Source organism: Coptis chinensis, chromosome 1, assembly GCF_015680905.1.
Source record: "Coptis chinensis isolate HL-2020 chromosome 1, ASM1568090v1, whole genome shotgun sequence".
In the NCBI taxonomy this organism is placed as follows: Eukaryota; Viridiplantae; Streptophyta; class Magnoliopsida; order Ranunculales; family Ranunculaceae; genus Coptis; species Coptis chinensis.
In genome coordinates, this window is record NC_141456.1 from 37,935,266 (window position 1) to 38,007,354 (window position 72,089).

General features: G+C 36.6%; 3 protein-coding genes and 1 long non-coding RNA gene across 10 annotated transcripts; 2 read left to right on the top strand and 2 right to left on the bottom strand.

The window, feature by feature from the left end:
* The first annotated feature begins 8,407 nt into the window (after positions 1-8,407).
* On the top strand, positions 8,408-21,046 carry LOC147523850 (signal transducer, putative (DUF3550/UPF0682)). Its single transcript, XM_086600186.1, has 10 exons — positions 8,408-8,669; positions 8,744-9,140; positions 9,224-9,430; positions 11,961-12,200; positions 12,897-12,963; positions 13,051-13,278; positions 13,420-13,511; positions 19,857-20,045; positions 20,196-20,332; positions 20,571-21,046. Exons 1-10 carry the CDS (start codon positions 8,536-8,538, stop codon positions 20,851-20,853), a joined length of 1,974 nt encoding a protein of 657 aa, XP_086456312.1. The 5' UTR covers positions 8,408-8,535; the 3' UTR covers positions 20,854-21,046.
* Positions 21,047-22,368: 1,322 nt separating this feature from the next.
* LOC147523851 (uncharacterized) lies at positions 22,369-25,075 on the bottom strand. The gene is made up of 3 exons (XM_086600231.1): positions 24,665-25,075; positions 23,232-23,565; positions 22,369-23,157 (listed from the first exon to the last, which is right to left on the bottom strand). Exons 1-3 carry the CDS (start codon positions 24,670-24,672, stop codon positions 22,636-22,638), a joined length of 864 nt encoding a protein of 287 aa, XP_086456357.1. The 5' UTR covers positions 24,673-25,075; the 3' UTR covers positions 22,369-22,635.
* Positions 25,076-25,268: 193 nt separating this feature from the next.
* LOC147523852 (F-box protein At5g49610-like) lies at positions 25,269-38,309 on the top strand. 6 transcript variants are annotated; one of them, XM_086600216.1, is made up of 6 exons: positions 25,269-28,463; positions 28,618-29,808; positions 36,112-36,229; positions 36,318-36,821; positions 37,500-37,687; positions 37,834-38,309. In XM_086600216.1, the coding sequence occupies exons 1-2, from the start codon at positions 28,099-28,101 to the stop codon at positions 29,285-29,287; spliced, it is 1,035 nt and encodes a 344-aa protein (XP_086456342.1). In that variant the 5' UTR covers positions 25,269-28,098; the 3' UTR covers positions 29,288-29,808; positions 36,112-36,229; positions 36,318-36,821; positions 37,500-37,687; positions 37,834-38,309. The 6 variants fall into 6 exon arrangements, 4 of the variants coding, with proteins under 4 accessions (XP_086456342.1, XP_086456325.1, XP_086456347.1 ...); XM_086600199.1 differs by having other exon boundaries at positions 36,112-36,176; XM_086600221.1 differs by having other exon boundaries at positions 28,618-29,592.
* LOC147523853 (uncharacterized) lies at positions 33,786-35,333 on the bottom strand. 2 transcript variants are annotated; one of them, XR_015217696.1, is made up of 3 exons: positions 35,165-35,333; positions 34,038-34,141; positions 33,786-33,941 (listed from the first exon to the last, which is right to left on the bottom strand). It is a non-coding gene; the product is annotated as an uncharacterized LOC147523853 (long non-coding RNA). The 2 variants fall into 2 exon arrangements; XR_015217697.1 differs by lacking the exon at positions 35,165-35,333 and adding an exon at positions 34,209-34,808.
* Positions 38,310-72,089: the final 33,780 nt, after the last annotated feature.

Genomic DNA, 72,089 nt, shown 5'->3' on the forward strand with positions numbered 1-72,089 from the left:
AATGGGAAAAGGTATGCAAACCTTTAACGTAAGGGGAGCTAGCTAGGACTCAGGAAACTTCAAGAGCTGAATCTAGCCCTACTCATGAAACATTGCTTGGACTTTTCTTGTTGGAAAATATGAATGGAGCTCATATATGCATGCTAAGTTCACCATGGCCTCAGGAGAGTGGATAACTTACTTCAAAAAATCATCTGTCTGGCCTGGAATTAGATGGGCTCTTAGAGAAATGACACCTAATCTGGGGTGGATAGTGGGTCAGGGAAAGAGTATTTGATTGTGGCAAGATGATTGGGTAGGCACTACTCTAGTAGATTAAGTTCATGGGATCAGCTGGAAGACTCTTAAAGCTAAGGTATCGGACATCATTACAGAGAGAAACTAGAATATTCCAATCCAAGTGCAGCAAGTCTTTGGAAGAGTCGGCATCGACCTAAACTTCATGCAGCTACCTACTGGAGATAATGAGGATACTAGAATATGGAGACCTACGAAAGATGGAAGATTCACAATCAAAGAAGCATTTGAGGCTTTGGGGAGCAAGGAACAAGCTGTGGGGTGGCACAACTGGGTATGGAACAAATACTTGCATCCTAAAACTACAAGTACCGTTTGGAAACTTATACAAAAGGTAGTCCCTACTGATGACAAGGTCAGAAAGAAAGAAATTTGCATGGTATCGAGATGTAGACTTAGCAAAAATGCTGAGGAGACAGTAAGCCACATGTTCTGGGAATGTACCATTTCAAAGGAGTTATGGGTTGGCTCTTTGATGTGCATAAGGTGTAACCAACTCTCAGCCTACAAGGCATCCTTACTGCCCCCCAAATCCCTTAGCCATATCAGAAAAGAGATGTGGAACTCTGCTACTGCACACATTATGTCCCAGATATGGAAGACGAGGAATCGCATTTACTTCGAGGACATGAAGTTGAACTATGCTCACATCAAGAATGAAGTCATGAAAGGGGGCAGCTACAAGGTACATGTTTAACACACCTGATGACTTGGAAGTTCTTCACTATTTTAACATCAAAGGGAAACCATGTCAAAACTGCATACAAGAGGTTAGTTGGATACTTCCCGATAATGGAATTGTTAAAGCAAACACTGATGGCTCCTCCATCGGTAATCTAGGGATTGGTGGTGCTGGATTTATCTTTAGGGATCATGCTGCCTAAGTTATAGGAGTCCAAGCATATGGCCTAAGGGTCAGCACTAATTTTGACGCGGAGTGCTTTGCAGTTGTATTGGCAGCGGAATTAGAAGTGCTCAATGGTTGGTTGCATTTATGGATTGAAAATGACTCGACTGCAGCAATGCCTTGGGTTCTTAAAGCTCGTTGGCTACGAGCAACCCAAAAACTTGTTCATTGGAGAATAACACACATCTACCGTGAGGCAAATTTTGGAGTTGATGCTGTTGCGAAGAGAGGTTCATCCATGAACCAGGGAGAGGGTCTTTGGAGCCCGACCAAACCAAGTTATATTAAGACTTTAGAAAGCTATTACAGGTTTTATTATCATTTTAACTAGGACTGGATGTTTTTACCATGTCATAATATAATTCTAACCTCTCTCCACTCGATGTAACATTCTTTTTTATAAGTAATAATATATCCCTACTTGCGTGCAAAAAAAAAATTACAAGCTTAAACATACATAGAAAGTTAGACATTATTCTGACACGAAGTCCACCATCTCTGCCCGAAATGATCCTTGTAAGCATCTTGCTCCTTCGATGTTGTTTGTGTTGTATCTCAATCTTTTATCTACCTGATCCGAGTATGTAATCATTAGAAATTTCATAGTTAATCAAAGATCTCTATTTGTTTCAATCTAATAAGCCCAAACTCTAGCCTTTTTAAAATTAACTTGCTATCTCTAGTTCGTACATTAAATCAGAAATGTCCAAAGCTCTACCCAAAAACCAAAACTTCACCACATCTTCTTTCGTCAAAACTATTAGAAACTGAATTGACATACAAACAGTCTACAATTGAAAGAATCATTTTAAAACCAAACATCTTCTAAACACCAATTTGTATCAACTCATGGTATAAGAGAGTTCACAGCCACAGTACATTCACTACTCATCGAATGAAAAATGAGTTCTCAAGACCCATCAATCTTCATCTCTATTCGAAGAGAATGATTGTTAAAAGTACAACCATTGTTTGATTTATAATGTTGCTTCAAACCAATTAGCATTGGATCAAGTCCCAAACTTAGCTTCCTAGTTCTCAAACCTGACCCCTAACCTTCTTAATTCAATGCTTCAAGAAAAAACACAAGAAGCTCAACATTTCATCATAACACAATCTCTTCAAAACTTCCATGAAAAGTGGGTAAATCAACATATCTCTCAACACAAGAGCTATGAGAAACTATTTCTGCTCTCCCAAACACTACGAGGTAACACCATTGGAGGAGGTTTAAAGGGTTATAGATCTGAAATTTATCTCATTGGCCAAAACCATGTCGAAAATGGTTTGGGCAGACCAAGTAAAGGCATGGAATTCCAACTTGAATGACAGCAATAATTGAAGGCAAAGGTTGAACATTTTCCTTACCCACATAATTGCCACCCCATCCAACAACCAGATTGAGTCCATGGTGGGAGCTTTCTCTCCGAGTGCCTCTTGTACTTTTCTCTCAGTGCACCTCCTTTTCATTTCCTTGTGATGAAGTGTATGAAGTTTTTATTGGCGAAGGAAGTCCGCAGTAGCAAGAATATTGGGACGAACTCACTAACTATTGGGTTATTTGTTTTTTTGGTTTAAGTTATAAGAGGGTATTACAAATTGGTTTGTTTTTCATTTTAAGTTCATCTTATAAGCACTTATAAAAAAAAAAAGCAAAAACAAACACATAACATCTTATAGATGGTAATTTGACAAATATAACCCTATTTTACATACCATTATATAACTTCTACTTCCAGTCATTATTCAACAAAATGATTTTCTTCTGCGCCTAGTTTCATAGCACCAATTCACATACAAGCAACATTTCAAAATAGAAATCCTCTTATACATTACGTTTAAATCCAAATAGAAATACAAATACATCATAAAAAACAGTTTTGATATCCTAATAAAACTCATTCCTTATTATCCTTCTTATCTACATCATTGATCTTGATCATTCTAAAAACAGTGTTTTGCTACTACTATTCTTATGCTATCAATACTTAAATCTAATCTATTCTCATAACACAATCTATAGCATAGATGAGTCATGAGGTCGTTCCACTCTTGCTTCTCAAACACTTAATGAATAAACATGAAATATTAATAACTAGATGATGAGAGTAACATATGGGTGCTGGAAAATAGTAAATTTACTTGCTTGAAACAGTAATTGAAACTATGCTATGAAGATAATAGATAAGGGTAATCCACTACGTAATTCAAATAACTATTAATCAAGTTATTGAATTAGTTTGTTGATCCCTAGCAAACCTATGATTATCTTTAATCATAGTTTTACTAGCATGAGACATTATCATCTTCACAAATCTCTTTGGTGGGGATTCTAACCTCTAGTTCAATGTTATGAGTTTTATCTTTAAAATCTCACAACACTAAACTTGAAGTTCTAATTACAAAACCATAACTATGATTAATTAGTCATCATCCTCACGTGGCTTCATAAACCCCCTCTATTTGAGGGTTTAGCCTTTTGTCATCGAATTGAAACTACTTAAACAATGAAAGAAAAATGTAATAATAAAGAACTTGAATTGAATTGAAAAACTAAAGCTTTATTGATGGTTTAATGGTGGCTATATATACTACAAACTAATTAACTAGACCTAAACTATCTTATTCTAAACTAGGGTCTAATGTTCTTTTTGAAGGCTAGCCATAATCTTCTTTATATATAAGAAGATTATATTACATTTTCGTGCATAGACCTAGAAGGGGGACTTTGGGCCTCTAATGTGAGCCTAATGTCCATTAGGTTAAGTCTAAAGGAGCAAATGTTGCTGGAAATTACTTTAGTATCTTTTTCGTCCATGTTTATAGTTCTGATTGGGGCCTAAAAGAGCAAATGTTGCTGGGTCTATTGAAAAACTTATTATGAGCTGGCCGTTTTGACATACAGTAGGCCCAATTCTGAGGCCCAAGTCCAAAGATACGCCATTTTGAAGTTCTGATGGTTTTTTGTCATTTTTCTACCTGAATTGACTTTGACTGGGCTTGAAAATGCTTTTTCTTCTTGATTCTTGGGCTTTAAATATAGAACTCTCTCACCAATCATCTTGACTCGTTTTTCATGCAAAAATGGTTTCTTTAAGCACATAATCTGCTTCAATACCTAAAATATACAAAAATACGTAAACAGTACTAACTCTCATTTATTATAAACATAATTGGCCTAAATGTAATACTATTAAGGGGTTAAAACTACAGTTTTGGGTGCTTATTAGATTCCAAGTTCATCCATCTTCTTCAAGAAAGCCGCACAAACACCATTTGTTATAGCTTGTTTCATCTCAACAAATGTGCGCAATTTGGCAAGCTTTTCTAGTTCACTAGAATCATTTTTTGTTACAGCAGACATAGAGCTTGTGCCACTCATCTCCCCAAACCATTAGAAGAATCCACATCCTGCAAATCCTTCATTAGTCGATTGTGGGCAACGATAGAATTTTCTATTAGGGTTTCTTGGGGTATGCGAGGTTCTTATCTTACAAATTCCCTCATTACAAGGACACATTTTCACTTCATCTACCCATTGCCAAAGTCCACACCCTTTAGCACCCTTTGGACATGTAAGGTATGCTCTCCTAGGGTTCTCTGAGGTCTTCGATACCTTAGTCTTACATGTACCCCCACCACAGATGCAAAGAACATCTTTATCTCCCTTTGATGCCATCTTACCTGCTTATAAATATCGACAATAATTTCAAATAAAGTCATATCTCATGACAATCAACCTGTTTATATGTCATAATATAATAAACTCAAACACCAAGCAAAAAAGTCTAAACATTCTCATAACATCGATATGTCAAAAAACAAGAGTTTACAAGTAATAAATATAGCAAATAAAACATGAGTTTATAAAAGTTAAACATTATAAAACACGACTAACAAGAACATCACTCGGGATTATTAGGCCTTGCAATAAGGATATCTGCAATTTGAGATCATAAATTGACCATATAAGTTTGATCTTGTGGCCTAAAAACTTGCTCAACACTATCATTTGTTTCTGGGTCTACTGGAATCTGATTATTCACAAAAAGTTCCTCATTACCATATGCTTGGAATAACATATCATTGAGGGCAACTCTATGAAGGAAGTTATGAAGAGCCATACAAGCAATGATTATGTTCCTTTGAATTGGAAACTTATACCCTGGCATCTTGCTCAAAATAGGGAACCTAGCTTTCAAAACTCCAAAGCTCTTCTCAATCACATTCCTTAGTTTTGAATGGCAATGATTAAACTTCTCCTCCTTAGTCCTAGCACGACTCCTAAGACATCTGTAGTCAGCAAGCCAATATCGTACACCACGATATAGGGACATAAAGCCCCTAGTATGCATGTAAGCCGCATCATACAGATGATACTTATCAGTACAATGGAAATAGATGACAATTTAGTACGCATATACAAGTAATAAGTTTGTAGATAACATTACAATAAAACAAAGTCTACACACTTGCCCCGAGGAGATAATGGAAACCTGAAAGTTGGATTCTGCACTGAAGTAGTTAACACCCTAACATCATGGGCAGTCCCCTCTCATCCAACCATAGCATATATGAATTTCATGTCAAAGTCACAAATTGCCAACACATTTTGCCAACAATCTTTTCCACCTCTGCCTCTATAAAGGGTCTATTTACTAGGAGGAATAACTGCATGAATGAGAGTGTCATCTAATGCTCCAACAACCCCTTTGAATGCTCCTTCTCTAAGATCCTTATAACTTCTAAGTTCTCTAACTGGGGCATCCCAAGATGGTGGTACAATCATCTCTTTGAAAAACACAATCATAGCTTTCAACACTTCATGAAAGTACTTGTGAATTGTTTCTCTAGAATGTTAGAATAACCAACTTACATGTGTCATATGAGTGTTATGACTAAGTGTTAACAAGAACATCATCATCTTCTCTTCCAAAAGTAGTTGTTTACTATTGGCCAAGTACCCTCTCTCTCGAAAATGACTACACAATGCTTGAAAAGATTCTTTGGACATCCTAAAAGATTGGAAAATTTGTTTTAATGGACCATTCACAGTCTCCCTAACTAAATCTTCTCCACTACGTGAGGAAGTGCATATCTTTTGTCGGACTCTCCTTGGGAGTGTATTTCTTCTTGCACATTTGAGCAATATCACTAATGCTATAAAACTCACCAACAAGGATAACTTAAAAGAATCCATATAGACCTACATACAACAAGGATAACCATTTCAATGTATCTATCATATTACATTCGATACAAACAAATTCAAAAACAATTTATGCATTTCAAAGAGAGATAATAACATACAAGAACTTGGCATAATTATGAGTGTGTGAGCACTTGGGTTGATAGTGGAGCAAGCATAAGGAACACCAAAGCAATCATCTTAACCATAATGTACAATAATTTATAATGAAAAGTGCACTTTCATTATCATACAGAATATTAAATGGCATGGTTCTCTGTCAAAGTTCAAACATAAGCTTTCCTTGCTAATGCTCCATGTTTGATTTATTGATTTATTTTCATCCTAAACTAAACACATTCCTATCAATCAGTCGGCAACAACCCAAAATTAAAATAAAGAGACAACCAGTCGGTAGCAAACCAAAAATCAAGTACTAAAAGAAAATAAATAAATCAGTAGCCAAAAATCAATCAGTCGATAGCAAACCACAACAATCAATAAAAAGAAATTGAAACAATAACATACAATGCAACAACAATAATGCAAGTGCGAGTGAGAGAGAGAGAGAGAGTGCGAGTGCGAGTGTGAATTCAATAATGAACAAAGTCCATGAATAATAACATTTCAAAGAGACAACTTGCCAATTTAATCAATGCTGAAAAGGTTTCTATTGCATACCGAGTGGCTCGGTTGAGCTTGATAGTGGCGACAACAGTTTCACACATTCTCGCGGTTGTGGCAGTAGCACCAAGTCGCTCAGTTGATATCAGAGATGGAGCTCGTGATTGGTGACAGCAGCAACGGCTTGGTCTGAGAAGAATGAAGAAGAGATAATGAGAGCAAGGGGTAGTGTGCTTGGGGCGTTTGAGTCTTTTTCCAGCTTACAAAACTTACAGAATTATAGTAGATCCAATTTTGGTACTTATGGAAATCATGCCTCTTATAAGACATTTCTAGTAGAATGCTTCTTATAAGAGGCAAAAAAACAAACAAAAAAAAATCCAAAATCACTGGTCCATATCTTATATCTTATAATAATAATAAGACTTGAAGGTATTATAAGAGGCAAAAACAAATGGCCCAAGCATTCCCAATGCAAGTGGAATTGAAGGGAATGTGAAAATATTCACCTCTTTTTTGTTCAAAACTTTTGCCCAATGCAAAGGTGAATGTGGTGGTGACTATTTTCCCAAATCAAAACGAGGGTGAAACCTTCAACCGAGATAGTGACTGACTTGTGAACTTTGGACAAGATATTGGATTCTGTCTCGTGTGTTTTAAAAAACAAATCGATTTTTTTTTAGACATAATGTTTCATTCCGTCTCGCATGTTTTTTCGATTTTTTCGGTTTTTTTAACTTCAGACAAAATGCCTCCAGACGGAATCCAACATCGCGTCCGAGATTATTTTTCACATTTGCATTGAGCAGCCTCACCTTGCTTTTCGCCAAAACGGTGGAAAAGAGGAGAAATACTGCCTGCGTTGAGGTGAATAATAGTCGACTGCATTGGGAATGCTATTAAGACTACATAGCTCAACAGCTAATTAGAAAAGCAAATTTGAGAAATAGTGGCTGACGTCATATTGACACCTCAGTCGTAATTGACTAATTGGAGGAATCAGGTCACGTCACTCTATCACAAAATACAAATTTGGGGTAGAAAATACAAATTTGAGGGTAGAACCGTACAAACAAAAGAATTTCCCAATCCCATTTATATAAAGGCTAAAAGTCTTCAGTGCGCAATCTTCGAGATGTATGGTGCTCGCCATCACATCTCGGTGAGGTCATAATAGTCGACTGCATTTGGAATGCTATTAAGACTACATAGCTCAACAGCTAATTAGAAAAGCAAATTTGAGAAATAGTGGCTGACGTCATATTGACACCTCAGTCGTAATTGACTAATTGGAGGAATCAGGTCACGTGCTCTATCACGTACTAAATTGGTCAAAATACAAATTTGAGGGGTAGAACCGTACAAACAATAATTTCCCACCCATTTATATAAATTCGCATAAAAACAACATAGAACCGAAATTCTCACCTTCTTCACCCGAGTGGAAATTACAAAGTTGATGGCAACAATCCTCCTTCCTTAACATCTCCACTATCTAATCAATCAACGCACCCCAAAAATGTCTCAAACCAATAACAACAACACTAATAATAACAATAATATCCCCATCTCCGAAGTATACTGGTCCTTAGTCGATAAAGCCGACCGAAAATTCTCTAGGGTTCGTGATTTACCTCACTACGGGCGTGCCAGGTGTTACTCCCAAATCCCAATACATTCTCATAATCTCATTTACATTTCATTTACATTTCACTCCGTGATTTCAGGTACGACACGCATTTCCAGAAAGTATTTAAAGTGTACACACAGCTCTGGAAATTCCAACAAGAGAATCGTCAAAAACTGGTGGAATCAGGACTGAAGAGATGGGAAATAGGAGAAATCGCTTCACGAATAGCTCAGTTATATTATAATCAGTATTTACGTACTAGTGAAGCGAGTTATTTATCAGAGTCTTTTATATTCTACGATGCCATATTCAGTCGAGAGTATTTTAAAGACCGCTTGTCTAAGGAGGGCCAAGATATTAATCTTGCTAATAAACAATTGAGATGTATTGCTAGGTTTTTTATTGTTTGTTTGCTTTTGAATAAGAGAGATATGGTTTTTAAACTTGTTGATCATTTCAAACTCTTGGTTGATGAGTGCAAGCGTAATTTTCAGGTGACCCCACTCACTCTCAATTTTATTATTTTTTTGTTTTATTGGGTTTTATGATGATGGTTAGTTGTTTTTTGTGTTTGTAGGAAACGGATTTTAAGGATTGGAAGCTTGTGGTTCAAGAAATAGTTAGGTTTCTTAAAGTTGATACTGCGTTTATGAATATTCGGCCTTTGAGGTTTAGTTTGGTGTTGGATTCTTCTACGGATAATATACAGCTTTCGCCTTCGTTTGATGGAAAGAGGGGTTTGAAATTAAGGGATGCGGTATTGTGCAGCTACCATCACAACGAGGTATTAGCATTACTTTTCCCTTTTAACTATTGTCGGTTTTAATACATTTCTACTGCTATGAACTATTTACCTTTTCAGTATCAACTTCAAATGAACAACTTTGGTGCTTATGCCTGGTAAGTAAAGGCGTATGATATTGTACAGCTTGAGTGCTAAAATAATACTTAATAGGAATTTGAGACCTATCCAATGCCTTGAAAAGTTACCTGGACTTCCAAAATGATAGTCTATGCTTTGAGTTCTCCACTAAATGTTAATATGGTTTGCTGATCTATAACTTAAACCGATGGGAAAATTGATTTTAGCCTGAGAAAATTTAGTGTTAATTTGGCCTGTTTAGTGTTGTCAAGGAGAGCGGAGGCAGCTTTGTACCGTCTTACAAGTGCTTAGGCGTAGCATCTGTAATGAAGCATGCACCCTTTGTACCTCTATCCTGTCATGATATGGATGCAAAGGGCACAATTTGTTTCTGTTGGCCATTACCTACTTAATAGTGTTTACTTGATGCTGAAACAACTATGTAGGATTTAATTTATTTTAAACTCCTCCTTCGGATAATAAAAGAAAAGAAAAGTTTTTGTTCGTTTGTTAGAGAGGTTGAAGGAAAGTAAGGAAATGAAAGAGATGCAATTTTCGTTTTACTTACAAAAGTAAAGGTGTGGATGTTGATAGTTATGAGAACTAGAAAAACAGATTTGATTTATAGGTGATGATAATGACATGGGGAATAATCATGGAAACTTGTTACTTTCCAATGATAATAATGATGGGTGGAGTATCTTAACATGCATATGTTTTATGGATTTGTCATTATGACCTATTGAGCTTGCTATGTTGTTCATGTATCAAATTTTTATTTGATTCTTTTGGTTAGTTTTTTTTTATCTGCACTGTCCACATCTCATACTAAATTGTTAGTTTTTTAGAATAATTTTAGAAATTAATGTAAGAAAAAAAAAATCGGTCATTTTGTTAGTTATGCCGTGTTGCTTCATTTAGGTGCGGGGTGCCTGGCACTAGAAGGTTACAACACCTCAAAGGGGCTTCTCACCTTGACTACTTCGATTCTGACATTTAACTATAACAATCACTTTTGCCGTTTGGATTTATAGACTGCAGTAACTAATTGTTAAGATTAAGAATGTCATACCTGGTCAATGTTTTGTGATGATTGTCTCCAAGACCAAGGAGAAGCTTGTCTGGATTCCATTGTAAGTTCAGAAACTGGTGATTAGAACCTGAATTTATGCCTAGGGTCAAAGGTTATCAGAGAATAGATAGATACTACAGGGTCTACAACCCTATGGAAAGGTTAACTTCAGCTTAAAATGGTGGAAGTGGTGGTTCTTTCCAGAATTGTTTAGATACCCATTTGGAAGTAGACTGCTAGTTATAACCTTAGTACTTGGTAATCTTAACGATTTTATACTGTTCATTAATTTCTTTTGGCTTTTGAAATCGTTGGATATGACGTATTGTCTAATTCCAGTCTTTGGATTTGTTAACAATTTACAATATATCCTAAAAGTCCATTTAAATCTTACATTTGGGGATTCTATGTACGATTCAATTTTTTTAGACTGGCTTTCACAGTTCACAATTGTATTCATTATTAGACAACATCAGATGTCACACCAAGATTCAGATCCCATGTTGTCGCACCTAGACTACCTATCGTGCCGAAAAAGTGGTCTTTCCAGTCTCTCTCTAAAATTTCTCCGTAAAAATGAATAGTGTTGTCTACCCAAAGTCTTTTTAGATCATATCTAAATGATATTTGGTCATACTGATTTATAAGTAAATCATCTTGTTGGGGTTCATACTGTGATTTGTACTGGCGTGCTGTGATACCTGATCCTTCAATGGACTCAGATTGGAGATGCTTCTTGTGTATTTTTCTTGGCGAGTTTGGTGTTTTCTCATTCAGGGGTCAGGTAGTCCATGGGTCAGTCCAGGATCGGTGAAAGGTGTATTTGCCTCATGGTCTTTGAATTTGCAATCTCAAAGGGGAAGGCGTATATGGAGTATGATTCCTTTTGTGGTTTTGTGGGGCCTATGGATGGAACGGAATAGAAGAACTTTTGAGGGGGTTGTGGCGTCTTTGGAGGAAGTAATCATGTCAATTAAAGGTCTCTTATTCTTATGGGCCAAAGTTCATGAGGAAACTAGTAACATTCCTTTTGAGCACTTTGTGTGTAGATGAGAAGACATTTTGACTTGAGAACGTTGTGTTTTGTTTCTTGTGCACATTTGATGTTGTTCTTTCTTTCAGCTGTTTTTGTTGTAAGGATACCTCATCCTACTATTTCTATGTATTTTATATGTTTATATCAATGAAATATCTATTTACCGATCAAAAAAAAAAAGAAAAGATGCTTCTTGTGTATGACGCACTTTTAATATCATGGAATCTCCTTAGTAAAGTTTATATGTTTTATAGATACCATTTTTCATTTATTGATGACTGAATTCATCAATACTGTTGCATTTTTGGACTATTATATTGTGAATGTTCCTTCTGTCTTTTCAGGTCAAGTTTACTGAGTTAACTCTCGACACCTTCAGGATGCTCCAATCCCTGGAGTGGGAACCTAGTGGTTCTTTTTACCAGATCACTAAGATTTCAAGTGGGAATGGTAGCAATGCCGGTCAGAATGGAACCTATGGGGCTAACCGCGTAAACTACTCACAAGAAATCACAGATCCAACTCTGCCAACCAACCCACGGAAAGCCATTCTATATCGCCCAGCAGTTACACATTTTATAGCAGTGAGTTTACTTAGTTAACCCATGCCTTGTTGATTTATGTGGTTTAGGTCTCAGAAGCATTGAATATCAGTAAACTTGAATGTGTTAAATTCACAAGAAATTAGAGTTGCAATGGTTAAATAAATGGGAATGTTCTCAGCTCAGGCTGAGCCTTTTCTGTCGGGTGGCTTAGTTTCAAGGCAGTTTGTTATATATTAATCTTTGTTCTTTAAGGAAGCCTTCTGTTTCCTATTGTTTTTCTATTTTTCTTTCAAATATTCTTCCGGATCGTGTAGCTTTCATTTTCTTTTATAGCTAAAATGAGTCACCATTTCATGCAGCGACAATATCTGTGTGGGCTTAGTCCAAGCTTGCATATAATGACAAATTATCGTTTTCTCAATCGATCCAATTTTTTTGAGAAAAGAAGATATATTTCTGTTTGTTGAGATTGTTAAAAGTTTGAAATGGAAAAAGGACAGGTTTAGATTGATATATCCACTTATATTCTTCAGGTTGATGATTTAATGTTGTTTGTAAAATTCCATTGCTCTCTAAAATTTACACATTAAGATTTTCTGCTCTGCCACAAATAACAGATGTTTTCTCTTAAAAAGAAAATGGGAAAATGGGAAAGACAATACAGAACAAGAAATAAATACAGTTTTTATGGTATACAGGCATACATGGAATTAAATTTATTTTTCCTTTGGGCAGGTTCTGGCTACCATATCCGAGGAACTACCCCCTGATGGGGTTCTTTTGGTATATTTATCCGCATCAGGTCAATATATTTTCTTTCATTCTGTAGCTTCCTGTTTTATTGGTGTAGAATATAAAGTTCTAAGGGTTTGATTTCGAACTTTCTCAGGAAAGGGTGGTCACCTTGGTCCATTGTCATCAAGTTCTGGAGCATACACAAAGACTACAGAAAGCATTGTAGGGAACAACCCATCTCATGAAATTACCTCTGAAGCAAACAGTTCTTCTCCATCATCCAGCTCGAGGCATGAGAACACAACCTATTCTTACGGCCAGACTAGGGGGAATTTAAGAAACAATTCAGGTTGCCTGTGGATGGGTTCTTGTGGAAATGGAGGTATCCTCGAAACTTCTGGATAAGCCCTCTGTTTAATGAATATATAACTAGAATTTTGTTAATAGAATTTCCTTTTGTTTCTTTTACTGTTTTATTTTGTCTCCTATCCCAATATATAGCTGAATCTAATTTTATTTTCAGGTACAAACTGTATATACCCCTCTGACTTAATTCCTTTCACAAGAAGACCTCTTTTTTTGATTGTTGATAGTGATTGCAGTGAAGCATTCAAGGCAGGTTTGTCAACTCTAATATTTCACTGTTTAGATCCTTTGTGTTTAATACATGACATGTGCAGATATAAGAGTATGAGTGAACATCTAAGTGCTTCATATCTTAACTCTCGTTCTACCCATGCTTATATGCAGTTCTTTTTTAACTTGACAAGAAGCCCTTCTTTTGCTAATGTTTCTAATGCCATGATGTTTGATGAACAATAGAAAGGCACATCGTTGTATGGTCCCTCTTCTCCAAGTATCATTCTTTTTTGTGTGGTGTGTCTGTTTCTTATGGCATGTCCAAGCACTTCAAAAGTTTCATCTGTTTCTTCCATCAGTGGTTAGGGGTCTTTCAATTAAGCCATGAATGAAAATAACAGTATGCAGATTGGACATTACAAATGTTAAACTTAAGGAGACTTGTTACTTGGAATGGGCGCAGCCAACTAGATTAGCTATCAATGGCAGAAGAAAGGGAGGAGGGACTGACAAGATTAAACAACCTAGTAGAATTTATCCTTCATTTTATACAGACACAAGAGTGCGCATTAGATTTGGGTATCTGTTGCACAAACTTATCCCAAGGTGGAAAATAGTGCTCGCCATGTGTTGCATGGGTATGAGCATCCACTGGTACGGAGAATTGTACACGGCATGGTCTAAAAAATCAGATTCATAGACACGGCTAATATTCGATTTAATTTTAATTTGTATCATCGAAAAAACTATATGACAAGAAGGTTATAGAAAAGATAAGTAAAACTTTGTAGTTACAGGATTTCAATTCTAATCTTTTGTGTGTCTTTGGGTCATATCTTGTTTAAGGTGCATTATCATCCACCTCTTCATTTAGAGGTGTTGGTGTCGTATCTGAGCTGTGTGTCCATGTCGGACACACCGACATGGGACACGGCACAAAATATGAAGTACCCGCGCAGTAGAGGGCCTCACATCTTTCATTTTGAATAATAATTTCTCAAGACTTGGAAAAAAATATTCTTAGAACTTCATAACATGTCAAAAAACTGGATCACTATTGCATTGCGAGTGGGATTTATGAGCAACTTAGTAGCCGTGTTAGGAAGCGTCAGATTTTTCATTTTCCTTGTCGGCTTTTAACCCAGAATGTATGGTATCGTAGGAGGCTTTTGTGTCTGGCCTAACAGCCCACATGCCCTTATGTCACCCATTTGATCCATGTGTTGTCCCCATGTACTCCGTATTTCCCAATAAAGTTAAGTCACATGTTTGCCTCACATTACACCACACATGACGAAGCATGTTTAGATAATAATCCCACATCCTATATTAAAACTAATGTAGATCTTACTGGCGGAAGCTTCAGTTTAATTGAATCTACACTTTAATTGAAACACAATTAAAAGACGACCTAAAAATCACTCTTTTATTGAATCTCTCAATCACAAATCACACACATAAACACAACTACTGAAACCCTAACTACAAGCCCGTTATTTAAAGTAAACCTAGAAAGCATAAACCAATAGGAACACGACATGTGTCCAACTAACTAATGGACTCGAACCATGAGCTTGGACTCAACTAAGGGGCTCACGCCCATAACATATAGAGGGAACATAGGCGCACGCCTATGACACTGACAGACTCGACTAATGTTCTACATCACTCTCCTCATGTTGATGAAGCTTGTCCACAAGCTAAAGTAGTGGAGCGTCCCGGAAGGAAATACCGACAAAGCTTCATCTTTGCCGAAATCTAGGACAAGATCGGTGGCTTGGCAACATCTTCGACCTCATCTTCACCTTCGGACTAATAAAATAGGGCTTCTTCTTCTTAGGACACTTTCGAAAGAATGTGACCCATAACGCCACATTCAAAGCACTTTCTAGCAAAGACTATATGTCCCAAAGAGTCAATTACGACCACGTAGCGGTATGTAACTACACTTGCAAAACCAAAGATAAGGTCGCGAAGTCGATATTAGGTGAAAGCACTCGTTCAGCACGCAATGCATATTTAAACGCGGTAGCCATGTCCTCAATCTCAAACATGATAAGTGCTTCACGAATTGACCTGCACAGACCATTCAAATAACGACCCACCCTCTGTTCATCAGTTTCAACCAACCCAGCACGAGTACACAACAATTGAAACTGCTCAGTATATTCTTGAACTGACGACAACTGTTGTTTCAAATTCTGTAGACGAATGAACAAATCTTGATGGTACTGTTTAGGAACAAAATGCGGTGCATACTAGCCCAAGTGCAAACACGCCTGTAACCTTGATTAACCCTCCGCAAATTTGATTCATCCCACCACACCAAAGCATAACCCTTCAACTTAGTGGCTGCTAATTTAACCTTCTTTCCATCATCTAAGTTTTTATAATCAAGGGCCTTTTCAATTTGATTAAGCCAATCAATAAACTCGTCAGGATCGAGTTTACCATCAAAAGTAGGCACATCAATTTTAATATCACCCGCCTAACTCCTCTCCAATATTCGGAGGAAACGATTAACATCAACAACCCCATTATCAATATTATGAACACCATGATCTTCATCAAAATAATTAAAATGGTCATACCTTTCAAAATCACCTGCCTGACGGTTAGGGTCACGGTCTGGCCTACGAACACTTTGATCAGTAGAAGGAGGAGATAGAGACCGACCCTTATTCTCTTGCCTTGCATTGCGAGGAATGGGTTGTTCCCAAAAATTCCTATCACCATCAACCCAGTGCTGCACAAGACGTTGGTTACCACAACCTTTGCCTCGAACCTGATTAACACGCAGAATCTCACACCCTTGTGGAGGAAGACGCACGCCTCTAGCTGCCTCTTGCATTGGTAGCCCTCGATTTTGGCCATTAGGGTTTAACCTTGGCTGAAAAATCGGATCTTGTGGCCCTAGGGGGCACACGACAAATAGCTGATGGACTGGTGGTGGCACTATGGGTGGAACTCGCACAGGGAGCTCTCCAACACCGTCATCATCTTGACCAATACCAACAATAGGTGGTATACGATCAGCTACTTCATCCGCCTGATGAACTTCATTGTTGTTATTTACTCCCACAACTCTGTCCTCACCATGAGTCGCTGGATCAATAGGCGCAAAAGGGTTTCGAAGAGGGACTGTACCATTACTCTGCGATGACGCATCATCAGTACTAGCCACTGAACCATTATTCGGTGGTGGTGGCAGCTGTTGTGCCTCTCTCTATACTGTGGCCATTGTTGCAGTAAAGTTCTGGAACATCTGTGTCATGTTTTCCTCTAACTGAAACATGCGAGTATCTATGGATGGGGGGACGACCTCGAGTTGCTTTGTTATTTACTGTAATAACACAAAAAAAAAATTTATTTTTCAAAAAAGAAATCGCTGTGAATAGTAATGCGGTGAATAGTATCCGATGAACAGTGTTTTCGGTGAACAGTACCGTGAATAGTAACCCTTGGAATTAATCTGCTCCGATACCAAATAATGTAGATCTTACTGGCAGAAGCTTCAGTTTAATTGAATCTACACTTTAATTGAAACACAATTAAAAGACGACCTAAAAATCACTCTTTTATTGAATCTCTCAATCACAAATCACATACATAAACACAACTACTGAAACCCTAACTACAAGCCCGTTATTTAAAGTAAACCTAGAAAGCATAAACCAATAGGAACACGACATTTGTCCAACTAACTAATGGACTCGAACCATGGGCTTGGACTCAACTAAGGGGCTCACGCCCATAACATATAAAGGGAACATAGGCGCACGCCTATGACACTGACAGACTCGACTAATGTTCTACAAACCCTAGCATTTTAACCGATAAGATCCTGGACCAGCTCAAATTGTACGCAATTGGTTATGAGTTGGATGCTTCAAAATAAAGATAACAGCATAGGAAGAAGTAAAAAGACAAAAAAGAATAAGGGAGAAGAAGAGAAAGGGTAGGGAAGGAGAATCAGCCATAAGGTGATAAGGACATGGTTCCTTACCCAATTTATTTGGCCAAAAGGACACAGGTATACCCAGGTTGACCAAAGCAACTTCAGTACAAGACAATCAAGGGATTAAATTCCTGGTTTTCTAGGTCATTTTACATCCCATTATGCAACTTTATGTTGCGTGCTGCTACAGGGCGGAGTCCTTGATCTGGAGCTGTAATTGCAAAGCAGAGTTTTCCTTTTTGTGTGTTTGTGTAGTGGCTTGGTTTCGGGGGTTGGTGGTTATTGGGGGTTACAACAGGAGTTTCCACTATATAATTAAATCTGTTTACTTTTGCATATATAATTTTTTTTTCACAAGTTGAATATTTGGGTTTGACGGTTTGTTAATGGTACTTCAGTAGCATTTATTCATTATATAGGTTTTGGTTTAGGTCCATAGAGGAAAATTTGTAGTGGCATTGAAATTCAGTGAAGATTTGATATTTTGAACGGTATGAAAGAATTAGGTTTAGGTCATGTAGGTTAGCAAGGTGAAGATAGTCTTCTTGGTGGCAGCACCCAATCTTGGTGCTGCAGTCAGGACAAGTATGGGTTCGCACAATTTTTCTGTTAATGTGAAGCATGGGTTGTTTTGCTTGGATCTTGTGTTTGCAACGAATAGGACTATCTAACAGATGGTTAACACGTACTGGATGTTCGCTTGCACTAGTTCATAAAATGCAGAAATGTTCACATATAACAATTCTTGTGTGGTGGGTGGGGGTGGGTGAGGTCAACCCTCTGTTGATTGCACATAGAAGCCCTTGGTTACAGCTTTAACACCGTGATCTAATTGATTCAGAAGTTTGAGGCCATTCTTTCTCTATACTGTTTTTTGATGGGTTGAGATCGTGGGGTAACCAACTTATGGAATTCAGTGAAAGTATTAGCTTAGCAAACAGGTCTTGTTTTGGAACAGCTTGTGGAAGCTGTTAAAAGTGGTTGATGGAGTTGCATGGCATCCTTTCTTTTGTCAGGATTGGCAATGACAAGTTTAGGGTTCAAAGCTTGTTTAAGTCCTGGTTTAGAATCTGAAGATGTGAAAGCTCTTAGAAACTAAGCAGTAATGAGGTTCGCACTTGTTGGAAGATTTAAGAGGAAAATTAAATGTTTGGGTATTGGAGTGAATCCAATTATTGCTGAGGAGCTCGGGTGTTATTTTCATTAAAGCGGTTGAATTTGCTTCGTGACTGATGCGGCTTTGGTGCCTTGTTGCCAATCCCTTTTTGTTTGGTTAATGTTTGTCACTTGCATGCTTGAATTGGCTACCCTTAGGCATAGCTGTGTTCTTTGAGTTGATACATTGCAGCTGGATAACAATGGCATCAAATCACATGGCAATCGCCATAGCAATTGCAATGGATAGGGTAATCTTAGTAGCATAGCTCTTCCTTTTGTTTGCAGCGAGTAGTAATTTGTACGACATTTCTTTAACCACTGCGGCCAGATCGCTTAGCATACAATTGGCAGTAGACTTTTGCAGTGTTCATTTTCTTATGTTTTTTCCTGGCTGATTCTTCATTGAGGGGAGCGTTAAAGGTATTGGGTTAATATTGTTATGGGTAGTAATGTTCTTTAACTGGGTATAGGTATATAAATTAGAACTTTGTAATCACGATCTATTCAATACAGATTCTAGGTTCTACAGTATCAAAATTCATACCCTTGTTTATTGTACACATCATGTTGACAAACTGTAAACCTGGGTTCTGAAACTGGTCTCATGAATGACATGACATGAAACTGAATTACCACAGTCCACATTTAGTACTTTGACTAAAGCTGTTTATTTGGCACAGAAGTCACTTTAACTAGTTCGAAGACTTTGTGTGTAATCCCATAAGTTAGTGCCTTACCAAGTGAGGTTATTGTGTTGCATTGTAATGTCTTTAAGGAATGAATGAAATATATCTTTTAGCGTTCAAAAGAAATTATTCATGTGAAATTCCCTGTTTATAAGCTCAATTCTGAGCAATGCAAATTAACCGAGTTAGTCAAATGTGAAAGTAGAATTTTATTATAGCTAATGAAAGAGAAATTTTCTGGGCGAAAAGAGGGTACAGCTTAATTAATTTCGGTCTTCTCTCACACTTCTTATATAGGAAAGTAGCCGGTTTACAATATGGGACACCCTTACAATTAGGCCCCCTATCTAATGACTCACGTAGAACTCTAACAGTAAAAATAAAGAGAGAATCATGGTTTACTCTCTCAATGTACTCTGATTTATTTCTACGACTCAAGGAGTAGTGATATCTTATCTTAATGAGTTCATGGACTGATCACGTTTCTCTCTTCTGCATTATATAGTGTCCACAGCTTGTGCACTTTCTAATATTTTTCAATATTTGATTAGAACTAACAATTTTTCATAACTTATTCAGACCATACATGGGTCAGAACAGGGAGAACCCACTGTGATACTACTCTCTCCGAGCTCTCCCTCTCCAGGTGTTGGTGCTTCTGTTGATTCCGCTCGTCACCCTAGTGGGAGTCAATTCACCATGTTCCTCACAGCTCCCTTGCAGGCTTTTTGCTTGTTACTTGGTTTCTCAGGGTCAAGTTTTGATATGGTTAGTTAAGGTTTCTAAACATCTATACCATTAGCTTCTTTGTTGATCTTACTTTTGGGTAGTCAAGAAAGGGAAAATTGGGTTCCCCTTCATTTATACTTATTGTACTCAAATCTTTACTGACTTTGCAAGCTGGAGCTGATGTTGCAGGATGTATATAACAAGGCAGAGAAGTTGCTTTCTTCACTGTTAAATGTGTGGGGATTGACCTTGGCAACATCAGACATGCTTGATCCAGTTTGGGAACAAATCTTGTGTGATCCTTTCTTAAGACGTCTTCTCCTGAGGTAAATTATTAATATATAAGTTTTTGGTATTTCTGCGTCTTTCTTGCACTGATTGGAGGAGTCCATGACTCAATTACTAGTGGACTTGGAATATAGCTAAAGCTGAAAACCTTTAAATATCTGAACTACTTCAAGGATGAAATATCAACATGGACAGAAACATCAATTCTAACGTCCTGTGTCTCACTTATTGCCTCTTCATTGAAAGGTTGCATGCTAACAGTGTTTAATATGACAGGTTCATCTTTTGTCGCGCTGTGGTTGCACTATATGCACCAACCTTTGAAAAGAAGGAATTTCTTCCCAAGTGTTTGCCCGACCTTCCAGATTCTGTTCTTCCAGCAACTGCTGCATCTCAATCCATAGTTCTGCAGATGGCAAACATTTTTGGGGTGACGGATCATTTCATCATCTCTGAAGAGATTATACTGTCTGAGATTGAAAGTGATTCCAAGAACTCTCCCACATTCAGAGTGTCAGAGAACCCTGACATACATTGTGCTGAACAAAATGGATACTGAGATTGCAGCAGAAGTAAAACATGAAGGTGTTATTTGGCTTTGTGTATACTTAGCTTGTAAACAAAACATGGTTATAGATTATATAATCCATGGGTAGTTTTATGTTAATGAACACTGCAAATCTAAAATGGGGTGACTCATTATAGGAAATGCTTTCAAGGGAATGTAAAGTATATATCTGAACTTTTCATCATTCTCTCTTCTGATTTGTTCAATTAAACATCAAGAGATTAATTTGGTTTGCAAAACCAAGCTGTAAGAGCAAATAGTAAGTAAATACTTTTTACACAGGAGGAATGCTGATGACTCAACCTAGGGGTGTCAATGGTCTTGTTCTGGTCCGGTTCTTAGTAGTGTAAGAACCAAGAACCATTTAATTTGTCGGTTCCGGTTCTTTGCAGTTCTTAAAATTGTAGAACTTTATCCATAACCACTGGGTATTTCCGGTTCTGGTTCTTTATTTTAGTTTTTAAGAAATTCACTATTTATACACATTTTTTTATTGGTTTTATTAAAAAAAATGTGTACAAAAAACATACAAATACTGCACGAATGAGTCGGTTTTAAAATATTGATATAAGTAATTATGTTATTCAATAATAAAGTCAGGTAAAACTATATATTTAAGGTTGTAAGTTATATTTTTATATTATTTATAACATTAAATACCATTAAAACTACATATTATACTTAGAAATATAATTTAGTAATATATAAATAAATGTTTTGAGTTTGTATATATTTTATTTAGATATTTTTTTAAGTTAAAAGTACGATAACATTCGGTTATGATTATGCTTTGTTTTTTTTTGTTTAAAAAACTATTCGGTTCTATATAGTTTGGGTTTTAGTACCCATTTTTAAATGGTTCCTAAAATTAGGAACCGTAACCATGATCTTTTATGCTATTCCGGTTTCGATTCCGGTTAAATTGGTATCCATTGACACCCTTGACTCAATCTATTGTCCTATTGTATGGGTACTATATATATACCTGCCCGTCATCCTTGATTCAAAAACCCAAGATGGACAGACATTACCATGTCGTTCTTAGAATATTTTTTTGTTAAAGAAATTTTATCAATAAAAATTTCCATTTCCATGAATTCTTACTTTTAACACTACATAGCTCAAACACTGCTCATTAGTTGAAAACCTACACTTCTAGAGTCAACTACATGTAAACAGTCTACTAAAAGCAACACGCTTACACATATGCTAAAACAATCACTGGAGTAAAACACTTACTCCAACTCTAAGGGCTACACAACAACTCGATCACTTGAGCCCAAAGCTCTCTAGAGCCACAATCTTATTGCTCTTGCAAGATACACACTTCTCAAAGATAGAAGCAAAAAAGACGAAAGCAAATACATATGCAATTTATAAATGTCAATTATGAACTGTCTGAACAGACTTAAGAACCCAATTCATATACTAACCGAGCTGTCGGGACATCCTAGAAACCCAACTCGGTTAGCACGATCGCAAAATCAAGTCGAACTGCCAAGAACATTTCGGGAAACTAGTTCATCCACGTACCAACATTAAAGCAAATAATAAAAGCGAACTGCCCAGGTCACCCCAGATTATCAGCTCTTAATATATCTGGCCCATGCCATACAACTAATAATAAGGCGAACTGCCTGAGCACGCCTAGATAACCAGCTCTATTGTATCTCCACCACTTTCAAACAATTTTACAAATTCAAGAAACGACCAAAAACACTATAAATTTCAGAGACTAAGAAGGAATCATGCAACATTGGTCAAGGACCCCGTCTACAAAAGGTCTAGTTCGTCCGGAGTAGCAGCATCACCATCAACATCAACGGGAGGAACGACAGTAGAAAGAGTATTGACAGCATCTTTAGTTTGTTCAGTAGGGACGACAGTACTGGCAGATGGAACATTACTAGCATCTCCAGGTACATCGATCACTAGTGTATATGGAGCCCCACTTTCAAGTTCTTCTTTCAATTGAAAATACATCTGCTCCAGTTCGTTGAAATCTTGCCCCAAACTATTGTAAGCCTGTTGCGCCCTCTGAGCAACCGCTTTACAAGTTTTAGTGCACTCGGTAACATAAGCCACCTTCTCTTCAAGCTCTGCAATCGAGTCGCTCATAGTCAACTTCTCCAGAGCAGCATCGTTGTACAACCTCTTTAGCGCATCTAACTTTTTCTTTTCTGCCACCTGAACGTCCCTCACATGAGCTAGTTCGTCTTTTACTTTCTCTAGTTCTCCCTTCTCAGACTCGTTGATTTGAACCATCTGTTTTAGCTTCTGATAACCAGCTAGAAGCTACACAAAAACACCAAGTGTTAAAACAACTACCTATATAGCCAACCAACCGCAAGAAAAGTTAAAAGACATACCAAATAATGGGCCAAATCCATCACCCTCAGATTCTCAGCCAAGTCTTTACCATCCAAGTCCTTATGATCACCATCCAGAACAACACCATCAAGTAAACATGTAGCAATAGGTGTATATTTATAGCTACAATCTAACCTCTTCACCAGATGCTTCTTCCCAGACTTCGGATTCACATAAACAAGGTTCCGATTCAAATCGTCACCCTTCTGGGAAATCGTCTTGCTTGTTTCCGTGGCAACAACCTTCCTTTTCCCTTTCCCACTAGCATCAACAGTCAAAGCGAGCCTCTTTTCAAAGCTATCTAGATCGGGTATCACGAGGTCGAGTCCGGCCCTTGATGTAACGCCCCAAAATCAAATAAAAATTACAAGGCGTTAATAAGACAACGTTCAATATTAATAATTTAAAATCAATGATAAACCATCATATATTTTTTTTTTTTCTATAAAAAATTTGGTAGAGTTTCTTTTGTATTATCAACATTTCATATACCTAAAACTTGTCATAACTTGAAACCAAAATAACCTAATATTCACATACCAACCCTTTCAAGTTATATATAACTTTACATAGTTTGAAAACCAAAACATATCTATATACAACCCCATCAAAACATATACACAACCCTTCCAAAATATATTCGGTAACGTCGACTAACCGATCTCTTACCCTAGATCGGTATTTCACATATTTGCACAACCCTTCATTACATCATATATAAAATAAAGTCATGTAATATAAACTGCAATTATTTATGTACAACGAAAAGGAATCAATATAATATACAGAAATAGGAAGCCACTACTTGTAACAGATATTAAGGTCACTTAACAACCCATATGATTCCAAGACGCTCCTTTTAAGGTTATGCCTTGATTCTTTAGTATATATTCACCTTATAGATCTCGATATAGAGGGACCTGTTCATCCCTGTCCGTTTACACTTCGACGATCAACATTAGATACGAAGTCAAGGAGCAATAAATAGTTGAACGAATATTCAAAATGTAATAGTAGATAAAAGAGTTTATTTACCTCTTTCTGTGATTGAGCCTTACCGTACCGTACGTGGTGACATTCTCGAAAATGTATTGGTCAGCGATATATAGAAGTTAATGAGCAAAATTTTATTTAACTTGAACAAAACAATTATACAATAATAAACCTTACCAACCCTTACGTGTACAATGAATTTTTTTCCCATTCCATATAAAATACTGATTAGCTCGTCGACAACCAATATTTCAAATACTAATCATAAATTAACAAATAAAATCTCAAGAACAAAATATGCTTAGAGGGATCGACAACAATTATAGTAATAGTAATGAAAATGAATAGATTTTTGATAACAAAATGAATGTAATGATAACTCTATGCATATATCCATATCTAATAACAACAACTATAAACTTCACAAGTAACCACTTACCTGTCCATGGGCAGAATCCAAAAATAACTCAAAACCCCTCCTCGCTTTCCCCTTTGGTTTTCCCACCGCCATTAACTCCCTTGTCTAGACTTTAAACAAGTCGTTCACGTTTCGTAGTACTCCCCCCCCTCCCTTTATTCCAAAAATCCTGAGCTTCCCCTTTGTACGAAATCGAAGTTCGAAGACCAAAACCAACACCCGCGTCGCAATAGCGTTCGCACTCCGGCAATTCCGAGACCACCTTTTCCACTTCAACTTCTTCCCTCTTTCTTTCTCTTCATTTCCCTCTCTCTTTCTCCCCTAGACGTCCTCCCTCCCTCACTCCCTCTCTTTTTCTTTTTTTCTCTTTTCTCCCTCCTGCCAATCTCTTTTCTTTCTTTTTTTTCTCCTCCTTTTCTCTCTCCTACCGACCTCCTTTCTTTCTCTCCAGGCCCAAAAACCAAATAGAAAAAGAAAAAGGACCAAAAGACAAAAGCAAGCCCAGTAAAATAGAACGGTCCAACATAATAACAAACCCAGAAAACCAAAACAATAGACAAGGCCCAAAACAATATAACAATCCTGAAATAAAAAACGGGCCGAGTACAATTTAATAGACCCACTAATATAACAGGCGGTACATAATTCGAATAGTAATACAGCCTAAAATATTTGTGTAACTAATCAAATAAATTAAACAAGTAAATATTAATAATTACACCATATAAATTAACTGCCATGGCGATATTACCGAAATGTCCTTGAGAAAGTTCTGTATTATTAGACTTGACCTCAAACTCCTCGACCTTTTACCCCAGTTCGCTCGGGCAAAGCACTGGACCCACTCCCAATAGAGCGGTCAATAGCCCTAGCCACCTTGGTGACCCTAGAATCAGGTGCATCTGCCTTCCGCTTAGCCAGGCTGCTTGGCTGGCGAGGCATAAACCCGATCTCCTCTAGGTCTAGAGGCAATCCCTCCCTCGACCTCTCCTCTGGAGCGACCCTTGCCCCATCAGCTACACCATGGACAGGTCGCCTCACCGACCCACCACCAGACCCAGAGGTCCCAACTCTTTCGGCAGGACACCCATACCCAGAACGGTTCCTATCCCTTTCTTCCCTAGTAACAATTCCACAGTTTCCCCTTTCCATTATCGACTCAGTAGACGACTCACTATTAATTTGACCACGCACCCGTTTCTTTTGGTTCCTTCTATTCAAACGTATCTCCCAACTTCCCCTGTCCACAAAGTAGTTCGCTACTTTAGGCAACTTTTTCTGTTTCTGAGCTCGACTAAGCTTAACGAACTTCTCAATAACCCCACACGAAGTCCCCCTTGAAATAGGGACTTCCGCAAAACATCAAAGAAATGAATCAAATTCAGAACCAACTACCAAAACATATGAGCAACAGACAACAACACAGTGATACATACTAGCAAAATTACAAACCCTAGTTTCAACACTAAACCCAGGGGCACAATAGTTTCCAACTACCAACAACGGTCTCTTTTCCTAGGGTTCGTTACTAACCCCATCTCAGATGCCCGACTTCCTAGTCAATGTCTGTAAACTAAAATTGTTGGCCCTAGACTGCTTCACAGCATAGTGCTCCACGATATCAGCGACCTCAATGCGATACTCACCACTCTCATTCAACATATCAAATACCCTTAACAAACACTACATATTGCCAACGTACTGGCAGAGCGCTTTCTCACAAAAATTAAAAAAATCACAGGTTAACCTGGAGAACGGTAATCTCATTCCAGCCCTCAGTTGTCCCTCACAAACCACCACCCAATAATCTCTAGGAACGAACTCTGTACTAAAAACGTTCTCTACAAACCCCAGCTCGTATATAGCCAATTCGCTAACCGTTATACCACAAGCTTCCCTTAACACTACAAAGCTATTTACAGCGTTCCTATCTACAATTCTCAGAGGCAAACCACTAGAAGAAGAAGATGCCACAGCAGAACTGGAGTTACTCGCTATAGTTACTACAGATGCTTATCTCACTTCTACCTCCTCACTCTCGAAACCTACCGACTCTACTCTCGAAACCTACCGACTCTACTATTACTTCCTCAGATTGTGTGTCATCTGAATCAGACATGTTTTGGTTGTTGTTTTTTATTATGAACAAAGCCTATACAGGACTACTAAGACGTGTGTCATTTGAATCAGACATGTTGTTTTTCTTATGAACAAAGACCTACACCAGACTATTAAGAAAGAAAGAACAAAAAACATGAGAAATGGAAATGGCAGAGAAACTAACCTGGTACTCTAAAACCTTTGCAAAGTTTTGAAAAATGAGGGAACGATGGCTCTTCAGTTCACCAGCAGCGTTTTCGTGAAAAAACCTTTCAGTTCCTAAAGCAAGTCATGATTGCACTCAAACCCTAGACGACACGTCACTTTTTATAGCGTCTTTTCGAATTCCACAAAATGAGGCGGTTGGGATTTCTCATTACACCTGTTCGCATCCTCACATATGCTAAACACGTGCTATCGTTCTCTCTCAACAAGTCGCTCATTTACAAAAGAGCGACCTACTGTGATGGGGCTGTGTGAAGGAGTAATATTCACATCCAATGAATATCGCACACGTGTCCAGTATATACAGAACTACCAACCGACCTCATATCCTCGTCCTCAGAACTCGCTTCATAGTGACTCGACTCAGGCAAGAAATCTATTCAACTCGCGTTCACAACGATGTCACCACCAACCGATCTCACATACTCGTTCTGCGATCTTGCTTCTAAGTGACTCGAGTCGAGTAAACGATCTCGTCCAGAAACGACCTCCATAGCGCTCAATCCTCTCGTCCACAACAGCTCATAACGTATGTCTTTACTACAACCATCAAAACCGAGACTCCAGGCACGCTTAACAATAAATGTCCTTAACTCGCCATCAAAGCTTGCAAGTGACTTGAAGACCTAGATCTGACCTGACGTGGGAGAGCATGAGGCGCAGACACCTTGCCTATATAAAGAGGATGAGAAACTACATTTGACCTGATTCAAGTCTCTCCCCAGTAGAGAGAACTTGATACGTAGACGTAGACAGTTTGTCCATATGAACTCGGTCAATTCAATCCATCAAACACATTTCTCCCCAAAGATTTGCCTACATCAGTGAGGTTAACGAAATATAACTTTTACAATGAGTATAAAGTTATTCGCATACATGATTACCAACGTGGTGCAGATATTTTTACTCTGGGTACAACTAGGTGGAGAAGGGTAGAAGACCGTGTTCCTAAAATCGATATCATACGGCCATTTAGCCTGCTTGTGAATGGAAATCTTCACTGGGTTTCATCATCTGGACGGGGTGATGAGCCTTTATCTATCTTTGCTTTCAATGTGGCTTTGGAGAAATTCCAGGAATTTGAATCTCCTCCTTTCCCCCTGCAAGAGCAACAACAACAACGCCTCCTTATGGGTTTGCGAGTGATAGAAGAACGACTCTGTTTTATTGTTGACAAAACATTGGATGAGTTCGAAATGTGGGTGATGAAAGATTATGGTGTGCAGGGTTCTTGGGCTAAGGAATACAAATTTAATGCGCAGGTGGTGAAATATACTCTTTATGCCAATATGTGTGGTCACAATGCGGTCAAATTGAAGAGTGGTGAATTTCTGGTCCAGTATGGACCAAAAGATTTTGGTTATTATGACGCCAAGCAACAAACTTGTCGGCATATCTTAGTGCCCAATACTGACGAGTGTGAAGATGATCTTCTGCCGGTATTCCTACTTGGCAGCCTCTTTTCACCTAAGAATGTTGGTAGATTAGCAAGCAGGTAACACAGTTTCTTTCTTTGTTTTTCTGTCTCTGCATTTTCTCTTCATGAACTCTGGTAGCATGATACTGAAATTCATGGTGATTATTTAAACTTTATGGTTATTATTATGTAACAATATTACTTACAGTTTATTTATCCTTAACCTTTACAGCACCCAAACGCACATAAGTGATGAAGAAGAAGAAGAAGAAGAAAGTCTCAAGGACGAAGGAGAAGAAATAGACCTACGGGTTTTGCAGGAGATGAGTGGGGAGCTATTCTCAAAGCTTCCAGGTGGTATCATACTCAACATCCTATGTGGAATACCCGTAAAATGCTTATCCTCTCAATGCAGATTGGCATGCAAAACCTGGTACAATTTCATCCGACACCCTCATTTCTCCGAAGTTCATTACCGATGGGCAATCCAAAATTGTTGTTCTCCCTGTGTTGTCCTATGCCATGGTAGGGATGATTTTTGGTTGATTGATCATCAAGTCTTTGATAATCTTGAGACTTCAGCACCAGTCCGCTCTCTTGAATTTCTCAAGGAACCCGAATTTGAAAAGAGTCTAGAAGTAATTGGTTCTTTTAATGGATTACTTTGCTTGTCGGAAGATCAGTATCGGTGTTCTTATCCTGTGTTTTACTACATCTGCAATCCTATTACTGGGGAGCACATCAGGCTCCTGAGAGCTGGCGAACTGTTCCATGTTGAAGTGTCTACTTTTGGCGTTGATTCTACCACTAATGAGTACAAGGTCATCCGTTTCCACTATGATCGAGACGAGGGTGAGCCGGTGAGGTGTTTACTTTGGGTTCAAGCAAGTGGAGAAGGATAAATAGCGGTGTTCCATATGAGACCCATAGGCATCCATATGGCATACTTGCGAATAATCATCTTCATTGGATCTCATCTGGAGTTGATGAACCTTTGACCATTGTTGCTTTTGATATGGCTGCAGAGGAAGTCCATCAAATCAAACCTCCCCGATTAGTCAGCACGGATATAAAAAGCTCTTTGGGAGTGATAGAAGAACGCCTCTGTTTTTTTAGAACATTAGGTGACAGATACTACGAGATATGGGTGATGAAAGACTAAGGAGTGCAGGGTTATTGGGCGCAGGAATACTTTTTCGACCCAGAAGTAACAGAATTTCTGTCTTGTTCATTTACTTGTACTGTTTCCAAAATTAAGGAACGACGAATTTCTCATGTGGTGCGGACAGACAAATCTTGGTTATTATGACGTCAGGAAAGAAACTTGTAGGCCTATCGTGGTGGAAAACGATTATATTGTTTTCTCGATATTCCAAGTGGGCAGTCTATTTTCACCCAAGAGTGTTGCTAGATTATCAAGGAGGTAACAAATAGTCTACTGGCATTTTTTTTTTTATTTCATGAATTCAATTTGTACAATAATGAAAAGTATTAAAGTTTAAGTTATACATTGTAGTGGCTGGTAATTTTTGTTTTCTCAAGTTTTTTGTGCCGATCCTTCTCAAGTTTTGAGAGTCTTTGTGATGTCTTATGGGTATGGTGATTGTGGAACTTTTATGATCGTAAACATCATTCACAATTTGTTGTTGCTGATCTTGTTAGGGATGACTCATGGTGGTCTTTTTGTTACCCGTGACCCCAATTGATTTAGGTACTTGTTACTGCCGGACCCCATATTGTGTTGGGCAGACCCCAAAAACTAAAACACTTATTACAAATGTGCCATTGGTCCCAAAAGTTGTTTTGTGTTGGGCAGACCCCAACCCAAAGTGAATTTGACTTAGCAGACCTTTTTCAAATCCTTCTATTCTCTTCTCTTCCACCATAAAAACCATAAACCCTTAAACCCTTAAACCCTAACACTAAACACTAATGGAAGAGCCCACCATTTTAGAACATGAAGATGATGGCCGAAGAAAATGTAATGCATCATGACCCCATTCAAGAAAAAATATAGAACAAGTTCCAAGTGACCCCATTCAAGAAGAAAATGTAGAACAAGTTCAAAGTGAAGAAAATAGAGGAATGGATGATGATGCATTTAATAAGAATAAGGTAAATCTAAATTAAACGTAATTATGAATGTAGTAATTATGCATGTAATAATTATGCATGTAGGAATTATTGATGTGTACAGTGATTATACATGTAATAATTATGCATGTAGTAATTATGCATGTAGGAATTATTGATGTGTACAGTGATTATACATGTAATAATTATGCATGTAGGAATTATTGATGTGTATAGTGATTATACATGTAATAATTATGCATGTAATAATTATGCATGTAGTAATTAAACGACGCGGCTAGGTCATTTGTATTTCACACCAAACGGTCTCGTCACACCGTCTGGACTGTGTCCAAAACGATGTGGCCATGTCGTTTGGGATTTGAATTTGGAAAAAACGATTTGTCTATTTTTTTGCGACTTGAACGGTGTGGCCACACCGTTTGAAGTTAGTCTAAAACGACATGGCCACACCGTTTGGACTAAGTCCCAAACGGTGTGGCCAAACGGTGTGGCCATGTCGTTTGAGATTTGAACTTGGAAAAAAGACTTGTCTGTTTTTTTGTCACTTGAACGGTGTGGCCACACCGTTTGGACTTAGTCTCAAACGACATGGCCACACCGTTCAAGACTAAGTCCGAACGGTGTGGCCACACCGTTCAAGTGGCAAAAAACCAGACAAGTGAATGATGGATACTGCAGAGTGAATGACCTCGACCAAGCTTTGAGATTGCGTCAAGAAATGGAAATGAAGGGCTTGCTTCCGAGCATTGTTACTTATAATTCCCTTCTTCGTAAATTATGTGAAGTAGGCCAAATGAAGGATGCAAACAATCATTGAATGAAATGAGTGATAAGAAGATTGAGCGGATAATGTCACCTGCAATACCTTGATAAATGCGTATTGTAAGATAGGAGATATGGAATCTGCTTGGAAATTTAGAAATAAGATGTTGGAAGGTGGATTGGTCCAAGACCGGTTTACTTACAAGGCTCTCATTCATGGGTTCGTAAAAGCGAGGGAAATGGACAAAGCTAAAGAGCTCCTGCTTCGATATGCTTGATGCAGTAACCATATCTTAACTCTTTTAAATTGAAGCATTAGAAATTTATTTAGTGAATTGATAATCTGAAGATATATCTTTTGAATGGTAAGGATATAAAGTACCTCCGAATGTCTTCTTGACATATCATTTGTAATTGATGAAAGTGTTTCTACATTATCTCAAGAAATAACTCATTTATCTGCTACTTTGATTTTGGAAAGTCGGGAAATTTTAATATTACTGAAATGCCAAATATTTTCATTATAGTTTACGATTTAGTCAATACACAATGCTATAGAATGAAATATTTAACCACTTGTTCATCGATATTGCTTACGAAACTAGTCACTTATGTACATGATTTTCTCAAATTATAGTGTCTACTACTCGTGGATTCCGGATGGTTCTTTGCAATCAAGGCAATGAAGATGCAATTCTAAGACTCCCCGATGAGCTCCTTCTTGTCGATATTTCCATTTACGGTATCCGATATCTGAAGGTTTTGCAAAGGCGAAAACATTGTTTATGCTCAAAAGTATTCACTCTTATGCAAGGAAAAGGTATATTGGGTGATTACATTTGTGTACACTAATTTAGCATATGCCTACTTCAAAGCTGGGAAGCTAACCTTGGCTTCAGAGATGCTTGATGACATGACCAAGAGGTACTTGATGATTACAGTTAAGATTTACAGGTCCTTGAATGCTTCTTTTGCCAATGACAGTGACATACTACGTCTTTTTTGGGGTTATGTTGTTGAGAGAGGTTTGATCACAAAGAAAGTCCTGTTCCTTCCTTTGAGACCACAGAACCATTGTTTTATTTATTTCATAAGCTGCCACTGACTCACTGTATAAGTGTATAGTCCAAAGTGATATCTCAAATAGCATGTTTGTGCCACAAATCCCACAATGGGAGCACCAATATCTTCTCCTTGACTACATGATTTAACCTCTATGAGAGGAACTGTAATGAACCAAAGGATGATGACGCTCAACCTTCGCTCTCTAATTTTGGATGTAGATGAAACTTGATTTTCGGGCTTTCGCTAATGAGTGCTCTAAACCTTTTGCAGATGGCTCTAAAACAATCCAAAAGTCAAAACTTTGAGTGGGAAAGCCTTGCGGTTCTTGGTGCAATGGAACCAGCTAAAAGACAACTTCACGACTTATAGCCTTCTGCAAGACATTCAAATTTCATGGAATGAGTTCGGTTTCTCCAAAGGAAATGCTTCACCCATTATCCACGAAAACAGGGAAAAAGATAAATGCTTAGCGTCCAAGGACCTCTCAAGATGTGTCTTGTTTGAATTGATTGAGATTTTCTTTTATTTTCTCATAGACTTGCACATTGAGCGTTAGGCTCAAGGATTAAAATCGGGAGCAAATATTGGAACTTGTTTTTTTAATTGAAAGACAGTGATAGATTAAAAGACCTGCTAATATGTTGTTTTTTTTTGCTAAATCTTAGTGATGTACACGCTAACACACTAGATTGTCCTGACCCTGATGCATGGAGCTGCCTACTCCGCTTCTCAAATTGGAAGAATGATTGACAGACAAGCAGACTGATATGCCTCAAACACTGAAAAGACAAGGCAGGAAACAAAAGGGCAACAGCCAAAGGAATGTACTGAAAGTTTACAAATTCCGATATACAATACTGTCTGTTAACGTGATAGGGAAAAGAAAAGAAAAAACATGCAGAATATTAAGCAGCAAATTATGTGCATCTGCCAAAAGTAGAGAAACAAAGCTTCTTTCTGTCTTTCTACAATTCGTAATACTTAATCTTGGGTGATTAATTGAACTGTTCAAGGTCCAAACTCCAAACAGTGGGCCTTTAACATAAAAACCACATAGCAAACATCCCCCAACTAAAACCTCCCAGTATATGAGTCTAGACTCTAGAGTAGATATATGTTGTCTGTTTCAAGTAACAAGAATATTACAGTTAAATACTAATCATTTCCTGCGTCAGAATCATCTCCTAGATCGAAATCCTTGACCTTCACATCCGCATCTTCTCCGTACTGAATGCAATAGTCGATTTGGGACAAAACATATTGTATGATGTAAAGGAAAACAACAATGTCATCGTTTAGTTTGCTTCCCAAAATAAAGGCATAGGTCAAAGAGATTCAAATGCACTAATGCACAGAGATATTTAGATGCAAGTTATCCAGACAAGAAAGCATGTAGAGAGGACGGAGACAGTTACTGTTTTCCTTCCTCAAGTCGAGTGGCACAAAGCTCACCATGTTATAATCATCAACCTACGAAAGATCATTCCAACCAGAAGTTACGCGAGATGGAGGTAGCTAAAACAGTTGGGCATCGCCCTTTTACTAACACATTTTCTGTCCTTGAGTTGAATCGCTCTTTTGCTTGACCCCATTCTGTTGGCTTGTGTGTGTGTGTCCTAAGTAATGCGTGAACTGACGCATATGAAAATCAAAAGGTTAAAATGATGGAAATGTAAAGGCATATTTGGAAATAGAGGTAATTAAACTTTTCTCAAGAATGAGATGTACCTGTGAGTCGAGCAAGTAAACAACACAGACATTGAAGTTCTTGCGCTTCAAATGATCCACAAAGTTACGAAGAACAGGAACATGCGAAAAGAGTTCTATCTGGCCTACAGATTATGCAAAGAAAATCATCAACTTGTTGCACAGGACTACAAGAAAAACACAATCAGATACCTTAGTTAGTAAATGACTGTTCACGAGCAACCACTTGGGGGGGGGGGATAAACTCCACTATAATGAGCTACCCTGCCCAGGACATAATTCTTGACAAAATAACATTCAATTTTCTAATTCAAACACCTTCCGTTAGAAATAATAAAAGATGACAAGAGATAACATACTTGAAGGCATAGACCTGACCAATGATTAACTGAAGATTGAAAGAACTAACAATTTATTTTATCATTATTATTTTGCCAAAAACAATGGTATGGCTTATAACGTTTTATAAGCATACAGATTTTAAAACTATTATACACCCATGAACCCAAGTACCTTACACTCACTCGCATGAAAAAGCATGCTAGCATACCCACAAAGTCACAAACACATGCACAGGTGCAGATAGGCACATCTACAACCACATACATGCGTACTCATATCCAAGAACCTCTGCAGATACAACCCAAGTGCCCCCAAAAACAACACAAACACACACACCTCTATAACGAAGCAGACACATAAATGGCCAACCACTGACTAATTCTAAAGCATCTACACACAACATGCACATATTCACCATACTTGTGCAAGGACATGCACATGTAGGATGCATCCTTCAATTATATCTAGAATATGCATTCTACTAGGAAACAGAGGAAGGTATGAACTCACACTTACCACAATCAATTTGTTTAGTTGTTGCTAATATCTCAGCCGAATTCGACATGGTTTTACCAAGATAACGTTTACATAATCTAATCTGAGATACTTTCCTATTGGAATGAAATCGAGGATGGTTAGTGCTAAAATGTTTTAAATGTATTGTGTGACATATAAAATGGTATAATTATGATCAAGACTATGGTCTGAACCCCATATACACAGTGATACAGGTAAGAACTCTGAAGGAATCAGCGCCCAAATAAATCTAAAATGTTTGAGCTCAAAGGAATCTAGTTGAAACTTACCGATAAAAAAAAAAAGGAATCTAGTTGATCGAGATGGCGGGTTTGATCGAGATCGAGATCGAGCTTGATCGAGATCGTGGGTTTGATTTTGGTGAGAGAAATTTGATTTTGGTGAGAGAAATCGCGAAGAGGGTTTGAAGGATAAAGGTGGTAGCCGGTTTTCCGGTTTCTTGGATATTTGGTTGGGGGGTGTACGAGTCCAAGTTGTGCCCAACACAATGGGCAGACCCCGGCCCAACTCGGCCCAACTCGGGGTCTGCCCAACACAAATTGGAGTCTGGCAGTAATAGGACCCTTGATTTATCTATTGGAATTTGCATATTAAAAGTTCTAATGGTGTAGTTTTAGAAACATATTCAGACAAGGAAACACCTTAGCATTTCATACTTAGATCTGGTTGGGAATCTCTCTTACGGTTCCCCGCCCTTTTCTATTTTCATTCTTTTTGTGGTGGGTTTTTGGGGTGTATTGGTCTAAGTGCAGCCTTAATTCTAGTTATTGCTTGGCTGGGGATGTGGTGGAAGTGTAACGGTTGTTGGTGTAAGTCTGTTAGAAAAAATTCTAGTTGTTGCTGGGAGGGGGATGTGGCGCAAGTGTAAGTTATTTCCATATCCATATGCATCTCATTCTTGAGGTGTGAATAAATCATTACTTCTACATTACATATTCACATTATTGAGTGTAATAATTGATCAAACTGCAGTTGATTGTCTGAAAACTGTTTGGATGAATTACTTGTCGGACCAAATCATGTATCATCTATCACTTGATAAGTCAGTTGTGCATGTAACTATATGGTCATGAAGCCATTTGCATAGTACAAAATATATATCCTATCTTATGAGAATTATTACTAAGGAAGAAAACTTCATGCACAAACTCTAGCTTTCTGATATAATCCTTCTTCATCTGACATGTCACTGAAGTTACTTTAATCTGATTTTCAGAGAACGGTTTGTCGGATGCTGATCTGTGGAATGCGGATTTATTTGCTTTAGCCAATATAACAAAGGTAATTTTGCCTAATTTAGCACGAACACTGTAACATCCTCCAGACTATCCCATGTCTGTTTTCTGCTACATTGTTCTTTTTCAATTTTTATAGCTGTTCAGTGATGATGCGGAATCTGAAATTCATTCTTTAATGGTGCAGTTCATTATATCTGGTGGTTGTTACCTTACAAGTTTGGTTTGTTGGTGTGGTTGAGGAAATGAGCTGAAGCTGAAGCAGCTTCGCAGAGGTGGAAACTGTGATGTTGAAGGGACGTGAACAGGTGGAGAGCGCAAGGCACTGGCTTACAGCATAACCTGTTCACATTGAATCTACTGGATATGTACCTTCTAGAGCCAATACTGCTACTAGTATTAATTTCCAAAGGTTCAAATTAATTTTCACCTTACTCTTGGAACAAAAACAACTTAGAACCGAAATTCTCAGCTTTTCATCATCAGAGTGGAAGTTACAAAGTTGATGGCAACAATCCTCCTCCTCCTCCTTCCTTAATTTCTCCACTATCTATCAACACACCCCAAAATGTCTCAAACCACCAGTAACAACACTAGCAATATCCCCCTCCGAAATATACTGGTCCTTAGTCTATAAAGCCAACCGAAAGTTCTCTAGGGTTCATGATTTACCTCACTACGGCCGTGCCAGGTAACTACACACTTGATCCCATTCCATTTTACATTTCCATTTCCATTTTATTTAATTTACATTTACACTTCAGGTACGACTCAAATTTCCAGAAAGTATTTAAAGTGTACACACAGCTCTGGAAATTCCAACAAGATAATCGTCAAAAACTCATGGAATCAGGACTAAAGAGATGGGAAATAGGAGAAATCGCGTCACAAATAGCTCAGTTATATTATAATCAGTATTTATGTACTAGTGAAGTGAGTTATTTATCAGAATCTTATATATTCTACGAGGCGATATTGAGTCGAGAGTATTTTAAAGATCGGTTGTCTAAGGAGGGGCAAGATATTAATCTTGCTAATAAACAATTGAGATGTATTGCTAGGTTTTTGATTGTTTGTTTGGTTTTGAATAAGAGAGATATGGTTTTTAAACTTGTTGATCATTTCAAAGTCTTGGTTGATGAGTGCAAGCGTAATTTTCAGGTGACCCCACTCACTGTTATGTTTTTGGTTATTTGTTTTATTGTGTTTTAGGATGAATGATGATGGTTAGTTGTTTTGTCTTTGTAGGAAACGGATTTTAAGGATTGGAAGCTTGTGGTTCAAGAAATAGTTAGGTTTCTTAACAATGATACTGCATTTATGAATTTTCGGCCTTTGAGATTTAGTTTGGTGTTGGATTCTTCTACAGATAATATACAGCTTTTGCCTTCGTTTGATGGAAAGAGGAGTTTGAAATTAAGGGATGCGGTATTGTGCAGCTACCATCACAACGGGGTATTCTACAGATAATCATGTTGTTGGGTTGATATGGTGATTTGTACTTGCGTGCTGGGATACCGGATCCTGCAAGGGACTCAGACTGGAGATGCTTCTTGTGTATGATGCACTTTTAATATCATGGAATCTCTGTAGTAACGTTATATCTTTAATTGATACCTCTTTTCATATATTGGTGACTGCATTCATCATTACTGTTACTTTTTTGGACTATCATATTCTGAATGTTTCTTCTGTCTTTTCAGGTCAAGTTTACTGAGTTAACTCTCGACACCTTCATGATGCTCCAATCCCTGGAATGGGAACCTAGTGGTTCTTTTTACCAGATCACTAAGAATTCTAGTGGGAATGGTAGCAACGCTGGTCAGAATGGAGCCTATGGGGCTAACCGCGTCAACTACTCACAAGAAATCACAGACCCAACTCTGCCAACCAACCCACGGAAAGCCATTCTATATCGCCCAGCAGTCCCGCATTTGATAGCAGTGAGTATGCAGAGTTAACCCAGTGAGTATGCAGAGTTAACCCATTGATGTGGTTTATGTGGTTTAGGTCTCAGAAGCATTGGATATCAGTAAACTGAACGTGTTAAAAATTCACAAGACTTAGAGTTGAAATTGTTAAATAAATGGGATTATTCTCAGCTCAGGCTGGCTTCTTAGTTTCAAGATAGGTTGTTATATATTAATTTTTGTTCTTTAAGGAAGCCTACTATTTCCTATTGTTTTTCTATTTTCCTTTCGACAATTCCTCTGGATTGTGTAGCTTTCTATTTTCTTTATACCTAAGAAGAGTCACCATTTCATGAAGCGACAATATCTGTGTGAGCTCAGTCCAAGCTTGCATATAATGACAGATTATTGGTTTTTTTAATCGATCCAAAAAAAATTTAGAAAAGAAGAGATAATTCTGTTTGTTGAGATTGTTAAAATTTTGAATTAGAAAAGAAGAGATAATCGGTTTGTAAACGGTACTTCAGTGGTATCCATTATATAGGTTTTGGTTTAGGTCCATAGAGGAAAATTTGTAGCGTCATTGGAGTTTAGTGAAGATTTTATACTTTGAAGTTTGAGCGGTATCAAAGCAAGGTTAAGATATTATTTCTGGTGGAAGTACCCAATCGTGGTGCTGCTGTTGGGCTGTCTGGGTTCGCACAATTTTTGATTAATGTGAAGCATGTGTTCTTTTGCTTGGATATTGTGTTTGCAACGAATAGGGCAATTTAACAAATGGTTAACAACACATAACGGATGTTCGCTTGCACTAGAGAATTTACAAAAGGGTTAACTAGTATTACCCCTACTAGATGAGCCAATTAGGATTTCCTCCAACTAGATGGGGAAATTAGGATCTCTCTCCTGAATACACTAAAAAAAAACACGGTAAATCCAAGTTTTCTAATTGGGGAGAGATCCTAATTTCACTATCTAGTTGGGAGAAATCCTAATTGGCTCATCTAGTAGGGGGATAATACTAAAAAATCCTTCACAAAATGCAGAAATGTTCACATACAAAAATTCTCGTTTGTTTGTGTTAGGGACTTAGGGGAGGGGAGTTCATCGTGCCATAGAAGCCCTTGGTTACAGCTTTAACACTCTTTATCGTCCTTCTTGGGTCTTATTATGGAGCCGCGACCCAGTAGCAGCAATTTTCATCTTTATCAGCCTTGATCAAATTGATTCAGAAGTTTGAAGCTATTCTTTCCCTATACTGTTTTTTGATGGATTGAGGTTGTGGAGTAACCAACTTATGGAATTCATTGACTAAAAAATAGCATATCCGGAAGGGATTTTAATCAGTGACTAAAAACTATTTACGCTGTTTTTTCTTGAGGGAGTGACTCTTCCGGACAGATGGGAGAAAAAGTAACTCTAGAGACACATTTTTTTTAAATCACTGACCAGGATCGGGCAGATGAAAGGTCAAGTATATCTTTAATGCGAAAATAAAAATGGCTCGGGTAGATGAAATGTCAAATATATCTTTGGTACGAAATAATAAACGGCTCGGCCCAACCGAAACGACCTAGTGTATATAGTATGAACAATGACTGTTCATTGTTCATACCTATTTGGGGTATGAACAATCACTGTTCATACTTTAACATGAGCTATGAATACTTACCTATTTGGGGTATGAACAATCACTGTTCATACCTTAACATAATGTATGATCAGTAAAAACACTTATCTATTTGGGGTATGAACAATCAATGTTCATACCTCAACATAATATATGATCAGTAAAAACACTTATTGGAGTATGAACAATCACTGTTTATACCTCAACTTGAGATATGAACATTTTAGGTATGAACAATAATTGTTCATATCTCAACATAATGTATGATCAGTAAGAACACCTATTGGAGTATGAACACTCATTGTTTATACACCAACATAAGCTATGAACAATTATTGTTCATATCTATTTGGGGTATGAACAATATTCATATCTCAACATAATGTATGATCAGTAAGAACACCTATTGGAGTACGTATGAACAATCATTAATTGTTTATATCTCAACATTAGCTATGAACAATCATTGTTCATACATCAATATATTGTATGATGTACGTTTACCTATTTGTATAAACAATCATTATTCATACATCATAAGGTACATGAACACTCACTCATTATTTATAGCAAAACGACAGAAAGGGTAAAATCGAAAAACATTTATTTTAAATCCGGGCCATTTGTCTTTTAAGGGTTATTTTCACTCGAAAATTGGGTTTCCAGGTTATTTTTACCCGAAAATTTGTCCTTGAGAGTGATTAAAAAATATCGCTGGTTTTGAAAGTGATTTTCACTCCAAAATGGGCATTGGGACCAATTTCTTGTTTTTTTTAGTACTATTTGCTCACATCTATGTGACCAAAGATTGCCTCAAACGGCAGGGTACTTTATTACACACAGACTTTTCCTTCACCTTTTACCCTTTTAGTTCTGATAGCGCGACTTGTACAGGGATATACTCAGTCATGGTTTATTCACTCAAAAGAAAGATAACTATAAATAAATAAAGCACACACCTTAGAGTATTGATTTTATTTAGCACTAGTGTATGCCCGTGCCATACGACACTGTTTCTAAAAGCCCATTTGATTTGATTCTAAACCCAACAAACCCGACCGAATCTAAATTCTAGCCCAGCAAATTAGGGCCCATACTTGTTGACTTCAGTAATGATCTACTACTATACTCTTGTTGCCTCTCAATAACTTGTCCACACCTCACCATTCTTTGGATCTGCCAAGTCATAATTTATATCCAATGGTGTTTTAGGTGGGTGTGGGGGGCCCACACTATTTTGTTTTATTAGATAGATATATAAAAAAACATGATTACATCATGTAAGAACACTGGGAGTAATACTGAACAAACCCAATAAACTCTAGTATAATAGCTATGATTCACAGCTTCTTGCTCAGCAATAGATTGTATTTTTTGCACTCCTGATTAGGGGTGGGGATCGTGGGGTTATTTTGGAAAGTTCGAAACCTGGGATCGACTCTAAATCGAAGCTCTTTCAGTAGAGACCTTTTCAAATTCTCATTACAACTGATGTCACATACCTCAATGGGCATTCCAAGTTGACTAAACTCTTTTTTCAAGGCGGTGATGTCTATCCAAGTTCCAAGTTTATATTTTCCCTTTAGGCCTTCTAGGTCATAGAATTTGTTCACATCCTTATGTAGATCCAGAGCCAAGGTAAAGTAGTATAATAGACCAAGGCCTAAAAATCTTTCGTGTTCATTCCATTGCTTTCTCCAAAACGCTACATGCATACCTTTCCATGCTGCAGAACCGCTATATTCAACAGTAATCCAATTTTCCACCAATCTATCTTTTATGTTGCTGAGTTGCGAAGAAGAAAATCATATCAAAACAGATGATGAGTAGGCATTAATGATGAGAAAAATTAAGGACGGGAAAACTCGTTTTTTGTTGTGGTCCCCACACTTTTAGTTCCCATGTATCTTTCAATAATCTAGCATTTGATCTACTTTTTGACGTTTTTAAATTGTTAGGACATTATGCGGAAAACCATGTGCAAAATCTTGAATTACCTTATCTTTAACGAATTCTTCTCCTCGTGGCTCTGCTTTATTCGTAGAAGGCCAGAGGCCATGTAGGGTAAACTTTATAGGGAGCTTAGTGACATCAGTCAGAAATTTATTTTATGTTTTTTGAATAGACACTGGCCATTCTAAGGCCAGTGTCTAGAACGAAAATTTTGGTCTAGCTAGGGCACGTGGTAGATGTGGTGATCTAAGTTGAGGGGGTGGTGGTAAGGCAACTTGAGGCGGGGGTAGGGATGACACTTGAGGGGGGGGGCGATGGTACTAACTGAGGAGGTGGGGTGATGGCAATGGTACTTGAGGGGGAGAGGGTGATGGCGGTGTGCAAGGACGGAGCCAGGATTCTAAGCCAGGGTGCGAGATTATGTGCACATCCCACCCCTCCAAATTTTTTTTTTTTTTTTTTTTCAGAAAGTCTAAACAATAAAGATTAACAAAATTATGCATTTATTTCAATTCACAAAACTAGAGTGCGTTGACTATTAAGAATTTAATATAGACTGATGAAGTTAACTACTTAAGCATTTAAACTATTAATTGATACTACTATGTCTATATATATCTACATAATCTAGTCCACAAGTCTACAACAATTCAACAAATTGTTAACTTTTCTATAATGTTATAAGTCTATATAACATTATATATAATGTTATGTGTTATGTATAACATTATAATGTTATATATAATAATGTTATAATGTTATAATGTTATATGGACTTATAAAAGATTAACATTGAAAATAAAAAATTACCTTATTTTGTTTTTTTAAGTGGAAATTTTATTGATAATGATAATGAGTTTTACAAATAATTAGGACAAACGTGCAACAAGCTGCGCCGCAAGTCCTTTACAAATTTGTGTTTTTTGTTTTTTTTGGGTTGAGGTCTAACCGTTTGTTTAAGAATTGAGATCGAGTGAAAGAAAGGAGGGAGAGGATACGAGTTTGTTATGGGTGATTAGAATTATACAAACTGATCGGTTGGGCTTTGGGCCTTTGGTTATTTGTTTTAGTCTCATCAACCCATCAAACATTCAAAGACACATTTATCCCTCTTTAATGGTTTTGGACTCAAAATAAATGATAAATGATAATTTTGTAAGGGCAAAAAGAGAAGTAAAAAAAAAGTTGGTTTATTAGAATGTTTTTTATTAGTTTTTTTTTTCATACTATTTTTTTTGTTGATTATATTCTTACTATAGTTGTGAAAATTTTGGGGGTGCGGTAGTGGAAGTTTGCTAAAAAAAATTGGGGGCGAGTCCTTATATAGTTAATTTGAAGATTTTTCTAGGCAATTAGTTATGTGGTAGTGAAGCTTTTCTAATCTCAGGGGGTGCGACCGCCCCCACACATACCCCTATATATCCATCTACAACAGTGTGGGTTGTTGTCGTGGTGGGTTTTTATTTTGCTTAGCATTGATAATAAGAAACAGTGAAGACAGAACTAGTAACCCAAGAAAAATATGAGCTATGGTTACCATTTCAGAATGCAGATAGCTGATTAACAAATGCAGAAGAGTTTCAAAATCCTAATAGAATGACGATTGTGATGTCTAAGAACAATCTTTGGATGATTGATCTAAGATCACACGAATTACTGTTCGTGATCGAAGATGAGTGATGGAAATGTAGTTTGAATGAGGTTGAATTGAAGTGAAACAAAGCTTTTTATTTATCAATAACATAACTTTTACAATTGCTCTATTTCTCTCTTTCTCTCTCCTATTTTCTAACACTTTTTGTGGGAATGATTGAATGAATCTTTTTTCTACTCCTTCCGTTTTTATATAGTCCCTTTAGTTAGCTTTAAGCCAATCAACTTATGACACATGTCCATTTATCTTCCTCCTTTTTTTCCAGCTCAATACCTGCAAATGTTTGAAATAACAACGAAATATATCGAGATATTGACCCTTATGTCAATATCTCAAGCTTTGAAATATCCGATAAAATATCTAAAGGCACGATATTTTCTCACTACATCGCCCCCTCTCGAAATTTTGAAATTTAACTTCAAATTTCAACTTTTCAAGAAGCGGTTATATCATAAACACTTATTATCACATTTGGGCCCAGGTAACAACCCGATCCAAACTTTAAATATAAAAGTATGAATAAAATGTTTCTCTTTTCCTCATCTTTTCAACTTCTTCTATACGCTACTTAGTGAAAAATCAGAAAAACACTATACTTCCTTCGTTTTCGTCTTCACAATTCTCTGTTCTTTTCCAGAATAAACCAACTTTTGCAAGTTATAAGGTATGTTCTTTACTTCCTGTGTTTTACTTATTAATCTAAAATCACACATTATTATGTAATCTTTGAAAGAAATAAAATCGACAATTTAGGGATTTGAAGATTTTTGAAATTCAACGATTATAAATCTGTGTGTGTTTATGTTACATAATAGTAGAAAACACTATATCATTCTTTAAAATACTTAAAAGTTTGCATCTTTACATATCTAGCCTGATTTGTATGTATAACCTTATGTATGTTGTTTTGCATATCGGATTTATCGATTGAAAACCCTCATATCGATATTTTCGATATCTCAAACAATATTATTGACTATGTGCTATATAGATTAACTTGACGATACTAAAAATATCTTTATCGTCACCTCTTTGTTTATAGTCATCTTGATGGCGAGTGAAGACATCCTTTCTGATGTTAATACCAGTAGTGAAGATACTCATGCTGAAGATAGAAACGATAACCATAACTTTGCTTCTAATTCTACTAGGACATATTGACCTCATACCTCTTGGGAATTGGATTATGTTGTAGAAGGAATTCCTTGTCATCCTTTTGAAACTTCTACTTTTGAATCTGATCGTGAGACTGTCGAAAATACTAGTCGATGGAAACATGGTCTCAGCCCCTTCTTTATTAAACGGCCAAATCTAGCTTTAGTCCAGGCCGCCTATCGAATTCCCCAATCCCTTTATCTTCAACATTATGCTGGCACTCGAAAATATACCGAATGCCAGAGTGGTACTAAACTAGCCCTTATTGTCACTGTTGGGCAAATTGTCGCAGGGTTAAGATTTCCTTTGACAAACCTCGATCGCGAAGTTTTAAACCATATGAACATTTCTCCTGATCAGGGCATGGGTAATTTATGGAGGTTGATGTTTGTCTATAACTATTACAATAGCCACCTCTCCCTAGAAAAATATGAATCTTATAGAATCCGATTGTCCGACATCTTTCTTCACTATAAATTTTGTGAGAAGCACCTTGGATATTTTTATCCCAAAAAACATTCAAAGAAAGACCTTGTGGGTATCATTCGAAAAAATCATAAAAGCGACAAGGAATGGACCTTGTATCCTATCATAGTTTTCGGTGATTGGGAGAGTGCCGATACTGAAGCCATTCCTCCTCTAAAACATCAAGTTTTCAATTCTTCAGGTATAATATCCCTTTTGTTTACTTTCGATATCTATATATCGGAATTCCAATCTGACCCAAACCTGTTTGCATCTTTTCAGTTCTCCTTCCTCATTTTGATAAGGTTTGTGGGAATTCGAAGAGAGTACTTAAACTTTTGGAAGGAACTGATAAAGAAGTCAATGCCAAGACTGAAGAAGGCAATCCCAAAGATGATGTTCATCTTCTAGACATCAATAATTATCGTACCCCTCTTTATGTTCTCAAAAGTAGGGCTCTTCATAAAATGGGTCAGTCACCACTTCCAACTCAATCTCTTTCAGAAAATCCTCTAGATGATCCTTCTTTTCTTCTTTCCTCTTTCGCTTTGCATGAACTGCCTCCTATTCTTCCCCAAGGCTATATTGATTACTTAAATAACAACCTAAAAATGACTCCAGATCTTTGTCCATAGATTAAAAAAGGAGTTCCTGACTTTTATCAATATCTCTTTTTGCAAAATATATTTGACCAACACATTTTGTTGTATACAGATATGGCACCTCGAGTGGCGCTAAACCCAAATGTTGGTTGCCAATTAGCTAATAAGGGAAAAAAGAAGGCTACGAAACCGTGTCAGCTAATGCCCCAAAGGATAAGCCCACTACCCCTCCCCCAGATACTCATACTGTTTCTTCCAAGGATAAGCATATCACTCCTTCCAAAGAGAATCCTCTTACTCCTTCACAGGATACCCATACTCATTCTAGTTCTAAGAAAAGAAAAAATACTTGGGGTGAAAGTGGTCTTGATGCTAGTCAAACTCTTGAATCTATTCCCTTTGTCGATACTAGTCACCTCTTCAAACCTGCCTTCTGTTTGATTGATAGAAGTGATATCCCCTTGACCGCCTCGCTTTTTGCTGATAATGCTAGTGAGGATTTGGGTGTTTCTTTGTCTACCAATTGTGTTCTTCCCAATGATAAAATTGCCATGTGCAATATAACCGCTGCCGAACGCCTGACATTAATTTGTGATCATATGGAAAAGGTATTCTTACTTTCTCTTCTATCATTTCATAATGGTTTCATCTTTTTCTATTTGCTTATCTCTTCCCTTTGTTTCTATAAGCTAAAGTGGCCACCCTAGCCCAGTTTGATATTCATTACAAACAAAACTGTGATCTTGGCCGTCTTAAAAAAATAGTTGATTCTCAACAACATGAAGTTGATAGATTGAACCGAGAATCGAATTGGTTGAACAAAGAAATTGATTAGCTGAATAACGAAGTAGATCGGCAGAAAATTAGAGCTGAAAATGCTGAAAAGACTTTACACCAGAAAATCACTGATCATACTGAAATCCTGAAGCAAATTACTGATGACTTTGCTAAAGAAAAGGCTAAGTATCAGGAAACCTCTGATAATGAATATCACCAGGTCGCCTCAGCTTTAAACCTCCTAGGTGATCGGCTGGAAGCTTTCAAACAATATGTTCCTCATGCTGTCCTTGTAGAACACGGTCTTATTTATGATGATGCTGATGAAGAAGAAATTCCAACTCTGACTCCTTCTAATCCTAACCTAGCAGCTATATCAGATTCTCGTGCATTTCTTTATCTTTGCCCGGACCCTTTTCATTGATTTAGCTAATGTGGATAATCTCCTTAATATTCCTTCCTTTAACAATTAAACTTTTGTTCATTGTTTTGTAATACTGATACAATTGGATTCTTCCTCAATCTTTATTACTTCTGTCTATTATATTTCTGAATATCATTGGGATTTGAGCATATAACCCCTTGAAACTCTATACCGCAAATATCTTTACATAAAATCATATATTTATAATTTTTTTTGAAAACTAAAATTTTCGATACCCTCAAATAGAGAGAGTATCATTGATACTTATAATATATATCTTTTGAAAAATTGAAATTTTTGATACCCTCAAATAGAGAGAGTATCAATGATACTTATAATATATAATTTTAAAAAATGAAATTTTTGATACTCCCAAACAAAGAAAGAATATTAATGATACTTATAATATATAACTTTGAAAAATGAAATTTTCGATACCCTCAAATAGAGAGAGTATCATTGATATTTAGACTTGTATCATCAGAAAATGAAATTTTCGATACCCTCAAACAAAGAAAGAGTATCAATGATACTTATAATATATAAATTTGAAAAATGAAATTTTTGATACCCTCAAATAGAGAGAGTATCATTGATACTTAGACTTGTATCATCAGAAAATGAAATTTTCGATACCCTCAAACAAAGAGAGAGTATCAATGATATTTAGACTTGTACCATCAGAAAATGAAATTTTTGATACCCTCAACAAAGAAAGAGTATCAATGATACTTATATTATATAACTTTGAAAAATGAAATTTTTGATACCCTCAAATAGAGAGAGTATCATTGATACTTAGACTTGTATCATCAGAAAATGAAATTTTGATACCCTCAAACAAAGAGAGAGTATCAATGATACTTAGACTTGTACCATCAGAAAATAAAATTTTTGATACCCTCAAACAAAGAAAGAGTATCAATGATACTTAGACTTGTATCATCAGAAAATAAAATTTTTGATACCCTCAAACAAAGAGAGAGTATCAATGATACTTAGACTTGTACCATCAGAAAATAAAATTTTCGATACCCTCAAACAAAGAGAGAGCATCAATGATACTTAAAACATTTGATAATGAAACTTGTAATACTTACCCACTATTTTGAAACTTAAAGGCTCATATTATCCTTAATAAATGAAATCAGCAAATGAACTCAAAATCCAACATGCATTGAAATAAAAGCCCATTAAATTTTATTGACTTACCATTGAATGAATTAACACTTTTAAACCGTTCCTGACACAGATAACCAAAAAATTATTTTTTCAACTGATCCCATTAAATCTCCTCGTTTTCTTACTAACCACCCTTAAATTTTCTCGTTTTCATGCTAAACACCATTGATTTTTCTCGTTTTTATAATTTATTACTTGTATAAAAAGATCCTCAAAAAGCATGAATCTAACTTGCGTTTTACAAACTTTTTACTAAAAACGACAAAACTAATAGAAAAATGTCTCCACTTTCCTATCTTCTTACTGTTCTTGCTGTTCTCATGGTCCTTCCGGAATAGCCTCATTGGTCAAATTGCCCAACAACTAAGCATTCCAATGATGAAGAGGAAGAAGAAGAAAAAGAAGAAGAAAAGAATAAGATAAAGAAGAAAAAGAATATGAAGACGAGTGGCTTCGAGACCCATATTGCTATGAAAAAGGCAATGATGGATCCTCCACTAATGGTGATTATGGTGATGATGAGCATGAGCATGAATATGAAAATGAAGATAAAGATGAAGATGACGATGAAGATTAAGCTTTTACTCCTACTTAGCTAATTATAGTAGGAAGAAGTAAACTATAATTGTATTCTTTTGATCAAAGTTCTACTCTCAATTATCATGTAATAAACTAGAGTAAGAATGCGTTCCACTCCTAATTGCTTAGATAATACTAATTCCACTAATGATTAACAATTAAACAGCATGAGAGTTATGGAAGATTGGGTGTGTAAAAGCATTAACAATTATCAGAACCTGGTGGCTCAGATTGGGTGTGTAAAAGCAAGATTTGTAGAGGTTAAATTCCAACATGTGTTCAGAGAAGGAAATCAAGTTGCGGATTACCTGTCAAGAGTTAGTAGTAATTGTAGTACTCATAGTATAGAATGTAGTAATCAATGCATGTACTTCCTCCCCCCCATGGATCAAAAACTTAGTGCTTTGACCAAGGGGGATAAAGAAGGAAAGTTGTACTTGAGAGTTTGCCAGTAATAAAAGGTTGGGGTCTCCTTAACCCCTAGTTATGGAAAAAAAAAAAAAAAAAAAAAAAATAGCATGAGAGTAATGATTCTAATATAACTAATATGGTGAAAACTAATATTGAATATATTCTAAATTAACTAGGCAAATAAATATTAAGATATGAATATGAATAAATAATTAGGGAGATTTGAAATCCACCTTGATTAATCCCTAACGTGCTAGTATAGAGTTTGTTGTAACCCTGATCTTTATGTTTTCACACAAGGTTTAACATAAAGATTAGGTATTTTTATCTCTAATTATTAATGGTATCTCTTGCCAACTAATAATTAGCATGAGAGGAAGTTGAAATCCATTCTCATGGTGAATGAACTACCCTCTAGTCTAGGCATATTTTACTTATTGCTAAATAGACAACCTTAAACTTGAAGCTCTTAAATACAACTATTCTATACTAACACATTAAGTCTTCATCAAAGCTTCAATCAAACCCCTCTAATAGAGGTTTAGCTATGGTTCATTAGACTATCATGGAATAAATAATAATAAGAAGAAGACATAATTAAAGGAATATAAATAACTTGAATTGTATTAATGGTTGCTAGTCTAATAAAATATAAACTAGGTTAAACTAAAGAGAAGAGGTAGGAGATCATTAGAGTTTTACCTTAATCCTCTTTATATAGGAGAGGGTTAGGTTTATAATTTTGTGCATGGGCTTTGGAGCTATGTTTTGGGCCACTAAATCAAGCCGAAAACCTAATTACTTAAGTTCAGAAAGGGTTTCTCAGATGGAAATTACTGCAACAATTATTTCATCCACTTTTACTCCTCTTATTAGATAAAAACCTGAACCATTAGAAATCTCTTTTCGAGCTGGTCATTTTGACATATAATAGGCCCAATTCTAAGGTTGGAGTCCAAAGATACGGCCTGCAGAAGTTCTATTGACTTTTATGCTCTATTTCTGCCCGCGTTGACTTTGACTTTTTAGCTTTGACTGGGTTTTAAAAAGGTTTTTTCTCTTTGAAACTTAGGCTTTAACCATAGAATTTATTAGCAACCAATTTATGCTCCTTTCTCTTGCAACACTATGTGAAAACAACATTTTTTTTACCCCCAGGCCGAGCAAGAATGGACGGTTAGTACCTGTCAATAAATTATTTGACGGGTTTTGTGGGAATTCACAGTAGGCAACCATCAAGAAATTGGGAAAAACAATTGGATGGTCCAAATAAGTCAAATTATTTTCCCCGAATTTCCAACCATCGAGCGCGAACCCTTCCCCCCAATTTTTTCCCTACATCCAACTGCTCTCCTCTTTTTTCATTGAAACCCTACCTTTTTCTCCCACCAACAAACTTGAATAACTTCTTCTCTCAAGAACAGCAAGCTCCTTTCTCTACAATATATTCAACCAAGAATAGCTAGAAACGTTGGTAAAAACCTTTCTTTGTCTAAAATACCTTCCTTTCTCATGGTTTTTTTTTGTTAAAGCCCCTTTATAAGTTTGTGAATTTTTGCAGATGTGTTGGAGCGAGCTTTGCAATATTTTCAGTTGATTTCGATCTCTTAAAGGTTCAATATTTTTTTATTGTTTTAAATAAATTCTTTGCATTGAGAAACAATATGCGTCTTGTTTATAAATTAGTATTGTTTAAAGTTGTGATTTTTCATTGTTCTATTATCATCTTTGTCTTAACTAGTATCTTGTATAAAGCTGTAATTATTTTCATTGTAATACATCGTATAAAGCTCCATCTTAACTATTATCATCTTTGTGTAAATTATTGTTATAGAAAGTTGTGATATTTTGTTCTTCACTTCTAATGTTGTCTTTTAGTTGACTGCACTTCTTCTTGGTTGTTGTGTTGGTTTTCGTGTAAGGGTGTTGTCCATTAATTGTGTAAGTCTGTATTGTTTCTCTACGGAGGATGGCTCCATTGATAGTCACTTTTTCAATCTTGACTGGTAGTAACACTCTCACCAGAGAGTCAAACTTTGTGGTTTTGATGTATAACCCAATTAGTGAAGGCAAACAGAATAGAGAGATTGAACTAAGAGAAGCCTCTCTTGTAGACATTATTGAACTAAGAGACATTATAACGTGATGATCAGTAAGGGGGGTAAGCAAGGTCGGTCACTGGTCGATTAACGTAACCTCATGGTTTTATATGTTTGATACGATTAGATACTTATTAGCTTGCAATTGATAATTCGTGAATAGTGGACCTGTGATTGCTGAAGTACAAAAATAGAATTATTTATGATTGATAAGGGACAAAATCACCTCTCTGCAACTCTTAAATATGTTATTTTTTAAATCTTAATTGATAATTTTTAGTTTTATTGTTTAATACAAAACTATATATAAGAAGCTTTTGTCCTCATTTTGTGTTTTTTATTTGCACATTGTATATGTTGTTGGTCTATGCTTTATATACATTCGGTTCGGTGGCATAGAGAACTGGTAGTCTAGTACATTTACCTAAGTTGATCTATCAATTTTTTCAGCACAAACGAATGATGTAGGATGTGCTAATATAAGAATTGTAATCTTAGTCTCTTAGTGAGGCAGTCTCTCAATTGGATGAACATACAACAACTTGTATGTGTAGTCTCTCAAACTCTCAATATGTGAGAACTGAATTACTCCATTTTTGGGCTTCAAGTTCTTTAACACACCTCGTCTTAAAACTGGGGTACTAGGCGCGCGACAATGTGGTTGTTGTTGCATATCTTCTAGCTTGGCAGGGTCATATATTCTCTTACTACTATGCACACAACATGTTTTGCTGTATAATGATGCATAATTCTTTCTTTTGTGCAAATGTTTTTGAAAGCATATTAAATGGATGGTACAAGTTTAATTAACTTGTCTTCATGATATAATATTACTTGCTTGAGTATATAATACATATATATGCACGCATAATACTAAAAGTCACACTTTTTCATTAATATGCTACCTTATTTGGTTAATAGTTTATTTGTTTGATAAAGATGTCTACGACGCTGCCAATTAGTAAGACATGGATGAAGTTGCCAACATTGTCTACTGGATTTATCGAAGGTGCTCGATCATTCATTAAATTTACACAAGATAGTTTGGGGAAAGAAGTTGATTGAATACTACCTGTCCTTGTTTGCAATGCCGTAACCTAGAGAAGAGATCAGCTGAAGATATTTTTTTCCATCTGATTACAAAGGGTATGGTAACCTCTTATACATTGTGGGTGCAACATGGAGAGCCTTTTTCTAGAAATGATGTAAATGTTGGTGTTGGTGTTAGTACCTCGACTATTGTCAACGATGAAATTATATTCCCAAGGATGGTAGACATGGTGAATGATACATTTGGATGTAGTCATCCAAATGATTTAGAGGCATGCCTGGATGAAGTTGATGATAATGATGATGCTCGTGATATTAATAGTTTAGAAGATGATATTCAAAGTAATTTACCTGAGGATAATCGATACAAAAAATTAATGGAGGATGCATTACTGCCATTGTATCCTTTGTGTCATGGCGAGGATACGAAGTTGTCAGCTACAATTGAGTTGTTGGGCATGAAGGCTAAACATAGGTGGTCCGACAATAGTTTCACAAATTTGTTGGAATTTTTGAAGAGGATTCTACCAGATAACAATACGGTGCCCGTGAAAACATCAGGTGCTAAAAAAATGATAAAGTCATTGCGTATGAAGTGCGAGGTTATCCATGCTTGCCCAAATGATTGTATTTTGTATTGGAAGGGAAATGTGGATAGAAATACATGTCCCACTTGCGGTGTAAGCAAATGGAAACCAGTCGAAAAATCCAAACCAAGGGGCAAACCTATTCCACAGAAGAAGCTTAGGTACTTTCCTATAACTGAAAGGTTGCAGAAAATGTATAGCGTGCCATGGCTTGCAGAAAATATGACTTGGCATGCAAACTCAGTTGAAAACTCAAGTGATATGCGTCATCTAGTAGATTCTTCTTGCTGGAAATTAGTTAACTATCGGTGGCCTGATTTTTTTGGTGAGAAACGAAATGTTCGATTAGGACTAGCTACTGATGGATTTAATCCTTTTGGTAACAAGAATAGTATTCATAGTACTTGGCCTGTGATGATAGTACCTTATAACCTTCCTCCATCTTTGTGCATGCGCAAAGAGTTTGTCATGCTGACACTACTCATTCCGGGTCCAAGTAGTCCAGGAGATGATATTGATGTTTACTTGCAGCCACTTATTGAAGAACTCAGGAACTTGTGGTTAAAGGGGGCTGATACATATTATTCGTACAGTAAAAAGATGTTTAACATGAAAGCAATTTTTTTGTGGACTATTAACGATTTTCCTGCCTTGGGCCATCTTTCGGGGTGCAAGACTGCTGGAAGGTATGCTTGCTCTGTTTGTAGTGAAGGGATAGATTCGAGATGGTTAAAACATGGGAATTTTTTTGCGTACATGGGGTGTAGAAAGTTTCTAAAAGACAAAAATCATCCTTTTAGAACTCAAAAATCCCAATTTAATAGAAAGGAAGAACATGACGAGCATCCTCCTCGTTTGAGTGGTTCAGTAGTGAAGCTAAAAATGAGTCAAATTCCGACTATATATGGTAAGGTGAATGGTAAGAAGAGGAAGAGGTCTGCAAGAGAGGTGAAATTGACTGCTTGGTCAAAGGATTCTATCTTCTTTAAATTACTATATTGGGAGGTACTTACTTATTTTGTCCTTTTCTTCTATATAGTATTACTATAATTCTGTATTCCATCTTGCTTATGATAACGTAACATCATAACATAAATGTTGCTTGCCACAGTTCCTTCCTATTCGTCATAATGTTGATGTGATGCACGTGGAGAAAAATGTAGCAGAAAACCTCCTTGCCTTGATCATGGATGCCCCCAAATCTAAGGATGGGATGGAAGCCCGTAAAGACCTAAAGGCTATGAAGATAAAAAAAAAAAAAAACTGTGGCCAATGGAAAAGGATGGGAAGTTATCATATCCTAAGGCACCTTTTTGTCTTTCCCGTTCAGAGAGAGAAATTATATGCAGAACTTTGCACCAATTGAAAGTTCCAATTGGATATAGTGGAAATTGGAAACACAATGTGAGCTTGAGTGATTTTTAGTTGAAGAGCCTAAAGTCACATGATTATCACATTCTTTTACAATACCTATTGCCAGTGTTGCTGATGCACGCATTCAAGAAACATAAGCCATTGCGTGAAGCTATTCGACAGTTTTCATTGTTCTTCAATGTCTTGTGTTCAAAGGTTATTTGTCGCGTGGAGCTTGAAAATATGGAAAAACGTGTCGTGGAATCATTATGTGTATTTGAGAAGTACTTTCTGCCTTCCTTTTTTGTGTCCATGACACACCTTGTTTTACATTTGGCGGAGGAGGCTAAAACTTGTGGACCAATTAGATATTGTTGGATGTACTTGTTTGAGAGGTTACTGAAATTTCTTATACAATGATTTCTTTATTTTTTTATGCTCGATATTGATTAAAGGTGACACAGGATGATGAAAACATACAAATGGTACATTGGGAATCAGAAATTTTCAGAAGGGTGCATTACAGAGCAATACCTCAATGAAGAAGCAATGAGGTATTGTATGGAATATATACCATCGAGTAAAAGAGAAATTCACAACAAAAAACAAAGGGATGCTTTAAATGATAAAAGTGAGTGTGGTTACTATATTGATAAAAATGGAAAACACTACACACTTCCAAGTTTGCAATACCAGCAAGCACGCAAATGGGTTTTGCGAAAGTCGATTGAAAATGCTGATTGGGAAAGGTATTATTTGATATTCTTTGTTTTCAATTTTCAGTTAATATATGCATGTGTATGCTTTTAATAATAATAGTTGATTTGGTTAATATCACAACAAATATGAGACCTACATCCAAAGCCTCAAATCTAAGGGTGAAAATCGTAGGGATGCATCAACAAAAAAGGAGATGGACTACATTCCTTGGCTGAGAAAGCAACTTGAGAAAGAAGAGATGTCCAGGTTCAAGAGGCTTGCTGATGGTCCATCCTTTTCTGCCAAGTCATTGATAAGAGCCCAAAACTGTAGTTTTAACCCCTTAACAATATAGCTGTTAGGCCAATTATGTGATTAATAATATAGGTTTATCACTAATTACGTGCTTTTGAGTATTTCAGGCTTCAAAGTTGAATAAATGTAAATTTGTTACTAATTAGGCACTAAAAGGAGCTAAAGTGATTGCTATGAAAGTTCTATGAAGAAAGCCCAAGTTTTATGGAGAAAAAGCCCTTAAAAAGCCCAGGTCAAGTTGTTAAGTGAAAGTCAAACCAGATTAGAAAGCTGAAGAAAAGTCAACAGAACTTCAAAAAGCCATATCTTTGGGCTCAGACCTCGGATTTGGGTCTATTTTAAATCAAAATGACCGTCTCAGAAAGCTCTTTCCAATGGTCTAGACCTTGACTCGATCAGAGTAGTATAAGTTGGTGAAACCTTGAGCTATAGTAACACGATCAGAATTGGAAGTCTTGGATTCAACAAATTGGGTTTTGGGCTCGATTTTTGGGCCCAAAACATGGCTCCTCAGCCCATGCACGAATTTGGGGATCTAGCTCTTCTAAATCAAGAGACAAAAGCTTAGCTCTTAAGCTATCTAGATCTAAACCTAGTTCTAGTTCATAAAATTTAGTTTTGTAATATAGAATTAGTTTTAATTTATTAAATTAGTTTATATAGATTAATCTAGTTAGTTGTTAATTTTATTAGTTGTGAGAACAAGTTTTGAATTTTAGAATAAATTACTTAGTTATATTTCAATATTTAAATTTGAATTCAATCTTTCATTCATAGATTTAGTTGTTTTAAATTGATAATTAGTATTCATAATCTTAGTTCTAAATTAGTTTAAATTTCAATTGTAATCCATGTTTGAATCTTAGACTATTATTAATTTAGATTAAGAAGTTTAATTAGTTATTCAATAATGACTTATTTTTACTGTTCTTGTGTTAGAAATGATAGTCTAATGAATTCTAGCTAAACCTCTATTAGAGGGGTTTGATGAAGCTTGGATGAAGACTTGATGTGTTAGTTAGAATTATTGCATTTAAGAGTTCACTCTAGTAGGTTAGTTGATTCGCCATGAGAATGGGTTAAACTTCCTCACATGCTAATTATTAGTTGACAGAGATTGTCATGAATAATTAGGGATCACAATTAATCTTAATTGGTTATGATTGCAATAATCTACACTAGCATATTAAAAATTTATTTAAGTGAAATCAAATCCCCCTAATCTCTTCTCCATATTCTTCTCTATATTTTATTCAATTCATATTCAATTGCTTAGTTAAATTATTATAAGTTAAATTCATATATTTAGTTTCATAGTATAAATTCACCTTTATAAATATTACTCTCACCATTGTTCCCTTGTGTTGATTAATTGATTTCTTTATGTCTTGGTAGTTTATGAGTGGAATGATTCCGTACTCTATATATTGCATAAATCTATATGTGAGAGTAGAAAATAAATAATTGATACCGTAAGAATAAAGTAGGAGTAATCTAGTTTAGTTTTTTACGAGTTATCAAATGGCGATGCTGCCATCTTAAACTCTTTCAGGACAAGAATTCAATTGCTTGAATCCAAGGGGAAATTCCCCATTCTCTACCCACCCACCATTTTTAATTTTTCGTTTCTTGTTTCTCATATTTTTTTACTGTTCATGCTTGAAATTCACTATTTTAATCCGCCCTCCCTTTTGCCTTGCACAAAGCGCGCCCGCGCTCCTTTAAGATTACGGAATCACAGTGACGAATACTGCGGTAAAGGTATTTCTAAATTTTCGAAAATTCTAAAAGTTTTCAGGCATAATATCTAAGGTGTTATTGATTTACTGGATTTTTTTTCAGAATTTTCCTAATTGTTTTACCTTGTGAACAAATACGATCTTTACAGTGCTGCATTTCAGTTTTCAAACCGTAAGTTCTTAAAAAACAGACGAGTAAGATTACTTAGGCAGTTCCAAAAATTCTAAACTTTTTACAAGAGTATCTATCCTAAGTCAAGAGTTTGCAGTAAACATTTGACGAGTTTTTTATTTGTTTTGACCTCCTAACTAGTAGAGTGTTTCGAGTTTAATTCTGCAGTTTTGCAACACTTAATTTCTGGAACAATAGCCGATAAGGAGAATTTGTAGAACTCCAATTTCTCTAAAGTTTTTAGACAAACATGCATGATCTGTAAGAAGTCTCCAGTAAAATTTTGGCAATTTTTGGCTATGTTTTGATTGGTTAACCATTCGGTTGTTTGTATTGTGTTCGAAAACTGTTCGCAAACTTTGCAGGGCAGTAGAAGGACTTTCATAGCTCCGATTGTTCTGAAATTTTACAAGCTACTTACTGGACGTCTTAGTAACCTACTGTAAAACTTTCAAATTTTTTGGAGAGCGTGACCCATGCCCATATAAGGCAAAGTTTGAGCGCGACCTGCGCTCAAAACACTGTAACTCGAGTTCCACCTGGGCGCGACCCACGCCCTTCACAGGCAAATTCTGAGCGCCCCCCGTGCTCAACTCACTAAAAATTGCCTCAGGAACGAGCACGACCTGCGCCCTTCACATGCAAATTCTGAGCGCACCCTGCACCCTCTTCTGGAGCAGCCCGATTTTCACAGGTCAGTCCAAACTTCTATTTCTTCAAGTTATTTGGTGTTTCTAACTTTTTCAATACACTGAGATTGCGTATACATGAAGCTATTCATACGCGTAGCAAGGAGGCATTCAGGTACTCCTTCTTCCACTCCTCGCCTCTTCTGTCAGAGGAGTTTCAATTCTAGTATAATCAGGCTTGTTTATCGTAAACATCAACATACATGCCTATCTAGAAATTTATAGTTAGAGTTTTGGTTGCATATTAATTGTCCTATAATATATTTGTAAAACCAATATGGCATATCAATATGTAGACCAACAATCATATGATTATTATGCAAACCTTTCACCATGTTCATACTGTGGTAGTCCTTTCCATTGGGCTTCTCATTGCCCCATCATACCAAGAGTTTGGACCTACTATAGAATATAATAATAATTATGAGCCTTAATTTTCAAATTTTCATAGTAACCAATACAATCAAGAGTTTTCTAGTCCTCTAAACTATACATGGAGTCAACCTAACCTATCACAGTACGATATCAACCAAAGTCACTCAAACACCAATAACTATGACTATCATACACCATACCAGCGAGACCCTTCCACCATGCCAGAAATCACCCACCCATCTAGTTCGCCACCCTTCCCAGACCAAATTTCCCAAACTATGCTTCAGAACATAGCCCAGATGATTTCCATGATCTCCTCACCTAACAAAGAACTTTCAACCTTGTCAGAGATCGACACACAACTAGAACAACCTATTCCCATAACCACACCATTCGACCTAGTTAAGACCTACCCTAAATTTCATGAATCATTACCTTCCCATGACCCTCCCATTAACCATTATGTTGACTCCACACCCCACCTGGATGAGGAAATTCTTAAAGATGACTCTTAGGACATGTGTTGGATGACCACTCCAAATTGAGAGATGCCGCCGAGGAACCTCCTATTGATCCATCTGAAGATGAATATAAGGATGACACATTAGAAGATATTTATAAAGATGTGACAAAGGAAGAATTTGATAACTATTGGTATTCTCTTAATATGGACCTTCATGTTGAGCATGTCTAGGCCTTTGAGTTTTCTAACCGCACTCGGCTGGATGATTCCTCGACATATTCGAATAATGCCATTGAGGATACTTATAGTGTTTTAGAGGAAGAGGGTGAGAAAATAGAGATTAACAATTCTAATCTAAGGTATGAACAAGTTAATGTGCAAGAAAAAGAGGAAGTTACATCTTTAGAGCAATGTGAATCTCAATTTAGTTTGGCAGCTGAGGAAATAACAATGGAAGGAATAGATGACTTTCTTAAAGATAAAGCCATGAACCACAACCTTGTGGATTTAGCCAAGACAGATGTAGAGTTCTTAAGAGCGTGTGAGGATCCACCAACTGATGAACCACCAACCACCTAAGTGACCACCTCTTACAATCCAACCATCTACCACAACTAAGCCATCCATTCACCCACCATTTTAGAGGAACCTCAAATTTGCACTTGAGCCTATTGCCTCAGAGACCCTCTATAATTTTTTCAACCCTCACAATGAAGAGTGTTTGCCTAGCACACAATTCTATGAGTACACCATTTCCTGTAGTTGACAGCCAAGCTCTGATTGAGTGTAGTGAGACACCTAGTTTCCCTTATTTTTCCTCATCTAAGCCTCATGAAAGACATCAGGATCCATACTTCATTCCTTTCTCACCTAAAGTATCGCTAATTCATCTTTTGGGTCATTCCAACTTTTTAACGCAGCTACAACATGATGGTTTGCATATGTTCTTTGATGGGTTGCATAAATTTTCTTTCATTCTTCTACATGATTGCTTCCAATTATACAACTTCATTTTGTTTGGAGGTGCATTTAGTATCATGTTTTATGGCTGACCCCAACTCTTTCAACTATTAGTTTATAGTTGACCACGCATCATCTATTTTGTGCCACCCGAGTTTCTTGCTTGTTTAGGGGTGTGCACAGTCTAGGGTAATCTGACTTAAAACGACCCCATATTAAGTCTAGGGGAATCTGACTTTAAAAGACCCACGTTTAAAATAAATTTTCTAAACTCTGTTCTATAAAATTTGTTTGGGGGTGGGGTATTTGGTTTTTCCATTCTTGATCACTTAACTTCCTATTTTTATCCCTTCCTCATCTCGTAGCTAGATTTCTTATTGTTTGTTGTTTTGATGTTGTTTTTATTGTTTTTAGTAGATTGGATGTTAAGTTGTTAAATTTAGTAATTAAATTTGAATTCGGTAGTTAATTGTATTTGAATTTCGATTTGAATTTAATTTGGTTCTTTTCAAATTATGCGTTGATTTTAGTGTTAATCCCACCTTCCCGAATTGTTTGGGGGTGGTATTATTTCTTTTAGCATGGTTTTTATATGATCCATAATTTATTATGTAATTTTGCGATAATTGTTGGGAATGTTGCTGATATTGGCATGGCTATGAGTAAATATTGTGATAGGATGAAATCTCAATGAGTTAGATAGTTACTACCCTAAATTCAACCTAAAAGATATTAGGTTTTTTTAAGAATCAAGAATATGGGTTGTTTCTGTTTTCGGTTTTGGAAATTTTTGTTTTTGGCAATTGCCTTAAATTTTTTTGGCAACTTCCCGATTCGTTTTGGAAACTAAAAACCTATATAAACTTCATTCATTCTCCACACACAACTCACATCTCTCACCTTTCACTCCCAAGTTTTCCTTCTTTTTCCTTCTCACTTCATTTTTTCAAGACTCCTCGACTCCTCTGCGCCTCGATGGAGCACCACCTGCGCCATAACACTACCGATCCGGTTTACCCTCGAAGCGACCAGCCCTACCGAGCCTAGGTTGGCGTGACCAGCGCCAAAAAACACTGTAAAGTCCAAATTCTCCGGGAGCGACCCCCGTGCCCATACAAGGCTTCAGTTGAAGCACCCGTGCCCCGACCCCGTGGGCCCGCGAAAATTCGATTTTTGTGGGTTGTTCGGGGATCGTTGCAAACTGTTCGGAGGGTAGTTTTGAGATGACATCTCCTACAGTCATATCGGAACAGTCTTTCGAAGATTTGTTCCAAAGCACCACCTATGGTGCTTGGTTTCGCGAGGTGATCATACACATAGGCAGGGAACCGCTAATGGTAAGACCTGATGAACATTATTCTCCAGCACTTACATCTTATTTTTATGATAATTGCATGTTCTTTGATAGACCGGATGGAGAACAAGTGTTCTCCATCAACATTGAGGATGAACCAATGGAAATTTCCAGGTTTTTGCTAGCATTTGTTCTTGGATTTGCTATGCCCACTGAAATACAAGACCCATGGGGCTATTGGGTAGATAATATGTATGTCTACACCTATGAGTTTTTGCATGACGCTTATGGGGTAGGAATTTTCTGTATCGAGGACCAAGGGGAATACAACATCGCCCTTGGTAACCTGTCCATGAATGTGGGCACTGTTATGTTTTGGATCATGCTAAACATATTAGGGAAATGACGTTTTTCGTCTGTGAATGACGCCACTTGCAGCGTCTTCCTTGCTTTAGCCACGGGACGTATGTTTTATGACCTTCCCCGAACCTTAGTTTCTAGTTTAGCGCGAGCCCATAGCATGAGGCATAAGTACCTTCTTATGCCTATTTTATTTTGCCGTATTATGCTATGTTTCTTCCCTATTTTTTGTACCCATTTCATGGATTGGGTTGGGGTTGACATTATGAGACCCACCAATTGTATTATTCGATCTCTCCATGCAATGAGTTTGCAAGGGTGGACGATACAACCTCATCAGGTTGCACCTTACACCCCATCCGACCAAGTGGCGCTTAACAGGTTAGCATCCGTAGATGATAAATGGCGTCAAGCCTAGCAAATTATCATGGCATGGCAGGACGCGAAGGAACCTCAATTCTTTATAAAAGGAGAGGATGAGGAGGATGATTAAGCGGGAGATAAGATAAGTTTTTAGTTTCATTTAGTGTCTGCTTATGTCCCAAACAATTTATTTCTTATTAATCCCATAACGGGTAGAACTCTTATAGAGTTGCATCAGTTTTATTTGCTATATTAGTATGTTATAACCTTGTTTTGCAGATGTTCCAGAATTTCACGCGTTTCTATGGTATTTTTCTACCCTTTTTATTTAAATACTTTGAGGACAAAGCATGCTTCTTGTTTGGGGGTGGGCATAGAAACACGTATAATTAAGGCATCTGTTAGGATATATATATGTATAATATGCACTTGTTTTCTAGTAAAAATTTGAAAAATTTGAAAATATAAATAAAAAGTTATGCTATACACTTAGGAATATTGGTATTGTTTTCTTTCTCTATCCTCTTAATAATCTAGAAGTCTCACGTAGCTTTTGCATTATAATAGTTTTAGAAACTTAGATTAATATATAGGTAATAATCTTTGCATCTATCTATAAATATATTACATGAGTATCTATGATTGTTTGGTAGTAAGTTTAAGAAATCTAGGCTAGAGTACTTATTCTACAAATCCTGTGGGAATATAGCCTAAAGCCTTATATGAGTGAAACATTTGAGAAATGACACAAGGGAGAAGTAAAATTCGGATAGAGAAATCACACGTCCATTTGCTTGATCACTATACCATATCCTAAGCGAGAATTTAGACCCTCTTTGGATTGATATAGCCAGAAATTCAAACCTTATGAAATTATTTTTCGCTAGTCGCCCCTCTAAGCCTTTCTTTAGCCTTTCATAAACCACAATTCCTTTACCTTTTTACAAAACAAAATAAAAATAAAAATCAGCCTACCCATTCTTTGAATGAGTCTGAGAATAGAGATGAAGAATAGAAAAGAGAAAGACCTTTGAAATCAAGAATTTGTTAGTCGCTCTAAATAAGAAAAGAAAGTTTCCATCCAAATAAAAATAATAATAAAAGAAAATAAAGAGTTAGAACTCCAAAAATAGAATCAAAGGAGTCAAAAGCCAAAGAAAAAGAAAAATATGGCTAAGGATGGAAACAAAGTGTAGAAGCAAAAGTAAAGAACAAGGTTTTCTCTAGTTACATAATATGAAGACTCTATTATTTCAGACTTGTCATTTTTGAATATCCATTTTCTTCCTTCTTAAACCATCTCCTAATCCCTGCAACACCTAATAAAGACCTCTAGCTCAATTAGGAATAGGTTAGTATGATAGTAAGTGGCAGATGTGTTTGATCGACTCCGGCTTCCTTGTGTGTCATTGAGATTGTAAGGTAAAGTGTGCCCACTGCACACTGGAGTAGCGAAACTTGAGTGGAAAAATCAGAGTGGTTTTTGTCTTGACATTTATGTGAGGACCTACTTAAGGACCTATTCCAAAGTTTCAGAAAAGGACCTGCTAGTGCATTTCATAGTATTACTCATTGTATATATGTTTATTCGTAGATGATTGATTATTATGCATATATTAGCTTAGCTTTCGACTTGATTATTCTGTATTCATTGCTAGTGAGATGTATAGATAATTGAGACATAAATAAGGAAACAATAGTTTTATTTCTTAGTTGTTATAGTATAGATGAAGTTTGTGAGTACCTTCACTGGAAAACTCTCATGAGGCTATAAGTCGTCCACTAGGGAATTTCTAGTGGTTTAAGACCTTGTTGTATACGGTCAATGCAATCGCACTTGGCGAAACGAGACTAGTTAGAACTCCATTTTTGGTCACTTATTCTAATTTCTCATATTTGGTTGAGGACAAGCAAAATGCTGTTTGGGGGTAGTTTGATAAGAGCCCAAAACTGTAGTTTTAACCCCTTAACAATATAGCTGTTAGACCAATTATGTGATTAATAATATAGGTTTATCACTAATTACGTGTTTTTGAGTATTTCAGGCTTTGGAGTTGAATAAATGTAAATTTGTTACTAATTAGGCGCTAAAAGGAGCTAAAGTGATTGCTATGAAAGTTCTATGAAGAAAGACCAAGTTTCATGGAGAAAAAGTCATTAAAAACCACAAGTCAAGCTGTTAAGTGAAAGTCAAACCGGATTAGAAAGCTGAAGAAAAATCAACAAAACTTTAAAAGTCCATATCTTTGGGCTCAGACCTCGAATTTGGGCCTATTTTATATCAAAATGACCGTCTCAGAAATCTCTTTCTAATGGTCTAAATCTTGACTTGATCAGAGTAGTATAAGTTGGTGAAACCTCGAGCTACAGTAACACGACCAGAATTGGAAGTCTTGGATTCAACAAATTGGGTTTTGGGCTCGATTTTTCGGCCCAAAACATGGCTTCTCAGCCCATGCACGAATTTAGGGATCTAGCTCTTCTATATCAAGAGACAAAAGCTTAGCTCTTAAGTTATCTAGATCTAAACCTAGTTCTAGTTCATAAAATTTAGTTTTGTAATATATAATTAGTTTTAATTGATTAAATTAGTTTATATAGATTAATCTAGTTAGTTATCAATTTTATTAATTGTGAGAACAAGTTTTGAATTTTAGAATAAATTACTTAGCTATATTTCAATATTTAAATTCGAATTCAATCTTTCATTCATAGATTTAGTTGTTTTAAATTGATAATTAATATTCATAATCTTAGTTCTAAATTAGTTTAAATTTCAATTGTAATCCATGTTTGAATCTTAGACTATTGTTAATTTAGATTAAGAAAGTTTAATTAGTTATTCAATAATGACTTGTTTTTACTGTTCTTGTATTAGAAATGATAGTCTAATGAATTCTAGCTAAACCTCTATTAGAGGGGTTTGATGAAGCTTGGATGAAGACTTGATGTGTTAGTTAGAATTATTGCATTTAAGAGTTCACTCTAGTAGGTTAGTTGATTCGCCATGAGAATGGGTTGAACTTCCTCACATGCTAATTATTAGTTGGTAGAGATTGCCATGAATAATTTGGGATCACAATTAATCTTAATTGGTTATGATTGCAATAATTTGCCCTAGCATATTAGGAATTTATTTAAGTGAAATCAAATCCCCCTAATCACTTCTCCATATTCTTCTCTATATTTTATTCAATTCATATTCAATTGCTTAGTTAAATTAGTATAAGTTAAATTCATATATTTAGTTTCATAGTATAAATTCACCTCTATAAATTTTACTCTCACCATTGTTCCCTTGTCTCTTTATGTCTTGGTAGTTTAGGAGTGGAACGATTCCGTACTCTATATATTGTATAAATCTATATGTGAGAGTAGGAAATAAATAATTGATACCTTAAGAATAAAGTTAGAGTAATCTAGTTTAGTTTTTTACGGGTTATCAAACCGTTACAGTAAGTACGACATACTCTGTTGTTCGAATTTCTCTGGAATGTTTTTAGATGTTTGCTGTCTTTGGATGGAGTGGTGTACCTTATTCAGCAAGTACACTGATGCTATTAAGGCTATCAAGGCAATGGTATGATGCCCCCAGGCTAATGCTATGTGAGGTATGTGTTCCATGAGACCAGCAAGGCCGCTGATCTCAAAAAGCCCTTGGTTTTAGGATAACAAGGGCTGCTCAGGGTGACATGTTTGCATTGTCATTGTCCTTGAGCGGCCCATCAACATTCATTACAATCCTGACTCATTCAGTTCTCACTTTTTCATATAAAGTTTAATTTTATTCTCACTTTTCATTATGGTATCATATTTAAGGATAAATATGATCTGCCACCTGATCGTGAAGCTGGTATTTTTCTAAAAGCCAGCATATCTTGGAAGGGTTGGAAATATAGACTTCGCAAGGTATATGATAAATTTGAAACTAATGTTGTGCGTATGGAAACCTTAAACATACCAAAGCGTACAAAGAAATAAGATTGGGAAAAATTTATTGAAATTTGCTCGACGGATGAGGAGAACATAAAGCGAGAAAAAGGCAAGTTGTCTAGGGAACATATGAAGTTGCCACACACATCTGGTAGACACGGATGCGCTAGGATTGAAGAGGAACTAGTATTTTCTATTTTTCGCTAATATTTTCTAGATTCACTGCAATACTATTTTAAGCTTTATTGGGTTTGTGTATTCGTTTTAGATTAAGGAAAGGTCCCGATGGTATCGTCACAAGAACGCAAACTATTTGTGGTTACACATACAAGTAAGGATGGGTCGGTGTCCTTTTCCTGCTATGAAGCCTTCTCTAGTAAGATTTACATTTTAGTGTTCTTTAAACTTTTACTTTACGATGAAGCAATCATTTGATTTCTAGATTGGTGTGTATGACATTCATTTTTTGCTTTTAGGATGAAATCAAGTCGCTTGTGAGCTGGACCCCTACTTGGGAAACAAAGATTTAGATAATGATGCTGTGGCAAAGGTGTGCTTGATCTATTGTTATTTATTTTTTGATTTGCATTGCCTAATGAATAACCACTTGATAATGTATTGTTGAAAAGTGCCTTAAATGTCATAGTCCTGGTCTTAGAACATGAGAAGAGTGTGGTCAACTGCATTCTGTTCTCGAAGCATGCTCTTTCTAGCCAGACTAGTTGCATTTTCTCTGTAAGCCCCCTTTGCGAGCTCAGTATGATAGATGAGGTCCTCCACCTATTTTAGTAAAACATCAGGTCATAAGAGACATGAGAATTAATAACTACTATCTTGATTAGTGTAGAATCAGACGAGATCTTGACGCCCTTGACATCCTCTACTTTATCAGTAGATGCTCGTCGAAGAAAAATGAGGTACAAACCAACAATAATATCACTTAAGCTCCAATCTTGAATCCCAACTTTACTTCGTTGAATGCTTGCAATAATCTTAGAAACAGATCGAGTACTTGTTGGTATTTTGCTTCCATTGCCATTCCCTTGGAAATGTACATAAAATCAGTCTTTATGCCACTGTGCAATATGTACAAACTATTTAAAATAGTGATCAAGCCTATAAAATTCTACATAGCGAATTAGAGTAACTAACCTGCTGGTAAAACCCACTTATACAATTGCAAAGCAGGTTCAAGGGCTTTAGTTAGCCAAGCAAGTTCTAAATTCCATTTGTTATCAGTCAAATCGTCTTCATCAGAAGTGTATTTACTGATGATACCTTTTTCATTATTTTTATAAACATGAGAAGAGTGTGGTCAACTGCCCGGTGCAAAGACCCTAATTTAAAGTAAGAGTCTAAGACAAAGAAGGAATTATATTTTACGTACAGGTCTCTTGTGTAGACTTGGCATTATATTTTAAATCAAGGGACCTACCATTTAGAGGAAGAGCTTAAGTCACTGTACTACATGGCAAAAAACAAGAGGAGTTACTATTTTTCTCCGTTGCCTTCCTTTCCTAGTACTAGTATTATTGAATGATTGTGTTAATTTTCTCTTTGATTAGGTTTATGGTTGTGATGGAAAGGGTCGAGTTAGAGGACTAGGAATTGGTGTCACAAAGACTGTTATACATGCCGCTGCTCCTTATAAGTAAATTGCAGAAGAAGAAAAGAGAAAACATGAAATTACAGATGAAAATGTCAGACTAGTGATGCAACGTCTTGATGAAGAGTCGACCGCACGTAAGATCCTTCAGGAAAAAATGGAGGTTTATGTGCATGATCATTCAGAGCTCGGAAGTACTTCTCAGGTACTTAAATAAAGTTGGAAGACTAGACAAAATCTTGATCTATATGTTGGTTCTTAAGTTATTCAGTTTAAGTGTGCATATCTTCCCTTTGAAATATGATTGTTTGTTGGTAAGAATCTTGATCTATTGTTAGGAACTCATCGCACCGCACTAAGTCATAGAACCAACAAAAAAGTAATAGCCCAAACTCACATATTTTCTCCTGGTTTGAAACACCTTTTTTCAGCAAAGCACGTCCTCTAGAACTTTACAAACTTCTAGTAACAAAGAAGTTACGTACTGTATAAGAAGTAAATGGTGGTAAGAGCATTATTAGGAATACCATATTGACTGCTAGTGCTAGTGCTGATACAATCAGATATTTATCACTGTCACTCAGGTATTGTTGCCAACTTGCGTGAAAGAGATTATTCCATGACATCAAAATCACACTTTCTCATCTTCTTATACTACTTAAGCTTACACCGAGTGGACTAATTTCTCCGACCCAACTTTCTATGGGCTAAAACTTCTGCATTTCAAATCCACTTTATTGGGTGAATGTAAAAGAACATTAAGTTGAGTGAATTACTGATAGATGGGCCTAGGCCCTAGGCGGAATAGTTTAATGGGGTTTGGCACTTTGGGCAGTCCCCTAACTGTTTATATTTCAAAATGATATGTCCTACTTTATTGTTCCTCAACGTATGATAGCATAGATTGTATGTTAGCTGTTTGCCATTTGCCTAGAGGAAGTTACTAAGAAGTGAGTCTTTCTGCCTCTGGATATGAGCACCGGTTGTCTATTTTACTACATCAGCATAAGTTTGTATCCACGAGTAACCTAGTGCTAGTCTTGACTTCTTATCGTACTAGTGTATTGCTAAAACAAAGCGCTTTGTAAGAGTTAGTCTTTATCGTTTGACTACTATACCGACAGAAGTCATGGGTACTTACTTAACTGGGAAAACAAAGCGTCTGATCAAGTCAATCAAGAGATAGGGGTTCGGCCAAACAACTTTTTTGTAAGCAAGGACTACGCTGGCGAGTGATGATTGGCCGAGGTTTGGAACCCTCGTGGTGGAGTACTCTCTGACAGAATTGATAGATTACTAGCTTGGATTAATTTATTACTTTTCCCCTTTTCTTGAAATTAAGTGATAGTATCTTTTAGTATTTGAGATAGAAGTGTATAACAAGTTTGGGGAAATCAACTCCTTTCGGTTGCAATCACGGAAACATAACGTTCACCGCCCATTTGCTATATGGGATTTGGTGGGATGTGTCATGTTACTCCATCTTTACTCCCTCATTAGTGACAGTGATAAGTTGGAAGGGAGCGAAGAGTTCCATTTGAATTACTTTCAGCTGACTTGTGAAGTTGAAAAGAGTCAGGACGAGGGTTTCCATATACCTCCACCTGCTATGTGAATTCTGTTATGTCACGTCATACTCTATGTCGTAGGCTTGGTGTTTGCTTCATAGGCTGCAATGATTGTCTTGGCATGATGTCTAGCATTACTGGCCACATGTTAGATGACCTTCAATATAATCACAAATGTTGATAGTTTGTTGTGTGCATTTGTACTTAGATTATACTTTTCATGTTGCAGGCAAGACGATCGCCACATGTTTCACCATTCACGCGCTATTTTTTGAAGAACTTCAAAAAGAACTTGTACTTGGAAGTGTGTCTAGTGATGTTATATCTACTGATTCATATAGCATAACAATAGATGACATCTTTGATTGTACAAATTGAGTTGTATGTTGGGAAGGAACACTTGCGATATTTCAATTGGAGATACAATCACATGGCCCAAGACTTTTGTCGAGTCAATTTGATGTATGTTGGTTAAACTTTCTTTATCCACCTTAGTTCATTTTGTATATGCTATTAACATGAAGATGGGTATATATGGAGTAATGGAAAATACTCATGTATGTAATGAAACGTGAAATATTTTGGGGTTTTGAAGAATGAAGTGTCGAAGATGTTTGTATAAAAACTACGAAAAAAACTCTTGTACTGATACTTGAATTGCATTCTAGTAATATTTTGAGAAATGGAAGTGTATGTTTTGTAGAAATATTGAGTAAGGTAGTGTATGTTTTGATTGCAGTGTTATTTGATTACGTGCTTATTGTATCTAGATGAATGTATTTGGGTTGGCAATATTTGTTTTTTGTAGGTGCAACGAATATATGTAGGCAGCTTTAATTTTTGCAGCATATTCTTTCCGAAAAAAAAAACAGGTGTGCCCAGAAAATTGATGGCTTAAAATGATCAAGAACAAATTGACAATTCTAAAATCAACGAACTTCCACGTCAAGAAAAACAAAAAAAAAACCCAATTTCAAAATAAATTTGGGCGTAATTGACAGGTGAAAAGAACAACTTTGACGAACCTCACCCGTCAATAATATTAAAAATAAATGATGGTTTGGAAACGTCAATATTAATTTGGCTATTTGACTGGCATTAACTGTAAAAAAAAAATACCACGGGGAAAAACTTGGCGGGTGTAAATAAGCTTGGAATTGGAATTGGAATTGGACTCAGGCCTTGGAATTGGACCTACTTTATGTCAAAACGACCGGATCTAAATAAGCTTTCCAATGGACCTAGCCTTGCCCCAATCAGAGCTGTAAAAATAGACGAAAACAACATTGAAGTAATTTCTAGCAGCTGTGGCCTCTTCAAACTTAACCTACTGGACTTTGGGCTCACATTAGAGGCCAAAGTCCCCCTTTTTGGCCCATGCACGAAAATGTAACCATAACCCTCTCCTATATAAAGAGAGTGAAGGCTAAACTTTTTTTTCCCCTTAGTCTCTAATTAGTTTAGGGCTAGAATTAGGTTTATAATTGTAGCCTCCATTAAAACCTTCATTAAAAAGCTTTAGTTCATCATATTCAATTCTTGTTTTATTATTTATGTCTTTAATTCACTGTTTTAGATTAATGAATCCAATGAAACAAATCTAAACCTCTATTAGAGGGGGTTTATGAAGTCAAGTGAGGATGATTGGTAACTAGTTTAGTTTTGTTTTTGTAATAGAGTTTCAAGCCATTTGTTGTGAGTTTCTAGAGATAGAACTCATAACAAAGGGTCCCCCCCGCACCCCCATAAATCTCTTTGATGGGATTTATAATTACAATCATAGATGCTCATGCAAGATGTTCAAGAAAAGATGCAATGACTATTACCTACATATTAATCTAAGTTTCAAAAATTAAATCCTAATTCAAGTACTACGTGAGATTTCTAGACAAATATCATAATGGAGAAGGGAACAATACCATTATCACTAAGTGCATAATATAAACTTTATGATTTTATACCTTTTATACGACAAATAATACGTAATATACAACCTAATATGTGCTTCAACATTTACAACATGTTTCTATATCACCCCCAAATAGAATCATGCTTTGTCCCCAAAGTATGGAATGAAAATAAAGGATAGAGAGTACCATAGAAACGTGCTTGTAAATGGGAGCACCTGAAGAAGGCTAATCTATACTAATATAAAAAAATAAAAACATACGCAACTCCTATATGAGTTCCACCCGTTATGGGGATAGCATGAAATAATAAATAGCGCTTGGGACATAAGCGGGGACTCTAACAGAAATAAAATAATATCATACGCTCACAATTCAAGCATGCACATATCGTGGGTCTAATAAGCACCCAAAACTGTAATATTAAACCCCGAGAGACATAGCATTTTGGTCGATTATGTGTTTAATAATCATGTAATAATCATATTTTCGTACTTTTGCAGGTTTTTGCATTTAAAATGAATATAATGATAAAACATGCATCGAAGTACGGGAATACTGGAATATGTGAAGTTCCCACTCAACCCCCAAGCCCAAAAAAGAACAAAACCCGGTCTGAAACGGGCCTACATATAAAGAAGCAACAAACTTTCGAAGCTCAAATCTGATAAATCTGGGTGCCGACGTTGGCTAGTGAACTGCCAGAGCGACAAAGCTCTACGCAAAGACAGAAAGTTGTAAAAATGCCAAAATCGGCGCTGCCACTGGACATACTAAGTGGACCCACTCGACGGGGCCAAAAGGCATGACAAGTTAGCATAGGCAGGTGGCAAGAGATGGTCACAAAATTGTGCCACCTTGCAATGAGAGAAGACACGTACCTGTTCAAAGATTGAAATGAAATTGAGCAAAGGGACAAATACAAAGCACAAAAGGACGAAACATTAAATGAATATCAAAACTTTGGTTTAAAGGAAGTCACATGCAAACAAAACTTTGAATATCAAAGTTTTGAATCTCTCAATTCAACAAAAGGCCAAAACTCAATTAAACCGTCTCCAAATCTCGGCCCTATATATACGAGGGGTAGCCTTCATATTTCCTTCAACATTTTCATGCTTTAGCTTCCGTTTAGCAGATAGTTAGTTTTATTTCAACATTCCGTCATTTTTTTCATTCCAAAGAGCTTAAATAATCGTAAGTCATTTTACCCTTAATAACATCATTTCTTTTCTAGTTTAATTCATGTCCTGCATTTATTTACTTAATGTATACAAAATGACCATGAGCAAATCCCCTCGGGGGAGGGTTATCTTTGCTCGTGTGAGAATCCGGATTGACTCTTTAATATTCTAGAATCACTACTTAGGAATTAGGCATAGATTAGACATCCGGTCCCAAAATGATGAGGACTGTACAAATTTGAGATCTTGATGCTCGAAACGAGTCGTCGTCGCTGACCCAAAAAAATGTCTCTCGGGACTCTATGGTGTCGAGCACCAAATTAATGTGGAATCGAGCCAGGAGCTGAAATGATATTCCAGATGAAATATTAGTTCAACTCCTTATGCTAGTCTTGCGATCTCGTTTCGGAGATGTGGGTGGGCATCGCCTAGGGATCAATACTCGACGTTTGGGAGAAGGGGGTTCATGAAATAATTCAATAACATAATTAAATTTCATAA

What these genes read in the sequence shown, in the direction of transcription:
- LOC147523850 (XM_086600186.1), top strand. Translation starts at nt 8,536, where the DNA reads ATGTCTCAAACCAATAACAACAACACTAATAATAACAATAATATCCCC. An exon ending in CCTCACTACGGGCGTGCCAG is followed by an intron (nt 8,670 to 8,743) that starts GTGTTACTCCCA and finishes CCGTGATTTCAG; the next exon opens with GTACGACACGCATTTCCAGA. An exon ending in GGTATATTTATCCGCATCAG is followed by an intron (nt 12,964 to 13,050) that starts GTCAATATATTT and finishes GAACTTTCTCAG; the next exon opens with GAAAGGGTGGTCACCTTGGT.
- LOC147523851 (XM_086600231.1), bottom strand. An exon ending in TGGATTTGGCCCATTATTTG is followed by an intron (nt 23,158 to 23,231) that starts GTATGTCTTTTA and finishes GTTTTTGTGTAG; the next exon opens with CTTCTAGCTGGTTATCAGAA.
- LOC147523852 (XM_086600216.1), top strand. Translation starts at nt 28,099, where the DNA reads ATGGGTTTGCGAGTGATAGAAGAACGACTCTGTTTTATTGTTGACAAA. An exon ending in GTTGGTAGATTAGCAAGCAG is followed by an intron (nt 28,464 to 28,617) that starts GTAACACAGTTT and finishes TAACCTTTACAG; the next exon opens with CACCCAAACGCACATAAGTG.